The sequence below is a fragment of the Acipenser ruthenus genome, chromosome 18, assembly GCF_902713425.1.
Source record: "Acipenser ruthenus chromosome 18, fAciRut3.2 maternal haplotype, whole genome shotgun sequence".
Taxonomy (NCBI): Eukaryota; Metazoa; Chordata; class Actinopteri; order Acipenseriformes; family Acipenseridae; genus Acipenser; species Acipenser ruthenus.
In genome coordinates, this window is record NC_081206.1 from 5670667 (window position 1) to 5742755 (window position 72089).

Genomic DNA, 72089 nt, shown 5'->3' on the forward strand with positions numbered 1-72089 from the left:
ATAAAACACATCATGTCATTCACATTTTTAAACACAGGAAGGATACTGTGGTTCTCATCCTCGCATGGAAACTAACCCCGTATCTTTTATCAGTTTCCATTATTAACACACTGAACAAAAAGTCAAAGCCTTTTGACTCGAGCATTAGATGGCATGCAACGATCCCCTCCTAATCCCAGGTCTCTGGAGTTCTGACAGAATCAAGCCCAGTTAAATTGTAAGACACCTGGCTCTCTTAATGAAGGATTGAACACAGGAATGACAAGGAACAAGGTAACTGATTTAAACTACAAATTAGTGTTTCATAGCGAGGACATGATCACGCTTTCAAATCAATGTGTGTTCATGAGGAATTATTGTTGCACGTGTCATGAATAGAAATACTATGTGACTTCCATTACACGAGAAACTTCATGCTACTATGAACTCTCGCCAAGATAAGCACCAACTAAGACGTAGCTTTACAGTAAACTAATGTGATCCATATGTGTCTCCATCCATTTGCGCTTCCTTCCATATGATGATGTAGATATCCTTCTGTTTGGTGTTAATGGCTGAAGTGTAATGCTGGCTCCAGGGATCAGCTTATTTTGCCTCCCTGGCACATCAGATCATTCACAATTTGATATGATTGTATTGATATTAAAACACAATTGTGCAAGTTTGTTTTTTATGTGAACTAAAACAAAATGTTTTTATACATACAGCTATGGCCAAAGGTTTAGCATCACCCTACAGAATTAACTAATTTTGCTGAATAATGTTATATTAAGATACTGAATAACATATCACTTTGTAGTTTTCCATATATTTAATGAAAACCTGACAAATTGAAACATGTGAAACATTTCAAAATCTATCACGAAATACTGTTCTACTGTTATAGCTTCCAGTAGACTTCTGAGATATAATTTTGTTGTGTCTTTAGTTACATGATGTTAAATAAAATATCTAAATTATGTTCTTATATTTTTTAAATTAATCCTAAAATTCTAGGTGATGCAAAACTTCTGGCCATAGCTGTACACTAGAATACACTAAAATGCTAAAATAGTAACATAGTAAAAATCATCAATAGAACCTCTACTGTAATTATCTCATGGCTGGAGCCAACTATAGCTTGTTTATTTTGCTAGAAAAAAAAAAAAAAGTTTTGTCACCCTTAAGGGAATATATTCAAAACATTTACTTCAGACTTTAATTAACTCCTATTTTTTGGAAAGAAGAAAAACACAAATACATTTTATAAAGCTAGACCCAAACAAATAAGTAATATAATTCGAGGACACTGAAGCAATCTCAAATTGTTTGTTTCGCATTTAGGAGTCTGCTATAAAGTGGAGTAATCGCTTAGAAACTATGGCCTATAGTTTTAAAACAAAAACATATATATACTTTTTTTTTGTTGCAAGTTTCCATAGTAGTGTCTAGAAAAGTTGTAAGAAAAGAAAAGCAACAGCCACTGTGCCACTGTCCAGAGGTGCAATGGAAAATTTACCACAAGCCATTATACTTGACAAACAGGAAACGAGTATAGTATGCAACATTCTTCTAGTAGCCAGTGCAAAGCAGCATGGGACTTTGAAGACCATAAAAAGCAGGTTCACTTAGTCACCTGCTCTTGAGCTCCTGGGGTTGAGCAGCACCAGCAGCATTCTGCCAGCAGACAGAAAGACGCCCTGCTGATGATGTGGTCCTGAGGCCTGAAGCGCAGGAATATTCCACCCGGTAAGCTGAACCTGTACTGCAGTACATGGTGCAATGCGAAGGCATCCCATGACAGCGGTCCGTTTCTAGTCTGTACGCTTCCATGCTTGAGGGTTTTGTTTTCACTTGCATTACACATTTTAAAGCTATGACTAACACAGTGGGGCTCAGTCAGTATTGGTACTGAATTTCAACAGAATGCCAAAACTGAAATATTATAGAAGCCAGGTTTACGATGTGAAGGGCTCGTGAAACAAAGTGGCTAAGGGGTTAGGAGAGATTTCAAAATGAACTTGGGCAAAACTATCGAAGCTTATGGAAAGTTCAAGGCTGTACAGTGACTGTTATCGACGGTGATTAATCAGGAACACTGACTAATTCAGGGTGAAGACAATGATGTTTCTGCATTTAATCAAAGTGAGCGTCAGCACTGTGTTCCAGAGACTCCTCCATACTGTTTCACTAATGAGTAGAAAAGTAAGTCATGCTTTCTATATGGTAGACAATATAGTCAGATATACTAATCCATTATTCCCTTGATAAATTACACAATGGTTGAGCTCCAGATTCTGGTTTGCAGGCGAGTTGCATTTCTTTTGGCTCTCCGTTGTGATTGCTTTTGTTCTGCCAGTGTGGATGCAATGAGATTCTGAAAAGAATGGATATATTCTTTGTAATAAATGTACAGGCTTCGTGTGCAGTGCGGTTCTATATTTAAATGCGGACAGCGTGCAGGAAGTTTTTCGGCTCTCTTACCAGCGCGTGTTGATAGAGCTTCACTAAATGAAATTGTGCTTTTTGATTAGATAAGCTTACAATCTCAAAAGCAAGTTACAATGAGTTACAACTCATTGCTTTTTAATGTAAGTCTTGTGAATAGGTCCTTTGTTTCAATGTGGCTGGGATTGCACAAAATCCCACCAATGTGCTTTACTTGCAGGTTGCAGGTACTCTGTATACTATACTCTATCTAATCTATTTCACAACCAAAGTGAAAGACGACAAACAGTGGGAGTGGGGGGGGGGGGGGGGGGGGGGTCTTCAGTTATAAAGATCTAGGAATACTTGACGACTATTTGAACATTTATGTGAAGACTGTTTTGAAAAAAAATGTTAATACATCTTGGGGAAGATTAGCTGAAGGTTAAATAGCAAGTTATCTTTTATTTAGAACCTTATGTAGGTAACAATAAAGGCATTACAAAAAGAGTTAATAAACATTCATTTTGTAATTACACATCTAATTATCAGGCTTCTATTTAGTGAGAATAGGAATAACTTGGTAAGCATTTCCTCCCCTGTTGTCTGTACTTCGGAGTGGTTAACTTTTTTATTTTTGTATTTCCTTAAGGGGTCCCTTGAGTTAAATACATTTACAAAAAAATACATTTGTCACGATTATACATACTGACTAAAACGAACCCGGTGAGCCCGCTATTTCACAATTCAATGCTGCACAAATTTAGTTCAGTTGCAGTTCGGCCTCGTTGACATTGAACAGCCAAACAATAAGGGAGTATACGCTTCATAAAACTAAAAAAAAAAAAAATGACAAACGGACATAAGATATCTGGTTATAATCATCTGTATCAAGCAGCTCCTGTAACTGGTTTAGCTGAATCGATTTCTTGAACAAGCGTAATGGCGGCAACAGGGATCTAGGAAATGGCGGGATTCCGAAACGTCTTTCCGGCTTCAGCTCTTCAAGGCTGTTGTTGATTTCTCTAAATCTAGATGGGACTGGTTTTCACAGGCTCTCACTTATAACTCATTCTAAAAAATGTTGTGTGTAAATGTACTGTTACAGTGTAAATTAAACTGCAGAAAACAGCAGCCTATATATTAGTTTTGTAAAATGGAAGTGGTTACATTTTTTCAATCTAATTATGGAGGGCCTTTTCAAAGCTTTTTACTCTAGACCTAAGAGAGCAGCTATATTAAACAGATTAAAGACCTATTATCAACAAATCTGCTTTTACAGCCGCTTCGTGAGGTTATTTATTTATTTATTTATTTAAATCACAAGAGAACTAATCCTTATAATAAAATGACTGTATTACTGTAGGTTTTTGGATAAGATGCAGTACTATTGTAGCAATAATTATATTAGCTGCGTTTACACATGTATGTAACAGGGGTGTTCCAGAAATGTCCGTAAACATTCATTTTGTAATTGCACATCTAATTAAAAAGTAAAAACAGAACTGGATGTTGAAATCCATAGGCTTTGGCCTCAGTGGAATTTTCTTCTAAAGAACTACGATAAAAAAAAACTACGTTTTCAAAAAAGTCCTTGCAAGATGAAAGTCGAACTGTTATTTTTATGTATTGCAGCTTCAGAGTAAACGTCGAGCGAAATGCCGTGCCTGTAAAGAAAAGACTCCCCTGTACCGGACGGCAGTGGGCCTCGCGAGGAGAGCACCGCTCCGTCCGTCCTGTACGAGAGGTGCTTCCAGGACTGTCTAACCTGAGAATGCAAAATTGAGGGTCAATCTCAGGTTCGTCAGCCCATGAAACACTTTCTCAAAAACAACACACCCAAGACACAGAGAAATGAAACCACTTCCAGCGACCTTCATTATTCCCAAGGTTTTGGGATTGTACATTTTGCTATAGTTGTCAAGTCCCCAGCTGTAAAACTGTTGAAAAGTTAGACTATTTAAATATTTAAGAAAGAAAATATATTCTATTACCGGCTGTAATAATAAATGGAATGTTTTTTTGTTGTTACATGTTTGTTTTTTTTATTATTTTGTGACTGCATTGAATAGAAAATAAAATAAACACAAGGCAATAAATAAACACTGGTGTTCTGCTCTTTTGCAAGTTCCTGTGTCTTTTTTTACTTGTATTTCTAGTACTGCCCGCTCCTCCCACACACCATACCATATATATTTGAAATTGCAATAGCGTAGAGTTTGGCAAGGGGTCCATGCCATTAAAGGGTTCTGAAATGTTCCAGTCCAAAGTCTTTCTCTAATATCTTGTCATGGTTAACAAAGTCCCTGATGAAGCCACGAGTCAAAATGTTTGTCTATAGTAAAAGAGGACTGATTGTTGTAGCATTTGACATAGATACAAAATTGGACTGTGGAATTTATAAATTACGCAGCAAAAATAACTTAAGATGTTTTGGTAACACCAAGTATCTGTTATAAAGCATGGTCTACTGTAAATGGGTTATAAGGAATATTATACTCGTATTGATAACATCAGGCTATATCAAGTGTTATAACATGTAACTATAGCATTTAGAAGACATTTTTTAACATGGCATATTTACACTAGTAACAGGTTACTAAAATTGTATTGTAACTGTTATTCCTTGTAAATCCTCAAAACCATTGATAGCACATTAAGATTTATAAAATCAATCCTTAAACTTGTATTTGATATACAATGTGACAATAAAAATGCTTGTAATGATAGATATTTAAAGATGTAGCCGTTGTGTCAAAGCCCAGGAGATCAGGGCTGTTGGGGAAGCCCATAGGGGAGTGAAACAATTCAAGTCATCTAACCATGAACCGGACAGAGCACTACTCATTACTTTGTGAATAGCAAGCTTGCCTCTTGGACTGTGACAGACTTCAAATTGGCTGACTTTGTGACACGAGGCAGCGCTGGGAATGCTTGCTTATTTGTTTTCGTGTTTATTAATCTGTGGGGAGAGTTTTCAGGTTTGACGTCTTTGACAGGCTGCTTGTCAGTGTGAAGTTTTGACTCCAGACGAATCATGACTCTGAGATAAACAAGGCTGATTGGTCCCAGTGCAGAGCTGTGTGCGACTGTGGCATGGGCACGAATACCGGAATTACAGCTCCACTGGGAGCGGGACACGAAGCGAGAGTGCCGATAAGGGACCGACATCTTTTACTTTGTACGTGATCCCAAAACATCTCATCTGAAGTATCATTGCATGAAGTTATCTGATCATTGCTGTTGCAAGTACAAAATGATGTGCTAGTGTTTTATAAAGAAAAAAAAACTTTCACATAGACTTATCTGTCATCTAGCTAACAAAAAAGCTACACTTTTAATACACTGACAAGGTTTCTTCTAAACTGTGCTGTAATGATCAGCAGCTCAAATCAGAACATATGGAAATGATTCATCCGCCACTAACTAATGGAGTATAATCTGTACAGAACTGGGTAGAAGCAAGAGGATGAGCAAACTGATTATAGTGTATGTTACTGCTGTTGACTGGTTCAGCCCAGCTATTTCTAGAATGCAATTAGAGGATGATGTTTCATGTTATTAGCTGCATTTGAATCTGGATTAGAATGCATTAATCTACTGCTCCTGCGCCACCTACCGAAACTACAGTATTAGGAAGAAGAGAAACATACGATAGATGCAAAAGCAGAGTGGATATTTAGAAGATGAATGCTAATATTAGTACTATTATTATTATTATTATTATTATTATTATTATTATTATTATTATTATTATTATTAAAATTATTATTATTATTGGGCTTTGGTATCTACTAATAAAACAACCAAACAATTGTAATAAACCATTCCATTTTATCTAGTATTGTAACACTGTTGTGATTTATCCCAGCACATTATAAAACAGCCTGGAAGCAGCTTCATCAATACAATACACGCTAGGTTTTATGCAGTCCGTTCCATTTCCTGTGAGGTTATCCTACAAGCAAGTAAATAACTGATTTGCCCACATTGTGTTGTTCTTTGATATATACAATAATGGATATATTGTTTGACATATTGCTGCTGACATATGGAATTGATTCTTGCCAATTATCTAAACTGGTGTTATGAGGCAGTTAATACTGTCTAGAGGCAGACGGAGCATTAACTCATATTGACCGTTTTTTTAAAACATTATACACAAATTACTGTAAAATACAATTGTATTATCTTAGAATGTGCTGTTAGGTCTGGAAAACAAAAACGCTATTAAACATACAGTCCAAGTTTGCATAAATGTTTTAATTCGCACTTCCACAGAAAAGAAAAAGGTCCCACCAGTGTATACATATACAAAGAAAAGAAAACATGCCTTATAAAATGTGTTACATAAACTATGCTTGCTAATTTAACTGACCTTTGACCGGATGCGGAGTGCCTTCGCACATTATAAAAAACAAAGCATTTGCAGCTCACTGATTCGTGAATTCCATTCCTGTTTTAAGTCAAATACATCAGAAGTCATCGTCTGAACTCACCACTATCAGGTCACTTCTTTGTTAAATTTGGAGCGCTGTTTAGCAAGTAAGAGCAGTCTTTACGTTCATGCTCCGGCGCACAGCTAGGGGACTCGACGCTTTATCACGTGTCGTCGGCGCACTATAAAAATGTGCAAGACAGTTTGTTCAATTATAATAAGCAGTCTTGATTTTGACACATCACTGGAACAAAAGAAGCAAATTTAAAATTCCTGGATCTTGTAAGTATTTAACACATATTAACTTTATTAACGCAAGAAGTGTTTTTTATTGACATTATCTAATAAGATTATATTCATCGTATTAAGGTTATATGGATATAATTGTATTTTATAGTAATTGCATTTTTTTTTTTTCAGGTTGGATTACCAGTGCAAAAAAAATGAGCAAGTTTCTTCTTTTAGTTTCATCTTTACTTGTTTTAATTATGCCTTCTTGGAGTGAATGCCATCCTTTAGATGGAATGAAACCAAACAGAAGGTTGTCCGGTACGGACTATGAGCTGTGGTCCAGACAGCAGCCCCCGTCATCGCATGACAAAGATCTCGGGCTCATGTCGGAGTTCGACACCGATTCGGAGGCTGAAGACGACGCGCTCTCAGAGAGCGGAGTGTTAACTCGAGTCTGCGCTGCAGCGGCTTCGAAGCCAGGTTCAGAAGAGAATCAAATGGAGAAAGACGAGCTTCGATCCAAAAGGCGTGACGGCAAACCCAACTCGCTAGATCTTACTTTTCATCTACTCCGGGAGTTTCTGGAAATGGCCAGAGCAGAAAAAATGGCCCAGAAGGCTTTGAGCAATAAAAAACTGATGCAAGCTGTAGGAAAATAATTATGTCTGGATGCATTATCATGAAACTTAAAAATTGTAGTAATGGTAGTTGAGTAGATTATTTTACAAGCTTAATGTATAAAAATAAAATACTAATAATTGCACACGTGCAGAAAGTGTAGTAGCTTACAGTATTTATTAATAGTTTTAAAGTCGTTTAACGTTTCAAAACTGGAAAACTGGAATTCTCTGGAATTCTCACGATTACTTCTACAGAGATGTATTATTTGCTGCTGCTAACGCCATGTCACAATGTATGGGAGGTACAAGTTGATGCAACGGAATAATAAAAGTGAAATGTTGATGATTCATTTTTGCATGGCTGTCCTGTCCTTATCTCTCTGTGGTCTGTGTTTGGTAGCTGCACGTTGTATCGCTTCTTTGTTCTATTTTGATACCATGTTTAATTTGAAGCTTTCTAAAACATTGGGCCCTTATCACAAAGTTTTGACCGTTTCAATAATCGTGTCTGCTTTTAATGTTCTAAATGAAGTTTGATATTCATGTAACAGTTCGAACCTCTTATAAGAAGTGACTGCAGGCTCATGAATATTAAACTGCATTTAAAACATCATAACAGGTCTACAATCCTTTTAATAAACTCATGGGTTCAGACACGCTGAAGGGAGATTATTCTATTTGTGATAAAGGAGGAAATAAACCTAGTTCTGTAACTATGAACAGCATAACACGCGTTACCAATTTGAAGGCTTCTATTTAAACTGCACACCACTTGCAACCCGTACTGTGAATATTAATGAATTGCAGTCTAGTCTACATGTTGTGCACTCACGCTTCAGATACAGCTTGCTTATTCTGTCCTAAAGGCAATCTGTAGAGACAACACAACGCCCACACAATGTTCCAGTCTGGTGTAAAGGTAATCGTACTAGTGCGTTACACAGGAAAGACTTCTATTTGCAAACATGTCACTGGCAATTAACTTATTACTCTTCAAAACAACTGTTAAAGTACAACTCCGTTACAGAAATACACAACAGGGTCCTTCTGCATTGTACTGCTGAAGATAATGAAGCCGTTTTCAGAGCCTTAAGCATGCATCACACATTACATTCTGCCCCTGCTTTCAAAGGAAATCAAGGTAAAAACACACCCAGAAAAAAATTAATCAATCTGTTCTTAAACCTGCACAAAACAGTCTTGTCCTGAAACATACCGCAAGGTCCAACTGGTCTTTTAAGACATTCTTGTATTTAATGCTGGTCCTATAGAGGCTCAGTAGCTTTTAATTTGATTTCTGCATTAAGACTAAAAAGGTGTTTATTGCAGCACTGTTGTGTGTCTGAGGGGTCTGTACCACAGACACTAACCAACAATCACTTTTTGTGCAGTACAACTTGCAATGTTTTGCCCACAAAGGCCCCTTTTTCTTACATAAGATTTGTATTACTTTGAAAGATTAACCATAAAGAACGTTGAGCTCCAGCATTTACTTTAACCTAAAGTTTTCTCCTCCATACCTACGCATCTTGACTGAACTGCAATAACTTGCTTTTTCATTGCCGTCCATTCAGTTCCCTTGAACACAAAGCAATCTGGTGTTCTTCAGTCTTTTTCTTTTTGGAAAGTGAGTTTAACCACGAGGAGAAGATGCGACGGCCGACTCACTGGCAGGTGCTGAGGGTCAAGATTCAGGGCAGAGCTGTCACTCTGGTGGAGAAAGGAATCGCAAAGCATGAGGTTCTAGTACTGGTACTACAAGCTTGTCAGAACAGCATGGATCATTGACGGGGAATTGCTTACATCTGGAAGCAGCTAGCTGAAAGAGACATGTTCACTAAAACCGAAGAGTGTAATTTAGACAGAACACATACCTTGGTTCATTCAATCTCCGTTCAGCTTTGCCAAGTAAGTACAAGCTGTGTATTCAATGCGTCTCCAGAGGCCTTGAAGGAAGATCACCAGTACCAGAATGAACAAGAAGAGGGCTGCTGCCTAGTGAGGAACAACAAGCAGGATGAAGACAAGGTGAAATGGAACAATCACAACTACAGACGTACTCCAGGAGAGAAGAACCATACGCTGGGCAGCTAATCACGACTTCACCTTCCAGACAGTCAAATAGCTGTAAAATGAAGCTTTTAATAAAGATTCAGACAACATTTTTTAAGTTTAAGACAGTTTGCTATATTTTACAATTTTATGGTATCCAATTTAAAATAAAAACAGCGCTATACAAGGTGTTCAATGATTAAAGTTCACAGACAGAAAATGCCAACTGGCGCCATGAATCCTCCCTTTAATTTCAGAAATTCACACATGTGCAGTAAAGGCTATAGCTACTTTTTATTTATTTTTTATTTTTTTAAACAGCCTACCAATTTCCAGTTACAGCGGTTCTACAATTCAGTTTAGTTCACTTTGGGATCAAGTCCATTTTGGGAAAAATATACTGGAACAATGTTTCCCCAAATATAGAACTGCATGAAGTAATAATTGGGACAGTCATAGCGTGTCCAGTATATCAAAGAAGTGTATTTGAGAGATGGACCTGCAGTGCGCTTGTCCCGTCAGTGTCAGTGGCCTCTTCTTTCTTGATGTCCATGGAGCGCTCTGCCTGGGCTCTCCCCTCGTCTGCTTCCTTGAGCGGCTCGCACTTGGCAGATGTGTCCTCAGAGTCCTCCCCACAACCCTGTTCAGGCTCCTCCTCATGGACATCATCATTCTTCTGCTCAACTGAGAAGAAGATTACTGATAAAGCAGAACAGGTTGCAGCTGTTTGACCGCATTGCAAAAGGTCTGCAAAGTGACCATCAAGGATGTTCACAGCAGCAGAGGTTAAGCTTACTTTTTGCGAAGTCCAGCTGGGAGAGAGCTCTCTCCTGTGCGCTGAAGTCCACCCGGTAGTGATCCATGTTCTCATAGCCAGACTGCAGCTCCTCAAGCGTGGAGTCTTTCATGGCCGCTGACATTCTGGAGAAAGTAAGCACTGCCAATGTAGCATGGACCTGGGATTTCATGTATTTAATCTCATGTAAAATAAGTAAAATCCATCTTACTTTTCAATCAGAATCCTAGCATTCTGTAAATAACACAAATTAAAAGAAGTAAAAGAAACATTTATTGACTTGAACAACATACAAGAAATTATTTAGAAAAGCCTGCTACATAAAAGCTGGTTCATTCTTGCTGTAAGTCTTGTATCCACCAGGAGACGGTCAAGCAATGAGACTAGCTACCATTGAAAAAAATGACTCTCAGAATTTTAAAGGGTCATAAGAGCATAAGGTTTACGAACAAGAGGAGGCCATATGGCCCATCGAAGCTCGTCCAGTTCCTAATAGCTGATTGCTCTCAGATCTTTGTCAAGTTAGATTGAACTGTTTCTGCCTCAAAAACATTACTAGGCTGCTCCACTCCCAGTGTGAAGAAGTCTCCTTCCCTCTGTCCTAAGTCTATCTCCATTTCATTTCCAACTGTGTCCTCTGGTCCTGGTTTCTGTAGAACGCTTAAAATAATGGTTTGGGTTACCTATGTCAACTCCTTTTAAGATTTTAAAGAGAATCACAAAACCTAAGTTTGAACCAGCCTTTACACATTCGGTTATGTAACTAAATAATAACTACATGTGTAATTACAAAGTAATGGTATACTTCAGTGTATAAATGCTTGAATAGAAAATACAAAGGCAGACAGACTGCACCTGCATGAAGGGGGGCATCTGGAGCTCCTCCATGGCCTGCAGTCCTGTTTCCACCTGCTTGGAAGTGGCCTCAATGTGCTCCCTGCAGGTTCTCATCAGAGAGCGCGTGTAGCCAGTCTTCTCTTCCTGCTCGTAGGTAATTCTCTGCACCATGATCTTCTGGCGTTCCTCCAGGATGGCGTTCATGCGGTCAAACTTCTCACATAGCGTCTGCTTCTGTCTTTTGCAGTTATCCTGTTTCAACACAATAACCCTTCAAAATGTTTACCACATTATTTTTGTAATTTTAACATGCTTTTCCCACGGTTATACTTTGCATTTACCATAGTTTACCATACCTCACTATTCTTTACCATTCTTTTAACTAAAATGTATTACACATGGCTATGCATTTAATATGGGACACTTTTATAAGAGAAAGCAAAAAGACATTTAAGAGTTTAATGTATCTTAGGACTTGTGTAGTCTGCCAGTGTTCCTACCCAAGGTTGTACATTACAGATCACATAAGAGAATATCAGGCTCACTCATAGAAAGCAGTGATCACACTTCAATGTGACATACAAGTCTTAAGGGAGTTAGCTGAACGGACTGATCACTGTAAAGATTTTTAAAATCTGATTTGTGAATGTTCACACACAGAGTCATTGAAAAGGACAGGAAAAGCATGTATTGATTTCAGGAGGAAGGATTATTTTTATTTTATTTTAAAGTTTATTTCAATGTCCCGGCATTGATCATTCACTACAACTGGATGTGCAAGAATGAATATTTTATTAGAGAGTTATGTATATATTTATACAGTAAAATGTGATACCTGCACATCAATGGTAATTCATGTAAGGTAAGATTTAGTGGAATTATTTTGCTATTTTTATGACCTGTGAGGCAGCAGGGCTTAATGTGGAAGTCATGACTATGCAACTCTTGCAGCTCAGAGGGGAGCAGCAGTGCTGGAGTCCCCTGCAAGGACAGGCCTGACGCACCTCAACGTTTCTGCAGGTGTCTTCCAGGTGAGCAATGACTGCCTGGGCTCTGTCGTTGGCAGTGATGAGACAGCTGATGCCATCACCGAGTTCAGACTGGGAAGAAAACCCACTGATGATAAAGGGCCCGGGATAGGATAGGGTGACACATTTTTAATAAACACTGTGTAGATACATTTTGTTATATTTGTTTTGTTGTTAAAACCATGTAAAAAGTTTGTCACTTAGTGCAGCTGAGGACAACATTCTAAAAACGTACTAATGCACTCAAAATGTGATTCACCAAGTTCACTGAACCCTCTGTTAAAGGATTTAAAATTCTCTTTCCTTGCAAAACTATGACTGGGTCCCTCTTTCTTCTGTAGATGATCTTGGTTTGTGGCTTGTATTTTATACCTCTGTTTGGAATATAACGCTATTAAGTTGCTGCTTATGCCTGGTACCTAATCAATTCATGTGTTTGAATCCAAACTCACTCCAATTGTGAAAAACACGGCAAGCAGTTGATCTATAGAGACCTATTTGAAAATATTGCCGTATCATGAAACAGTAATCACGTTAAATCAAAGAATAGAAAACGGGTTCTAAAACCTTGGTTAGCCTTCCTTTAACATTTCAGATGACACAGTTGTGGTGGATCTCACCTTCTGCTGTTTGTAGCCATCTGGCAGCGGGGTGACCTGGCAGTGCTTGTGTGTGCCGAACACCTTGCAGAGGGAGCAGGTGGGCACCTGGCAGGAGATGCAGTAGATGTTCATCTTTTCTTCTTCATGCTTCTCACAGGTAAGGTGGCCTGCAGGCTTCAACTGGGGTCTCGAGCTGAACCACATTGGTATATCAACAAAGCTTTGTTCTAAACACATTTTCATATGCATTTTATTAGGTCACTTAATGGAGGAGGGTTTTCCCCAATGGGGAATGGGTTAAAAAGTCTGTAAATCATTAGGTTTACAATAACTTTGGAAAACCGGTACAATTTTGATATGATACGATAAATAAATCCTAGATGCTCACTGTTAGTAGATGAATGTAAACTATTATAATAATAGTGATAATAATAATTTTAAAACATCTATATAAACCATTAAAATACTAGCTTTTAAATCATCCAATCTAGTACTGTTGGTATTTTTTTTGCCACCCTTGGTGTTTCTGTACTTGGAAGACTCTTGCTTGTAGACGTCAATGATGCTCTCCACCAACAGGTTGCGCTGAAGGCCGTAGACTCCGTGTCTGTCCAGGACCACCTCGTGACAGCAGGTCGGGCACCGGAACCTCCCCCCTGTCCCCACCAAGGTCCCTCGAGTCTGAAAAAGGGACAGCTGCCTTTTACACGTAACCCAGTTCTCCACCAGCCCGACAAGATGCGTTTTGTCGAATGATGTTTTGAAAAGATTTCAACTCAGTATCTGTTAAGTAAAACCACAACTGACAGTCAAGGGGTTTGATTGCTCACCACACCATACCAATTCCATTTATATAGCGTCTTCATATGCAAGCATCCCAGGGTGCTTTACAAAAAAAATACTAAATAAACAGCAAAACAAAAGAACTCCTAACTTCTCGATAGTGAAAGGCTAAATCAAAGAGATATGTTTGGAGCTGAGATATAAGATTACTGAGACTCGGGGATCCGGATCAAATTAGGAAGCGAGTTCCAAATGAAGGAGCTCAAACTAAAAGCTCTTGAACCATAGGTTTTTAATCAGGTTCTAGGAATAACCAAGGGACCATCATTTGCTGATCTCAAAGTACAAGCCGGTTTACAGGGAATAAGTACGTTCATACAACTGAATGTGACCAGTTTATAAGGAAGGTTCTGCATACCTATCCACACATACAGACTTGATCACCACTTTAACCTATATTTTGCAGCCAACAAAAATGTCTTTAGTCCTAGTAGACTGACTTGTTCTCCATTGCATAGCACTGCCTCAATGTGTCAAACTGAGTTCCTAATAATAAAAACAGCCACACCACGCAATTATGCTTTGGGATTGCTAGACATTCAAAATAATATTAATCATTTGTAAACGTGTTGTAAGCGAGCTGAAAGCAATGAAGGTTACCGAGTCGCTGCTCGCCCCCAGGGGAAAAAATGAAATTCTGTGAATAAACAAGCCCATTATAGCCGACATCTGCTCTTGTGCCACTGCAAAAATAATTATTATTTAAGCAATAATACCTCACTTAGAGGGAATTACCAGAAGAGTCTGGGTATTATTGCAGTTACATGTCCCTTCAGACATATAATGTGCATTTATATATCAGAGGTTTCCCTTTGTTTACCTTTTTGTATGAAGGAATATATTCTGAAGTTTTCCCTGTCTTCCTCATGATTGTGAAGGGACTGGCTACAGCAAGACAGTGTAGGTGTGTGCTACAGGCTTCGCACACAGTACCAGAGAGTATGTTCATTTCCCCAAACAAGATGTGTTATCGCTTACCGTCATATATGTGTGTGTCCATATGCAGGGCATGGGTTTGACCTATTAGTATAGGTCAATGGTTTACTACATCTGGGGAAGAAAACTTAGTTTAACATTTGAACGTAGCACCAATTGCGTTGTATTTTTCAGGAACACCAGTGCAAGAGCTAAATAGTCAAGTTGGAAAAACTACGAGACACCTAACAGGATTCGTCTTTATTAAATGCGCACGACACAGGAAATAGAGCACTGAAACGGGATCCAGGCTGCCCTGCTAAATCCAGTATCATCTGAGTGCAGAGAGGCGACGAAGCCAAGTACAGTAAATGATTTGAGGACTGGAGGTGCTCAAACTATGTAGGAAAGATTCTCCCGGGAAACCATACAAAATTAATTTTACAGTTTATTAAGTGGATTGCTGCCAGGCCAGCCTGTGTTTTCCTGTCTTTATGGTGTTTCTAATGTTATTGACCATGGAACTCGCCCTAGAGACAATTGCTGCCTATATTAAGCAGTGCTGCAACACTGAAAGGAACTTGGTGCTATCACCTGCCAAGCTTCCTTCCTGAGCAGTGAATAGTCCACAACAGCAGCACCACGTCATCAAAATTATGAAAATAAAGAAATAAGTAAATACATTTAAACATTTGAATAATGATAATAATAGAAACAGAATTAGGAATCGATTGAAATCTGTGCTTATTCCTGTGTTCAGAAGGAATTCCCCCATCCTTACCTGAAATGTGTCATTGGCACACTTGCGGCACAAGTTGTGCTGGCAGGGCAGTATTACCACGGGTCTGGTGAGGAGCTCCAGACAGACTGGGCAAATCAGCTGCCTCTCCAGGCTGTCCATTGCCTGGTCTCCGTGAAAGGAGCTGTATTCCATCGGGAGAGACACAGCAACACTTCATAGGAGAATGGAGAGAGCTCTGCGCGGTTGCAGCCGCTTCTCAACTGTTGAAACCTGTTTAAAATTCAGGGCTGAGGCTACTGTAAACCAGAGTTTCACAAGCGGCACCAAACGACTGTCAAGGAAGGGTTATGTCTAAAGCACAGCTGCTACTTACCAGCTGGGCAGTGTCTTTGTCCATATATGAAATATGCAGAATTGCATTTAGGAGGCAGTGCTCCTGTCTCAGGTTACTGGCCAGGCTAGAACTCATATCTGTAGGGGTTCAATGATTAGAAGTCCCTGATCCTCAGTTTGAAAAAGCAGGCTCGGTTTTTATATCAATACTTTTTCAGTTATACATTTGTTAAACAGACAATGAAAAGAGTTTAAGCATCAGAAACATATTTATTTTACAACAGCAAAATCAGATAAATTACCAATGTTTTCTTTCAGACATACAGTACATAAATAACCATGCTAAAACATACAATTGTATTAATATCATTATCATTTAAGCATATGTACAGGAGCCCATTTCCATTAAGCCAACATTTTTAATGGCCACATCTACATATTGTACATACAATTTAAAACTATGGTCCTTTAAGAAAACAAAACAAACAAAAAATAAAATGAATGCATTAATACTGTATCACGATTTAATCCACTAATATTTTAGAGCTTAAAAGAACATGTCTTTATCAGTAATCCAATACAGTTCCATTATGCAATCACTCACTCACAGTTTACAATTTCCAATGTTTTTAAAAATAAGCCATAGCACATCTTGAGGCTGGGATAGTACTCCTATAGTCACAGATAATACACAACCAACCAAAGCAGGGGGGATGACTGGAAATTGATATTTAATCATTCAACATATTGGCATACTGACTGGCACAAAGCAGTTTGTTACCCTACAGCAAAACACAACAAGACTTGGTAGGAATAAAAAAAAACAGCTTTTGACTGTACATGACAATTTGGCACATACAGTGCAAAATACTCCATCAACAAACCATGAAGCAGTAACTTTAAGAGTCAAGGGCCTGGCTGTGAATCTGTTTTAAAACTTACAAACATGATTCATTCATTTTATGGTATATGGGTTGACAAAATGTTGCAGAGTCCATAAAAGACAATTCAATGTCCCACAAAAAAAAAAAAGGTTCTGCACTACACAACATAACATTCAAACTTGTATATTTAAAAAACAAAAACCTACAGAAAACAGAAAACTACACAATATATAAATATGTTAGAAACTGGCATGAATACAACCCCGTCAGTCATGATTTTTCATTATTAAATGTGAAGTTTCAAAAGAGTTTGTGTGAACTCTATGGAGTTTAAGAAGTTGCCCTGCCAGAACTTCGAAATGCATTACAGAATAGATACATAGATAGGAAACTTCACATGGTACAATTATGCACACATTGACTGAAGGGGATATTTGGAAATGTTAAAAATCACTAATTGGCCTTGATGTTAACGATGGCTGTATTTTAAAAGGAGAAGCATAGCGTTAAACGCATTGCAGTCGTCACTATGACTATGGTCCTTTTTCTCAAGTTCAGTAGTTATGATATATAATACATTATGCAAATGCACTGGGTATAACTTCAGGGAGATTAATCACTATTACTATCGAGTTAAAGCCAAAACAGACAAGCAAGCATCCTAAGGTTTTCCTCTGGTAAAGTATGGTCCCTATAATTGTATATATATATTTTTTTTAATTCCCTCAAGAATGCCATTCACCTCAAGACATAATGGAAATTAATTTTACAATTTACATGAATTAGACTACATTGAATATGAATTATTGTTCCTCTGAACAGAATCAAGTGCTGTTTATGCTACCATTTGCAGTAGGATACTTGCTTTTTATCTGTATGTAAAATCAGGTAGAATAGTGTCAGGCTGGATCAGTGAAGCCAGCACTTACAGCCATTGTAACACAGTCTTAGTTGGAAGTTTACAATAGTTCTTAGTTTATAATATACGGTAGTATTTTTAGCACATTGGGCTATAGCTTAACCAACCAATAAGTGTTAAGTATACTGTTTTTCAATATTCTAAAAGTAAACACAATTTAAAGAACAAAATGATACAACACAAATAGAGTGCCACATACTGTCTCTTACAACATGCTGCTGCATCAGTGCACACTTTGGAAAGAACAAGTCCATTTATTCTACGATACAGGCAATGTGAGTGCATTGTAGGCTTGCCGACAGGGGTGTATGATTACTGTCTAACGAAACGGCTTTGAAAACAGATCACATAACTATTGAGTATGTAGAAATCATGCTGCCCTAAAACAGAAAGGAAATACAGTACCCAATTACACACCATCTTTGAAGGTAGCGACACTCCAGTAGTGCTAGTTGGCTAAAGAATCTCTTTCTAAGAGTGAAAGGTTTGCAGTATGCCAGATCTCAGATGAGTAGAAACATCCAGGCAGGATTAGCTTTCACAGAATGACCTTCAAACAGCGAGAATCTATTGAATGGGTGGCTAAGAAAACAGAATACAATTACTAGTTATTTATTTATTTATTTATTTTTTAAATATTTCCTAAAATAGAGAATTGCATGTTTATTTCTTTTTTACACGTAACTAGTTTTATTGTGAAATGAACATTTGATTGTCAACAGGAAATAATAAAAAGGTTGTTTACTGGCATTTTTTTAAAATAATAAATAAAATGCAATCACTCTGTGTAAAAAATGTTTCCAATGAACACGGGAGACTGCAGTGTGTGTTTTAAAAATCACCTTTCTTCTGGGGTGTTAGAGAAGAGGTATTTAATAGCCTTTCTAATAAGCGCTATTACAACATCAACACCAGCAGATTGCACACACTTTTAAGATGAAGTGGAGTCCCTTTCTATTCTACCTAATACACTTAAAAAGGCATGTTGCTTCACTTTTAGCACTATCTAAAGCAGTTTGTAAACTTCGACATAAAAAATACAACAATAAATGAAGTTTATCTACAGCGTTTTGACACATACCAATAAAAATAACTTAACTATATATATTGTTCTCTTTTTTAAAACCGGACTACATTTAAAACATACAACAAGTACAACTCTAGGCAGCCTGTAGTCTTACATCCTTACACTAGTGGCAGATTAAAATTAACAAATACAAAATAAAAATATGAATAACAAATGTTTCAGGCCCAATATGTACACGATGAAGACATAGTTTTAAACAACGCCCCCCCCCCCCCCCCAATTTACTTTTCATAATCCATTTTTTCTTGTCACTATCTTTCATTCCAGTGTGTATTTTATAAACCCGTGAAATTAAAATAAAAAAAGAAACCCAGAATCGATGCTAAATTTGATTCCCTTAAATTTCTTCAGTAATGCTCCGCCTTTCTCTATCCAAAATGGCCACCAGTTTGGTGAAAAGTGACGTCCTTACTTGCATGACTATATGAACCGCATTAGGAAATAGCGGGCTGGAGTTTCTATTACTGGTGCTTTTCTCAGGCAGCACTGGAAGTACAAGACGTAGCTAAACCACTGTTCTCTCTAGCACTTTGTGTGTAATATTTGTGATTCGGATTAAAATACACTGGCAGGGTATGGGTTAATCAAATCACCCCCCCACCCCCCCCACCCCCCGGTCAAACAATTAAAGGATATTATGCAAGAAAAATCCCATTAACAGACTAAGAACACTTCCATATGCATAATTCAATGAAATGCATAATTAATTAACATACTTTTTTTTTTTTTTTTTTTTTTAAGTCCTAAAAACCTGAACAGCTGGCTACCACTTTATTGGGGTTCAAAGATATTATCCAACCACTGCTTATGTGCAGAAGGTTACTTCCGATGCAAACATAAATCTTACAGTGGATGAAATAAAACCACGTAAATATGTACGACTAGAACAAGACCTAAACTTAAAAGCCTACCTAAACTGCTTTAAATACTGCATGCTACAGAACGTCATGTGTCGTGGAAGGGCTTGGGAGCAATGAAGACCAAAGAAGAAAAAAAAAAAAAAAACTCAACCGAATGTTGATGTCTATTGTTTTCATGGCAGAAGATGTCTGTGAAAGTTCGTTCACCCCCCCACTCCCCACTCTCTCCCTCGGGCGTTCTCTATTCCAGTGGTGAAATGACCTTTTCTTGTTTCCTCATTAAAACTGTACGGTGTGAATTGACAGGGCCGAGTGGAAGATTTAGTTAAATCCTGTGTCAGTGTGGTAGCTGGTGTGGCTATCGGCTGTCAGCTGGGTGGTTTCTGTGGCTGACGCAGGCTGCATCACGATTGGTGCATCTCCATCTGTGGAAGCATGGAAATAAAACACAAGCATGTTACTGACGTGTATCACCCACCACGTCTGTAAAACACAAAGAGACACCAGTACCATGAAATGTATAACACCATGGTCTGTTTCCATTGGATTAGAATTAATCTTGGACCACCAGCTTTGGCAAGGTAGACCCAAGATCAGCACTAATCTGGGCCTGTGAAACTAGCTGTGCGATTTAAACACAAATACATATAGTGTGTACATTTAAAACTGTTCTGACAGGCGCCATCATGTTTCCTTAGATTCTCAAGAGGTGAAGACAATTAGGAGAGTGTTATTAATGATTATCTAGATATATAAAAATATAAGTGTGACATATTGCATACATGTATAGATGCCTCCACTTGAATCAGTCGCTGAGGCTGAACAGTAAGATTAAACTTTAGCAGGATTTATACAGGGAAATGTACATAAGGACAAATGAGAAACCAAAATCAAACCTTTAATGCAAAAGCCTCCAGCTAGTTTTGACACAGTTTGTGCATACCCAGGAGAAAGAGCAACTACCCTGAATTTTATACACATTCATCATGGAATGTTAGTTACAGTGTGTGCAGTATCAGGAAACAGCTTCAGGGGCACAAACTATCAGAAATTGACAATTTCACAAGCAATACAATTTCTAAATATTAAAGTACATCCAACAAACAAATTGCTCTATATGGATACAAAAAATGCATTAATAAATACAAAAATCTAATGTGACCGATTGCATTCCCTGGACAGTCTGATCAGTGGTGCGCGTATGGTTAAATGCGTATCTAATTTTCTGCCAGAGAATAACAGATGTAAGATGGCAAAAAGGCTCAGCGCTCTTTAATAAGAGAGTCACAAACTGCTGCAACTGCTCTACTGGATAATTAACTTATTTCATTTCTTTGACAAGTCGATAGGGAAAAACTCCTTCAAGACTTATTAAAGACAACACATTTGTAATCAAGTTTATAACAAGTTGCTGATCATTAAAAGTTCTTGCTTATTGAAGCTAGCAGCTAAAGTTTCTAATGGCATCTCAGTACTCCTCCCAGAAAGGCAATACTTAACATTTTAATACGAACCTCCAGCTGCAAAATCCTCAGAATGGTTGTCTGAATTGAATATAAAAACAGAACTAGTGGCATGCTGAAAGTTCTCCTTCATCTTCTTAAACTCTCAAAGAAAACTGTCAAAAACCAGTAAATCCTGAACACTGATGGTCAAACACCTGTTTCTTTGTGAGCCTGAAGTTTTCAAAATTATACATGCATGGTGCTCTACAAGCACTATGTAAGTGCCAGACCGTCACTTGTAGACCGCCTTCAATATTCATGACATGTGATTAGGTTTGGCCTAATAGCAGAACCCTATCAATAAAGAAGTCTACCATTAGGTCTGTCATACATATCATCATACTGGTGAGCATGAATATTAACAACCTCTTTAATCTTGCAGACCTCACAAATCAAGCCCTTCCTCCCATGCTTACCCTTCTCGTCAGACTGAAGCTGTGCCTCTAGGTCTTCTGGGGAGACATAAAACTCGGGCTCTTCTCCCTCGGGTGGTTTGGGTTTACACTTCCCACAGCAGCAGTTACAGCAGCAGCACAGGCAGCAGCAGAAGTAGCAGCCAGTTGCAAGGCCGCAGAACACAAACAAAGCCTGCAGGCAACCAGGTAGAACAAAGAAATGCAATCATTTTTATCATTTAAAAAAAAAAAAAAGTTTGCAATCAATAGAACTGTATTTTGAATTCTGCTCCCTTACCTTTGCCCACCAGCTGGACAGGACAAAATACGTATTTACATTCTCCTCTCCGAACTGCTCTGCCACATACAGCCCCAGGGAGCCGTACTTGTCGTAGATGTTGCGCTTTGTGTTGTCGACCAGGATGGCGTGGGCACTGTTGATCTCTTTAAACTTGTCTGCGGCCTCAGGGTTCTCTGGATTCTTGTCGGGGTGATATTTCAATGCGAGTTTCCTGTGTGAAAAGAGATGCTCATTGGCTGAGCCCACTAAATAACACTACATGACTTGTTACCATTGGTCACAATATCGATATAAGGTTCATATGCCGTTTGCAGAATGCAAGGCGTTTGTCAGTTACAGCACGTACACTCCCTGTCAGGCTGTGAACAGAACTAGAGATAGCAGTATCATGAAAAAGATATGTATATGTATACATACATAGTGACGGACGGCTCCGCTATTATGGAATGTTATACTACAAAAAAATACATAAATGAATGAATGAATGAATGAATGAATAAATAAATAAATAGATAAATATGTGACTTGTTTCATGTTTTTGCATGTCATATGTGAAAGACAGTATCTTAAATAGCTTACTGTCTCCCCCTACTGGATTTCAGTACAAATTGATTTCAAATCTGTAAACTGTACTGTACTTACCCTCCCGAGTTCTGTATGACCCACTGTTCTTTTATAAAAACAACTTGGTTGCACGGGGAAGCAGTTTATCTTTGCTCACAGAGTCATTTCTTGATAGTTTAATTCATATTTTAAATAATTTTATTCCTCTGGAAAGTGTGCCTTAAATGGGCTCACAAGAGTCTGTTGAGCATACGAGCACTATTGGTTTTCTATTCTTGTAAGTGAAGTGAACACCCAGCAGAGATTTATTACAGCTCTGAAAATCTGAATGAAAATGCTGCCGTGATTTTTCACCCCCTGAAGCCAATCAGTCATTTTTCTATCTAGGCCAGCTTTAAGCAATGCCACTGCCTGAGGGGAAATAGTCATTAAAATGCAATTCATTTGGCGTTGACCCGATTTAAAACCAGCAGCAGTCCACTTGTTTGAGAATTTCCTAATTGGCTTGGCTTGTACTCCAATCCTTAGCACAGGGATACGACAAACAAACAGTGTGTGCTGAGAATCTGCAGCACACAACATCTGCACTGTAAGGAACAATGTGTGAGGACTTCAGGTGTTGCAGAGAGAAGAGCAACACATTTTGAAAGGAAACCAAATCCACACTAACAAAACCAGTTGAAGTCAGATGACATCTGAGCACATGCTTCCCTGCTGTCAAATGTGCTGGACTCAAGCCAAGTCAATTGGAATTCACAGCATGTTGCCTAGCTCCCCCTCTCGTGATCGTACCTATAAGATTTTTTGATATCGTCTGGCGTGGCATTCTTGTCTATCCCCAGCACGTGGTATAGTGTATCTCCAGACGTGGACAGGGACCGCTGCCTCTGCTGCTCAGCCATCTTCTACTCTTTCAGCAAACTGGAGAAGGAAAAAAAAATAAACAGAGACTCGGTTAAGATTAGTAGAGCAGCAAACCCAGCATACTAAAAAACAGAAGCTTGTCAATTCTCAGCAAAGCACATTGGTTACTATTCTACAATTTAATGAACAGATCTTCTGCATTCGGGATCCTATCAATCAAACTCTGGAGTTTCTCTTACACTGTAAATGAAAGAATCTACACGGTTCTTTAAATAGAATACACTGACCCTAGTGCCCCAACAGAGAATATTTAACACTGTCTTGATGCTTAATCCGACAGCCCATCAGAGAAAACTAGCGGATCAGCCAGTGGTCTGAGTCCCAGAATAAACCACGGCAAGTTATTTCCGATATTAAGCAGTCTGCAGCGTACACATAAAATAACCAAGACGTTTGAAACTGGGGGAGAAGGTGGGGAGGGTTAGAGGAAAACAACCCAAACTTATTTATTCCAAAAATGCTGTTTTTACATTATACACGACTTGACAGGAAAGCATCGCCATCATGACACCAGCTGTATGCAAGCCAGGCCGTTAACCGCAAAATGAAAAGCCTTAACCTGTTAATCTTTTTGGCCGATCAATCAATATGCCAAAGTATCACCACAAAAAGGAACGAAGCTTAATGGGAGTCCAAATGGAATATGTTCCACTGAAGGCAAGCTGGGAAGTGAAAACTGAATAGAGTACAAGAGAGGGTTTTAACTTGCCTTAGAGTTTAGACAAACCAGGGACTGCAGGACACACTAAGTACATTCAGGAGCGAAGTCATGGCCTGGGTTACAGACAAAGGGTTAATGGGTTTTCACATCTGTTGTCTGCCAAGAAACAGTTTCCTGGCAACTGCACAATATGACATCATCAGATTTTTAGACTACAGATAACTGTGTGGATGAAAGCCTTCAATGGTACAGTCATAGTGTTTCAGGAGAAAAACATTCCCTGGCATACTGTACAGTATGCTTTCCAAATCACTGCTTTTCCTCCGTCACTCGCTGCTTCTCCTACACTAGCAGCTACTGGATAATGGGTCATTAAGCCGGATTACTTGTGGAGTTTCTAGGGCCCTATGAAATCCGTGTTGCAGAGAACACGGACGGAATCGCTGAATTCAGAGAAAAGAAAAAAACGGAATACGGCACCCGAGGACATTACCACAAAATCAGTTTAAACAAACAAAATATATATGTATATATTTTAAAAATTACATTGAAATAGAACGGTGTTTGTATGACAAGAGGCTTCAAGAAACACACGTCATGGGAATGTATGAGAAAAATATTTTTGCACCTTTCAGCCTCCGTACACGGCCGTGATTTTAACTGTAAAAAACCGCTGCCTCTCGTGCCACTTCACTTGCTATCTACCGTTATCGCTTGGGGGGGAAAACGACTACCTGTTGTTTTTATTACTTTGTGCCAATTTGTACCCTTTTTTCTGAAAGCACTTTGATTAAAAACTGTTTAGAAAGGTGTTTGTTTGTCATATTTTTTCATGCATTTCTAGCTTCATCGTTGCTGTCAATGTATCAAACACTTGTGGTTATAAAAAACAAACTAACAAACAAATTGCAGATTTTTGAAACCGAAAAATCCGAAATCAGGAAAAAATAAATCAGAAAATTCAAAATAATAAAACAGATTTCACAGGGCCCTAAGTTTCCTGCGTCAAGCAATATGACCCTGCAATGCAGCTCGACATCTCTCGTCTTCACCTCTGCACCATATGGGCAAGCGAAATCTTTAACAGTGCACCCTCTCTCTCTCTCTGACTCACACACACACATATGCTCACATGCACACACCTTCTGTGTGTCAACTGAAATGAATTCCACTGAAAAGGGGATCGATGCTGGATTCTAGAAATTTCAGCTGTTCCGAGCCGGGTCATTAAATTTAGTCAAGACATTGTGATGTAAAAGAACAGCACCAGCTCACCTCAAGAATCACCACCCATGCAAACAGCCTAGTGGCATCAAATTGACTTTTCTGGCATGTGAAATTTAAAGGCTGTGCATGCAAGGCATAACCACAATGTTGCTCCCTCATTTAGATTTGAGTCCATTTCTTTTTTCATGCTGCATTAGCTTACCGTATTTTTGCTTCTGTATACGAGTCTTGGGTGTACGTGCAAATGAATACCATTGGGGAGGCCTTGAAAAACCAAATACACTATAGAAGGCCTTTTACATAATGGCCAATAAAAGCTGGCATCCTATTCTAGGCTGGGTTCCAAATGCAACGTGTGACAGGCGTTAAAATAATAATTAGAGGGAAGGCTGCCACCTCAAGGACACTTCAATAATCAGCTTGGGTAGGCTACTGTAACCACTGTCAATGGCAGGAGGAGGAATACTGTAGCTTATGGGAAATTTAAAACCTGCGGGCAACCCACTGTAAAAGCACACCGACTACAGAATTAGGGCACTGCTGAAGGGGGGTGGGTTGTACAGGCACAACAACTCTTATTTAAGAGGGCCATTGCAGTTTCATTTTCAATTGACCTTAGTTTGCCAGTTACAGCATTTTTCTTCAATTGCTGCAACATCTCCACGGAAGTTCCGTATGACATCACAACCCCACCCATCAATGCCTTAGGCATCCGGGTTAACCTTTAACAACCCCCTCCCCCTCCATCCTCTCCTAGAAATCCTGCTTATTCATTTCATTTGTGTGTACACAGGAGCATGTAGGATCCAAGCTGGGCCTTATTGTGCCAAAGCTTGTGTTTTTTTTCCCTACAGTTAACCCCCACAAGCCTCCAGCACAATTCTGCCTTGGAAATCATCGACTTCTGACTCAGCAGAACACTCTGCTCTGCAGAGTGAAATGTTAACAGCGTTCGCATGGCAGCCTCTGTTTGCTTTACTCTGTAATTCTCCTTAATCACACCGCTTGCTTTCACCCTTAAGCTCTTCTATTCCAATTATACTGAAGAGCTGTGTCCAGCCAGATGCCACGTTACCCACAAAGGCCCCCCAAATCCCTTTCTTCACCCTGCACTTAATTCTCTTAACACTCTGGCACTGCTAGAGGTTTTCCTTTAAACTAACTGACCTCCAATTGCTATAATCGCTTCACAATTCTATCACATTAAGCATACAAAATTCCAAAGCTTTACAAATCATTAAATTAACACTAACACCTACAGTTAAGGTAATGAAATACTGCAGTTAAACATACCATATACCAAACTTTGAAAATCATCAAATGTGATTACAGATGCGTTCGGTTGACTAGACAGTATGGGGCAGCAGTGTGGAGTAGTGGTTAGGGCTCTGAACTCTTGACCGGAGGGTTGTGGGTTCAATCCCCAGTGGGGGACACTGCTGTTGTACCCTTGAGCAAGGTACTTTACCTAGATTGCTCCAGTAATAACCTAACTGTATAAATGGGTAATTGTATGTAAAAATAATGTGATATCTGTAAAAAATGTGAAATAATGTATAATGTGATATGCTGTAACAATTGTAAGTCGTCCTGGATAAGGGCGTCTGCTAAGAAATAAATAATAATAATAATAATAATAATAATGGTTGATGATTTTTTTTTTGTTTTTTTTGCATTTTAAGGTTATTTTAAACTCCATGTTTTGTTCAGCAATTTATTTCCTGCAGTTTCCAAATCGAAATCCAACACCAAGTGCAATGCTTCAATGTACTTCCAAAGAACAGCTGTATGGACAACAATGGAAGCGTATTTCTATTCTTCCAATAATGGTATAAACGCCCACGCTTTCAGCATCAACCTTCCGTACCATGTTTTGAACAGATTAACGGTGGCGACGACTCCTGATGCAGCAGGACTAATCTGCACGTGGTAGAAATCTACATGGGGTGTAAGGGGTTCATTTTCCTCCTTCTAGCATTTCAGCTTGCAGGTTCATTGCCATTTGTATGTTTTACAGTAGGGCTCTGTGGGTTGAAGGCACTGGGTAGCCATGGCAATGATAGCAGACAGTTTGTCACACTTGGCTTTCTCTCGCAGCTCAGGCAGGTTCTCTTTTTACTGCCTCTGATCTAACACCACCTGTCTCTGGAAAGACTGATTCACCAGTCAGAAATGTTATAAATACTTATATGCAATGGCATACAAACAGCCGCAGTGCATAGACACAAACTTGCAATTGGAACTAGATGACTGAACACTACAGTATATTTTTTTTATTTACAAACTTTGTCTTGGATTTCAAAATATTCATTACCTTTCTGTAACATAATAACCTCTGGGATTTTCTATTTTTGACAAATCCACTAGCAATGAGCTACTACAGTAGCTATGTGGAGAGCACAAAAAGAGTAGAGAGAAAAAACTGAGATGGTCAGAAATGTTAAGTTATACTTAGTCCAGTTCCAAGTCTCACAGAACTGCTTTTTTGTATTATATTACTGTGATATAGGATATCAAGAGCACAAACATAAATGCACATGGTTAAAATGTTGTACTGTACTGCATGAGTCACTGCAACTATGTAGCATGATCAAGGGAGCAGCAGTAGGGAAGCCTGCTCTATCAAACACTGGAATTACAGGTCACATGGTTATACAGGATATAGGGGAGGTGGAGAGGAGGGTGCCATTTACCTCTCCAGCCCGACACTTATGCAATTTCATGCTGTGAAAAGGATGTCACTGACATTCACCTGGCATGCTAAAACAGTCACAATTACAAGTAGTTTGATGGTGTGCATATTGTCATTGCAAGCTATTGTACAAGCGATTGTACAGTGTCCAAACTCCATGTAGATGTTTTTGTGCACTGGAAGACGGTGCATTTCTCAAAATAAATATTAGCTCCTCAAATTCTTAAGACTTAAACACCCAGTTCAAATAGCACACGCTGGAAAAGGCAAACTGCAAATTGATAGCCTTCAACAAACAAGAGCAAAATGCATTGAAACCTGTAACTTCAAAAGCAGGCAATTCTCAATTGGATTTAAAAACAAATATACAGTAATATGATAAGCACACTGCAGTCTGAATCTGAAAACACCTGCTTCCTTGTCAGTCGTTGTCCGTTCAGCATGTCTATCTGCCAGCAGGGAAGGAAAATGGATGTGAAAACAATTGAAAACATTCCTGTTTTCAGCAACTTGGTGAAAACTGCTTGAGAATGTCTTCTACAACTAGTCCACTCCTTACGGGGATGAGGAATCTGAAAGGGTTTATTCTACAGTGAGCCAAATCTGACCCTAGTTTCATGCTTTGGGTTCAGCTGTTGATCACAATCCCCAAATGGAATCCTAAAAGACTGCAGAAGATCTAATGTCAGCCAAAGCACTCTAATGAATTAGCTAATGGTAACCAGCATTAATTCGCTATTCGCAAGAGTAACTCTTCAAAACTTTCACACAAAAATGAATTAATCACTTATGAAATTGTACAGTATGGAATCTGCAAAGCACTGGGCGTATGGGTAAAATACTAAATGTTAATGTGAAAACTACACAAAATCCCCTGAATATATCAATAGAACAGACTTAATTCTACCCATGTATTAGTAAAGATGAGTATCATATTGATCAAACACTGTTTTCTCAAAGCTTACACATGCTTTGTCCTTTTGTATAATAAAATAGCACACAACACTAGCATTTATACCAAACTGATAATAACGTAATGTAGTTAAAATGATAAATTGACAGCAATCAGGCACTTGCTAAATTAGACACGAGGTACTGTTAAATCTAGGTACTGTTACAAACAAGACTGGTTGCAGGTCCTGGATTTAATGAAACACTGTCCTGCAGTTCACAAGTAAGCCTACCTTGCCTTCTTGATTTTCACTGCAGCTGTAATACAAGCAGTCTATAAAATGAAGGAAGGACTCATTACAGAGTTTTGCACTTTACAGTTTAAGAATACTTTGCAGTATTACAGATTGACCCAATCCTGACATCACAACAGGGACAAACTGCCACCCTTGCAACCATTCAATCAAGCGTTGACTGACTACTCTGGCCTGTGTGAAAGAAACAAGAGGTTTGCTTTATCTCCTTTTAAATTCATGACACTGCCAGGAGAATGAGAATTAGCCCTGGTATTGTGTTGTTACAACAGTATAGGTAGTCAAAACTGTATCGTCTTTTCAAAATGTGATTCTACATCCGGAAATTTGACACGAGTTAAAGTTATTAGGAATATTTTGGAATTAGCCTACCAACCAAGAGAAAGCATAAAATGTACAACATTGGTATTTACTGATTTGTAAACATTAAATACTAGAACGGGAACACTAGTCCCTTCAACAAGACCTAAGGGGTCACTTACAGGGGACACAAACCTGCACAGAAAAATTAAATGATCAAATCAATGAGCCTACTAGGAAAACGACGAAACTACAATTACAGCCCAAGGGTGGCCATCCACTGTTCTCTCTCCAAAGAGATACTATTTTAAAATTGGGAATATTCAGAAAACTCTTAATGTGAAAATCCCATTCCGTCATTTGTAAAACTGGGACCCAAAATTACACTGCATTACACCCCCCAGTGTCCAAACCAGTAAAATGATGTACATGTCTGCATCATCTTCTCCACTCTGTGGTCTGTTTTAATGATCTTTACACAACCTGCTGCTGCTTTTTCCCCCCCTAGGGTTGGTTTATTGACCAATGTATTCAGATCCCCAGAAAGAACACAAATACAATGAAATAAGGACTGTGATTAAGCAGGTTCTATAGCGGAGGAATGAAGACCGGACGCTGTTTGAATCATTAAAAAAAAAAAAAAAAACACAGAATGTTTTAGGATCTGTTTCTCCATCACCCAGAGCTAATGACTTACCAGCAGGATCAGCCCTGTTTCACGCTAGTGATGATGATTTTAACAAGCTACACCTGTGTGTAAATTACTGGACATTGCTGAGTGATGCCAGAGGACAATGAACACAAAGTGGCCATTATTGTGCCTGGCCCCGATGTATTATCTGCCACTGTTTACTTTTAGTGATTCCTAAATAACAAGCACAAGCGACTGACAAGAACTTCATGACATTGTTTGTCAGGGCTTATGTACAAGTTTCACCATCGGTACAGAGAGCACTCGTGTGAATTATACAGCTATTTAATCTTATGAGACCTATACAAAGAGGGCAGGACCCCACCTGTAAACCTTTCATTGAATAAAACTGGGTATTTCTCTATTAAATCTAAGCTGCTGACACACAAAACAAGGCCAATCACATGATTTTGCGCGAAACACACATAAAATAACCAAATGTCATGGTTGGAGAATCTAAGACCCAAGGGGAATACTGTATTCTGCCAGGCAACAGTACATGCCTGGGTGGCACAGGCCGCATACATCCTAGGAGCCTGATCTTCCCCCAAAACACCTTTATCATGTGACTACTGTTATATCAGGACTCGACAGTACCAGTAATCTTCATGAACTAAAGACTAGTGCGACAAGCACAAAAATGTATTCAGCTGGAGAAGCGTTTAAACCTACACTACTGAATTAAAAAACACGGAGAGTGTTTGTTTCTTATCAATACTGACTAGCTGTACTGGTAATTCGATACAATTTTTATTTTTATTTTAAATAAAAGCTGGATAAGTGAGGCCCCGTGAAAGACACTTATTTTATATCCAACGCTAAACATTGAAGACTGCACTGCACAATACGGAACCGTTTCATTGTAGTAACTAAATAATTCTAACAAAGAAACAATGCAGTAGAATAAATAAATAAATAAATAAATAAATAAATAAATAAATAAATAAAAACACGGATGAATACGCTATTTTACTGAATGCAAAACTGATTTATGCGCCTTGGGGTTTTACTTTCTCTACATAAAACACAGAAATCTAAACAGTCAATTCATTTTACTGTGACCGGAAAACAGGCTAATGAATGAGTCACTAATAGAATAGAATTATCATTCTGTCATCGTCACTGCTGCAGGTATATGGTTACAGAATCTAAACAAAAATAAAAAAAAAATGAATGAGAACGCCTTGGCATAACATAACAGATGTAAAAACAAACAAAACTGTATGCATTGTAAAGGATTGTTTTGTACCGCTCGTCACGATGGATTTAAAGCGGATAATTCAGTGCTGCATCAAAGACAGCGACAACAGCATCCATATTGGCTATCAGGCAAGACTGGAGTCAGCATTAACCAAGGGCAGCGCAAGAAGGAAATGGGTTAAAATGTCTTCGACGTAAACCTCAGCGTCTATTTCTTACCTTCTAGTCTGGCTCCACTGGTTGTATTTCGGCAGGTGCACTGTTTGGTTTGGTTAACGCAATTTTTTTATTACAGTAGACGTCGCATCCCCACAAAGCACACACAACAAGCAAGCAGCTGCAGCAGCTCCTCTGTCGCTGGTGCACGCAGTGGCGTGCGCGTTCACACGGGATAGAGCAAGTGGGCGGCTCAGTGCCCGCGCATCGGAGCGCATTGACTGCACGCGCGCAAGTAACGCATTCAACGGGCAATTGTACAGCCCACAGTACATAAATACAGTGTTACACATTCAAAGAGGTTTAGTTTAAAATGTGCTGATCTATGACCATGAATGCGTATCATCTAAAACAATGTAATATTCTGTATGTTTGTAGTCTTTTCACAGTATTTACACTTAGAGTTGTACTACATGGGATTATAATGGGACATTGTAATATTTATTAGCTGTAAAATGTAAAGTCATAAATGTTCTAAGACCCACTTTTCCTAAAACCACTCAGAATGAAAAATACATTATGTGTTTACATTATAATGACTTGCGCACAGCCATGGCCAATCAATCAAAGAAGACGTCGTCGACCAAAGTCTCGAGTACAGATCGCAAAATCTCGCGAGAGTTTCCTTACTGGTCTTGCAGCTGCTGGGGAGAGAAAAGCAGCGAATTCAGGTACCTGTTAAATCACTCACTTATTGATTAGCAAACCATTGTTTACATATGCAGGAAAACAATTGTTTGTTTGACGGTACCTGTGTTGTTTGCATTATGAGAACGTGTGAAAGATACATGATTACGGCGTTGTTCAGCTTGCTGTAGTAGTACAGGCTACAGTGTTTTCTCAGACTTTAGGCCTCACTGTTTTGGTTACATTGCTGTTTTCTGTGTATAAAATCTTTATTTAACTTGTTATTATACCGATAGTCTACTTGTCGGGTAGTTTAGCAAATATATGATATATTGCGCGAGATATTGTCATCCTCCTTGACATAAAAAAAAACAAAAAACTTAATGGCGTATTTATTAACCCTGTCGTGGCAACATTATTTGCAGCATTCCCGTTGTGGGAGTCAGTTGTAGTACTGACGTAAATAATAATATTTAAAATTCAAAGTTTACATATATGTCTAGGAATCTTTTCAACAATTAAGACGAGTTGTTATTATTTCACATTAACAAACGTATTTTTTTATTTTTTTTTTATTTTGTAGTAATAGAACTATTATTACCACGACAGTTATCAGCCACTAGTATCAGTCTGGTCCCAAGCAGCAACAAGAAGTGGACCATATTTCCATTAATTGTTTAAATTAGAGTTATTTATTTTTACCTGCTATTCCAGACGAACATGTATCAGTAATTAAGAGGTGGTAATAGACAAACAAACCAAAATGAATGTTTAGCCCCCACACAATGGGATTCAATTGTTGTATTAAAGTAATTATTTCTTGTTTCAGTTACCTTATTCGTCTGCTTATGGTCAGTTCTTATTATAGTTCAAATAAACACGAGGTAATAAATCTGGTCTTTCACATTCAGAAATTATAACAGGGGTCATATAATTTGATTTTAGTGTTAATAAATATCCTACCATTACTTCAGACTCCCTTGCAATTATAAAGAGGTAGGATACAGATGACTAATCCTTGCAGATAATGCTGTGTTTGCCATGCATGTTGTTAAAATCTTTACAGTACATTTATTTTTCTGTAGGGTGTTCATGATGAGTTATGCTGAAAAGCCTGAGGATATAACTAAAGATGAGTGGATGGAAAAACTCAATAATGTACACATTCAGAGAGCAGACATGAATCGACTTATCATGAACTACTTGGTAACAGGTAAAGATTAAGAAAGGACTGCTTTCTGTACGGGTTTTTGCAAGCCTAAGCTATTTAGAAGGGCTACATGCAAATAAAGGACATTTTCCTTTTACTGTTAACACAGATGTGAACATAACACTTGAATGTGGGAGGGGGGTAATTTATAATACAGTCCTTGTCCTAAGAACCATAGCATATTTGATAGAGACATATGGGTGCCTCTCTAGGTAGGTGTAGAAATATTCATGTTATATAACTGCAGTAGGGATTCATTATAAAAACAGGCATTCATCATTTTCTATGGACATGGTTGTGTACTTAACCTATAATGTACAGAGTGGTCACCATTTGTATGGCTTTGATTTGGATGAAATGCCCTGTATGCACCTCATTTAAACAATGTCTTTCCAGCCTTACTTACTGACTGACATGTGTTTAGTGGGTTCATTTAGTGTTGCTAAACACAATTATGGTTCAAAAAATGTTTTTTTTTTAATCTCTAGAAGGATTCAAGGAGGCAGCGGAGAAGTTCAGAATGGAATCTGGAATTGAGCCTAATATAGACCTGGATTCCTTAGATGAGCGAATAAAAATCAGAGAAATGATCTTGAAAGGACAAATTCAAGAGGGAATTTCATTGATCAACAGTCTACATCCAGAGCTGTTGGACACAAATCGCTATCTGTACTTTCATCTGCAGGTAACATTAACCTGGCAAGGTGTACATGCATGGATGAAATATGAAGAAATAAATAAAAAAAGAACCAGAGAAATTGCACTACTGACTAGTAATGCTAGATTTGAGAAGTGAGGCTAACAGTACAAAACCCTTTCAACTTATTTTTGGGTAAGACACGTGAGTGAGACACAACAGTCATTACAAAATACTTTGTAATTGTGATATGATGTCCCATGCTTCTGGATATATTGAAATGTATGAAAATATAATTCCACTGATAATAATTAGACACTAGCTACTGTTCAGTCATATTTAACCTGTTCATTGGCCTGTACCAGAAAGGTGGCAGATCTTTAGAAAGATGGCACACTGACTTTTCATGACAAATCTTTAACTTCATTGATAAATATATATATGTATTAATATTGTCATATTTCCATGTGAATGACTTGGTCATTACCTTGTTTTAGTAAATGCATGAACATGTGCTGTAATCTCTTCATTTTGGGAAGCACCTGATCAACCTAATCAGTTTCATTTTCAGACCTAGTCCTCAAGTAATAATCGCTATAGATACACAAAATATCAAGTCTCACAGTAAGTTCTGCCTAAAACCACCATTTGTTTCCAGGTTGAAACAACCAGGAAATGCACCTGGTAGTATGGTTGAGAACCAGCCTGTTCTCCAAGAGGTTAATGAAACATGGTGCAATTAGAGCAGTTGTTGGATTATTTGCACATTTCCTGTTTGTTTCCTCCCCATGTGGCCACCACAGCAACAGCACCTGATTGAGCTGATTCGCCAACGGGAGACAGAAGCGGCGCTGGAGTTCGCTCAGACACAGCTGGCGGAGCAGGGGGAGGAGAGCCGTGAGTGTCTCACTGAGATGGAGCGCACACTCGCTCTGCTTGCCTTCGACAACCCAGAGGACTCGCCATTTGGGGACCTGCTCAACATGATGCAACGACAGAAGGTAATGCAGCGCATAGCTTGGCTATATTTATTGGAAATGGGGTCAGAATGCAAAAAAAAATATTATTTCTATTCCATCAACTTAATTGTCCTGTGAGGTGTTAGACCACTACCAGCTTGATACCAAAAATATCTGATGTACCTAACAGTATTAAAACTACAATATATACGTGCAAATAGGAGCATGTGGTTACTTTACAAGTTATTGCAACAGCTGCTGATTTAGTTATTTAAATTCTTGATTGACATAACTTGTTTTTTTGACTATGCATGAGCATGTTGCCTATATTATTTGCAACAATCCAGCTATGATTTACATTAAGACAAAACAATCTTTTGAAGAGCCAGAACTCACTTTGAAGCTTTTCCTTTTGTGTGTTATTTACATTTTTTCTCTTTAGGTATGGAGTGAAGTCAACCAGGCTGTTTTAGATTATGAAAACCGAGAGTCTACACCTAAACTAGCAAAACTGCTGAAACTGTTACTGTGGGCTCAAAACGAATTGGACCAGAAGAAAGTCAAATACCCTAAAATGACAGATCTCAGCAAGGGCACAATTGAGGAACCCAAGTAACCTTAAGATTGGTGCAATCGCACTGAGACTTTAAACAAGGACACACATGCTTTACTTCCTATTTATAATCAGTCTGTGACTGGACCATTTTTTTTGTGCAAAAGAGAGGACTAAATAATTCAATGGTATAAACTAGATTTTAAAGTAACAACTCTGTTAAAGGCCAAAAGCTACACTTCAAGACACCAAGGTTTAAAATTGATGTGGTATGTTGCAGATAAAGTTCGGGAACTTTTTCCAAAGCATAGTTCATGAGTAAAAAGGTATTGGAAGGAAATGAGATTTCTTTTTAATTGTAATTTACTGTGGTTCTTTGGATTAAATCTTGATGCTTTTGGATTTTAATGGAACTGTTATTAAGCAAAAAGGTCACTTTACCTTTTCAGATTTTCAGGTGTGATAATAAGGAGGTGTACATACAGTGTAAGTGTATTCTAAGCCTAAATTAGGTCCCTTAATGAGGCATACTGCATCCTGGCAAGCTCCAAATGTCTCATGTTGTATGTGAATGGCATCTGTCTCTGGCAGGTTTAGGCATAACTTGTTAAAAGCATAAGTTCTATATATAAGAATGGCAAAGAGAATAAATGTAATTATTTAACAACTTGAAAGACATTACTGATTTAACTTTCTTTTTTTTTCTGCTGAACAATTGAAGTTGTTTGTATTTTTCATTATGAGACGGGTACTATACTAGGGGGAACTTTCACACTGGTACCCAATAAAATGTTCAAATTGAATTGTCAGTACAGTGTAATATATTTATTTTCTGCAGGAATTGTTCAATTCAAGGTTGGTTTTGTTATGTGTACACAGTTTATAATGTGATTTCAAAGAATATATTCTAGTTGGAAATGACATTTTTTGCAAAAGGTACAGTAATAAACAGTTCTTTTGGAAAAAGAATGGAGAATTTTATTGATCATTTGGTTATACAGTAGATAAGTTCTCAGAGTTGGATTAGATACTCAGTGAGGCACAAAAGGTACAACTAGTCTTTCTAGTTTTACTAGTTTTAATGTGAAGCCACCGCTACAGATTTCAAGGATCTAATCCAATTTTGCAAAACTTTAACCATAAAATAATTGTATTTGGCTAGTTTCACAGACCCTGATTAGCACAAATCTTGGACTACCCAGTGTTGGGAAGGGGTCCAACATTCATGCTAATCAGGGTCTGTGAAACCAGCTTCTAGCGTCTTATGAATTAATACAATGCAGAAAACACATTTTAATTTTGTTAGGTCTTAGGGGGTAAGGGTGGAATGGAAAGTGTGATAGCCTACTGAATGCTCCACTGCCAGGGGAGTTCATTCTTTTGTACAATGTTTATGATGCTTGTTTGTTTAATACATGGCAACTTAATGTAATATGTTTCCATACCTGCAATAAAAAAACCAATGGCAGTGAACACAACTTCAAGGGTTCTGCTATTAAATTAGATAATGTAGCAACTTTGACGTGATCTATCTCAATAGAAACATGCTTGTAGTTCAAATTTACTGTGGCCAATACATAAAAGCCCACAACCATGTTGAATTTTACACTACAATACAATTCCTTGGTGTCTTGTTTACTACATTCTTCTATGGTATATCCTGTGCACTTTTCCTGATAGACCTTGCTGAAAGTTAAGTTGCAGGGAATAAAATGTATTCAGTTTTTTTTCATAATGGTTTGCTAATTCAGTGTAACTCTTGAGGTAATACAACATTTTCAAATTCTGTTGTATCTTAAGAAATGCACTTTTTAAAAAAAAAAGATAGAATGACCAGTTAAAAATGAATGTGTTTTTGTTCAAAACAAATCATTTTATATACGACAAAATGATGCATTCCAATATGCAGTTAAATTGAATGACAACATTAATTTATTTGGTTTATTTTAGTGCTTTTAAATTAGTATTTCACCTAGCTAAACAATTAAACACTAGTGCTCTGTCAATTTCCATTGGCGGTTGTAAAGCATGCCATGGCTCTGACAGTGATATGGGCATGCTTAATACCTGTATCCGGCTCACTTGTCACGCCAGCCTATATATAATGTGTGTATATGTATTTTTTTCCCAAATAATTGTACAGGATTTTTCTTTTTTGAATTGCCCAAATCATTATTTATATTCCACATTCTGGCTATGTTAAGAAAGCCAAGTTAATAGATGTCGGTAAATAAATCAATATGTTTTATTGGAAAACTGACTTTTTATTCTTTAAGTAATTATCTATCTATCTATCTATCTATCTATATATATATATGTATTACACACACATATATACATACACTGGGTTAATGAATAGATTTGTTGGGGTATTAAAAGTTTTTCTTTTAATCATTAACGTTTTACAAGAGTTGTGATTGTGAAGCAACTATCGTGTTGCTGCTTAAGCTCTTAAAAACACAAATCACTAACATTTTCAATAAACTTTACACTTAATATTTTGAACGATAGATTTTAAAAATGCTTTGTTATTAAATTAACCTTGCATAGATGAATTTTATGACCGGGACACAAAATCTGATATACAACGACGTCAGAAAATGCTACCAGGATGCATATTCTGACGTTACACCGGCATACATCCTGAATATTGTTGCACTTGCATCATTACCTGACTCTCCCTAAGGGGAAGTAACAACATTTTGAATTGCTATACGCTTCAAGCGGTTTCCTGGATACACAACTGTTGAAAAGCTTGTCGACCAACAAGGTGTCCGACTTCCAGGCAAGTACAAACACTTTGACGAAGAAGAAATCAGCCAGGTTTTGTGAGTATCTACTGGTTTTCATTTCTGTAAACTCTGTAGACATTTGGAACGAAAAGGTTCCAATTCGTAGATTATTATTAAAACATTTTTGCGACAGCCACTGATAAAAGCAGGTGGGCAACGTTTTCCGTCTTAATATTTTTTATGCTGTATGATATTTGCATGTGTTGATATTCAATACATCACTACTCTCTTTATTACTTGGTTTAAACGCAGAGTCTTTCCTCCATGGGATATGACCCTGGATGTTGTTAGAAGCCCATCGCGTTCGCCTACAGATTGCACAGGCAGCATCTCAAAATCCAAACTGCATTAGACGAGACAGAAATCTGAAAAAAAAAAAAAAGACGATAATTGAAAAAAATTCTCCCGCAGAAGGCGAGATTTAAATAATTAATAATTTACTGACAGGAACAAGGAAGAAGTGCGTGTCTAAATGTGACACGTGGATTTAAAGTACACACCCCAGTTTCCTATATTCAACTAGATACCGGTATGACATTGACTTTCTTCCCTCCCACTATCGAGTACTGTGATCTTCGGAAAAGATTAATGCACAGTATGATCAAGGAAGTATTCAGATACGGAACTGAGCAGCCTGTATCTTTGTGTTTACGCGTTTACTCTGTGTGCATTTCAGGTTGCATTACTTACTGATAAAACCGTGAAGGAAGAGAAGTGAACTCTTGAATGGCCATTTTGCAAAAACATGTCAAAAACTCGAGTTCAGAGTTTGTTAAATCTACCACGGAATCTACCGTCTTCACTGAAGCTGGTCCTTTACAGAAGGAAGAGGCAGATGACCCATATTGGTCCAGGTGAGTAACATACCTTGCGTTATATATGTACCTTACGGTATACTATATATATATATATATATATATATATATATATATATATATATATATATATATATATATATATATAATATTCCTTTGTTTTAGTTCGTATTACCCTTTTTACGAGCTTCAGTACCATCATGATTTTTGTTGAGATGAATGCCGTTTAAGCTGTCCCACAACACAATCATGTCCAGTTCTATACAAAAAATGTTTATTTCGGTGACTTCTTTAGTGCATAGAAACGACGTGGTTTGCTTTCTGGTTTGTTTCCCCAAAAGTTTTTTATTTTTTGGTTGCCGACACACAAGCGTTCTGGCGCCTTGAAACATACTTGTCACTTCACTCCAACAGACATGTTACCGTGGCAACAAGAAGGAACATCGCGTTATAAATGTTGATAATGTTAGCATTGAAGCTGCAGTGTCCCACAATAGTGTTCTCTAAAATGTATCTGTGTATGTATATCGTTTAGTCTTCTGTGCACTTTGTGCAGTTTGTTTACATTCCCCACAGATTGTCCTTGACATTGCATTGGTTACACCAGTGTTTTTGTTACTTCTACATGCAACAGTCGGAGGGAGTAGAATGCATATTTAAAATGATCTCACAAAGCAAAGCAGATGTTAAATGAGGATACACCCCATTTAAATGTAAGGTTATTTTGATGAGATCATCCCTCACTGTGTCCTGAACTTGTTGGCACCAATAGCAAATTCTTATAGGCAGCAGAATTTTCAAAAAATCTAGTGACATCTTAGTTATACCACTGGAATATATATAATTAAGCATATTATATGTAACATTTAAGCAAAGTAAGCAGTGCATTTACCTACAGTGTATGGGGTCATCTCTGTTGTAGCATTTGGGCATTTCTGCAGAAGTTAATGATCGGTTTTGTTTGACTTTAAATGTCACATTTTTAAATATGTTGTAAACAGTCACCAACCTGTAAATACACTGAGGAAGCATACAGGCTATTTTTTAAAAAAACAAAAAACACTGGGTTGTTGTATTAGCTGTTCCTGTCATTATAAACTGACTGGTGTAATGCACCACAGCCTGTATATCTTGATGTTGACATTTCAACACTTTGTAGATACATACATTCCAGTCATCAGAGGAAAAAGTTGTTTTCAAAGTCTTCATTTAATGCGCTATAAGAAAAAGACAAAGCACAGGCGAATAGCCACTGTTTACCTTTCCACAGCTTTATAGGCAATTTCTATACTTAGAATAAAGATTGTTTGTGGGAAAACAAACCCTATTCACTGCCCCATTGCTCTCACTGAAACAATCCAACCCATTGCTTTAGTTTAGGGTTGCGCCTTTGACGTCTACCAGAAACTACAAAGTACTTTCCTTTTGTCTTTCAAGACGAGTAGACCACACCTTAATTCTCTTTACTAAGCCAACCTGTTGTTTGTTTTTAGCATATTCATTGCTTCCTGTATCCGTGTGCTGTTGAACTTCTCATTTTGAATGCTTTGAGAAGCCCTCTCCACCTTGTTTCGGATGTTTCCAGATTTTTATTGGAAATGAAACATGATAAGAGGCCGTTTTATAGGATACTGAAAGCACTTCAGGAAGAAAATGTAATTGTGAATCTTTAGATCATGTGCTAGTATAATCACATTTGTGTTACTAATGCTGGAGAAGGAACAAAATCACAATCCCCTTAAGTGAGGGGGTATGGTTCACAGCAGCTGTAGTAACTTGCATCTGAGTATAAAAGTGTGTTGCAGTTTAAATCATATGTGTGGAGCTGCTTGGCTAATATACTAGTGCCATTTGGGAAATGCTTTTTAAGAGAAATTAGTAGTTGTGCATGTTTTTTTTTTTTTGTTTTTTTTTAATATACCTTGAACAGGACAAACATTATCATTATGCTTGTTTTCTGTAGCTGTATCGATAGTAAGAGTTCACCAAGGTTTGCATAGTAAAAGCTGCCAAAGCAAAAGAGCACACCAAAAAAACCCAGCACAGTAAATGCATAGCAAAGTATAAGCAATGGAACAGCTTTTTAAAATGACAAATTAGCACAAAAAAAGGGTACAGTAAACTTTTAATAGGCTCTGAAAAAATCCCGACTGCGAGTGTTGAGTGAACCGTGTTTGCTGACCTATTGTCTTTGCCCTGTCTTTCTTCAGGTCAGAAACCCAGCTATGGACTGTGGTGCTGCTTCTGGGGACGTGCCTGCTGTACTGTGCCAGGGTGGCCGCACCAATCTGTGCTGTTTCCATGGCCAGTGAATTCCAGTGGGGCAAGAAGGAGTCTGGCATCGTGCTGGGCAGCTTCTTCTGGGGCTACTGCTTCACACAGGTCCTCGGAGGATATGTCAGCGACAGGTAAGGCTGTTCCAATCCTTGTATTTTACCTTCATATTTATCGGTTGTGCCGATGAACCTGTGAATTGGACGTGGCCTATCAAACCCAAAACACAACTACGGACAAACTCTGCTTATGTATTTATTAAAATTATTGTTTTACAATTAGTTCACTTAGGCATTCTCTACAAACTTCTCTAAGAGTGTAGGCCCCCTTAGGGCAGCGGATAGAAAATCTTTGTAAATGATATTTCTCACAGTCACGCTCCTTCACAAGACCAATAATTAGGAATGCGATTTTGTCACGGCGGTCACAGAACCAGTGAATTTTGATGTTTGTTTCCACTCATCGTGAAAATAGGAAAGGTCTTTCGTCTTTTGAAATGGTTTCAGTGCAGTTAAAGCGGTTAGCAAAAGGGAGGGTGGTTTACCGTTCTGCAAAAGCATACACCCCAATTTGCAGCTCTCGTTCCCTTGAGGTGCTTAACCTGTCAGTGTAAATGAGAACGATCCTTCTAATCTTTTAATGTATATCTTGTAATACCAAAACCACAGATGTGTTTAAATAAACGAAAAGGATATTCTCAATTTAGAATCAAATCAATCTATTTTATATAGCGCCTTTCATAGTGGACCACCATCACAAAGTGCTTTAAAAGATGCATTTATTTAAAAAAATTTTACATCGGTATACATGTTCAAATTAAAAGCTAAGCATATCCCTGTTACCGTTGTTTTTTTAAAAAGTACTGTTAAAAAAAAAAAAAAAAAAAAAAAACATAATTTGACTAGAAGCGTGTGTTAAAAGAAACACATTAAATACTTGTTTACTTTGCACAAATGCTAAAGTATTACAGTGTATTACATTTATAATATTTAAGTTCAAATCTGTGTAGCCGTGACTGCCGAGATTTTTACATATTTTTACCATGACAAAATCACATCCTTACCTATAATTACCCTGGTAAAAGTGCCACAATGTTTTCTCATCTTAACCTAGTTGTCATTTCTGGGAATCTCTGACAGCATACCGGTTTGGTTTGTTCTTCACAATGGATCGCAATCACAATGCCACGAATGTCAAGCAGTTTGGGGCACAACGAGAAACATCAGTAAAACAGCAACAAAAGGAAATGGTTTCTGCTTGGTTTTCTCAACATGCTATATTAGTTCCCCTTTGTGTTTTATCAGGACTCAGCCCTGTGTGTTTTTCATTGTGTAGGGTGGGTGGAGAGAAGGTCATTGTGATGGCCGCAGTGGGGTGGGGGTCTTTGCTGGCCTTAACCCCCATGATCGCTCACTTCAGCTCTGTGCCCCTGGTGTCCGTGACGCTTTCCAGGTTCCTCATGGGGCTGCTGCAAGGTGAGTATCAACACGGAATGTCAGATTATTTTCTGATGCAGTTTTTATCATTTGCCTGAGCATTCCATTGCATTTGACGAGGCAGGAATGCAAGTGACTAAGAGTGCACTGCATAGTTGCCCAGGGTGGAAACACATTGCTTGTTGAATTGAATGTGGGAAGTATCAGTTGCAGAGTTTACAAAATCAATTATTTGCAAGTAAAATACTCTGTTGCTTTACAACTTGCATGGAATATGTTTTCATATGTTGACCTTTTTAACTGTAAAAAGATTGTAACTAATAAAGTAAATTACTTCCAGTTTGTATAGTTGCAGGCACAAGGAAGACATCAAACTAAATGTATTATAGTGTAGCTATGGATATATCAGGAATCAAAGTTTGGGGCATAATACAGGAACAAAAAAAAAGTAGTATGCTGGCTGAAAACAGTATTTGTCAATTGTCAGCCCACGTGGCCCATGCATGTGATCTCAAATGAACTGCAGTCCGTGCAGCTTCATTCCCCCTCCCACTGCCCCACTTCTCATAGTGCGATAGGGCTATAGATTGTTTCTGTTGCTGTTTACCTATGGAGTAGTTCTGCCGACTGACGGTACTCTTTCACAAGAAGGTATAGTCTCTATAAGATCATGTACCCTCTCTAAGCTTTTGGAATCATCTGGTGAGAGCCATCATAGTGATTTACTGCATACTCTGTGTTTCTGGAGTTCATATTATTAGATACTGCTGTACACATGTGTTGCTGTAGTGCTGACTTCATTTTAGCTCATTTTTATGTGTTTGAACTGTTGCTTCTAGAGTGTGAGCTGTGTGTTTTATGTTGTATGCGAATGGCTCTGTTTTCTTTTCTTTTTTTGGAGGCGTTCATTTCCCTTCCCTGGCCAGTCTTTTCTCTCAGAAGGTGCGACAGCATGAGAGAGCCTTCATATCGAGCACAGTGGGAACCGGCTCCCAGATTGGGTAAGAGCCTTAATCCAGGGTAATGCTTACTCTGGTATGCCAATTTCATGCTGTCTGTGTGACTCGGACTATAATTAAGAAGTGCCCACACCATCCCATTTCACCACGCCAGTGACTTGTCTAATGAGCTCATTAATCCCAATGATGCAGATTGTTTAGAGTGACATGATGGAAATCCTGACTTGAAGGCTAAGTCATTGTAACAAGGTATTTTCTGGATTTGCCAGCAATTACATGAGCTGCACATTCTGTGAAAATAACCTGTTTTGTTTAGCGAAGACACCTTGAGGTAATTTACAAGACAGAAGCGCTATTTATAACCCATACAAATGGATTGATTCTTGTGCACAGTGTAGTCTCCACTGGTTACACCTTAACACTTGGTTTCCCCCACTTCCAGGACTCTGCTAATTGGGGGCGCTGGCTCCGTGCTAATGGACTGGTACAGCTGGGAGTTTGTCTTCTATGTCGCAGGGCTGTTAGCAGTAAGCTGGGCCTACTGCATTTGGAAACATCTCCTAAAAGGTACTAATGTGTGCAAATTATGCTAAAGATAAATGTTTCAATCCAGATTCAGTTTTATGAATCCCTGTCCTTCATTGAATGAATGCAGTCACCCCTCCAAGGCGATTTTACCGTGGATGGGTATCAGGATATGATTGTGTGCTAGGAAAGCAGGGTCCAATTCTCCGTTAATACAGGCCTAGCATTGATAACATTCTTGCATTATGGAAATGAGGTGCTCAGTGAGTTTCTGTATCCCTTAATTGCTTGCTATTGAAACTGGGACTAAGAATGCACTGCCCAGTTGCCTGGAGCTGAAAACACATTGCTTGTTGAAATTAAAAGTCTGACAAGTGTCAGATTATTTAGAAGTAAAATATTTCCTTGCTTTGCAACTTAGACTGAATATGTATTCATGTTTACCTTCCTGTTTGCATAGCTAAAAGTACAAGGAAATCATGGAACCAAAATAATGAAGGAATACAGACAGCAGTGCAGGCTTGGCATTGATAATCTCTCAATGAGTCTGTATCCCTTTTATAGTTTGGAGCAGTGTAGTTTAAAAATCGGTCAAATTTAAAAGTGAGTTTGCTGGCTGTTGTTTTTCTGCAGCATTTTCCTAGAAAATATTTGCATTAATTCAGGCAATAATGGAAGGGCTTGGGGCTTGGTGCCTAATGCGACAGAGTGCAGCTCAGGTTTCACTGCCTGCTTGTTTTGTAAATGTGGACAGGTCCTATCATCTCATTGGAAACAGTGGGGGTCAGCCTGGTGAAATCCAAGAACGCCAGAATTCCCTGGAAAAGACTGTTTAGTAAACCTCCAGTGTGGTGAGTACAGAGAACTGCCTGCCTGTGTAATACCACTCCATTAAAACCTGTGCTTTCAGTTCTGTTGGTCACTTTGGATTGAAGCAGAAGGATGAGTCATGTTAAAAATGGTCACGGGTAACACCCGACTCGAGTCATTTGTTTTTTTTTCATTGCCTCATTGTTTTTCTTTCCAGGGCTGTGATTTTTGCTCATCTGTGTACCTCAAGCACATTTTATACACTTTTATCGTGGTTACCGACTTTCTTCAAGGACAGCTTTCCTGAGGCCAAGGTAAATGGTCTTAAATGCAGTGTTTTTTGCCAGCTTGTATCATTTCCACTGCTGTCGGTTTAGTTCAGATCTTCAATTGGGTCATGCCTGCTCGAGTAGACCAAATTCTGGGGAGGTCTTTCCTCCACTTGTGGTTGATGATACATAAATGATCTGTTACTGAGAACTAAGTGATGAAACAATTGGGCCTCTCCTGCTGGGACTACAGAAGCGCTGGGCAGGCCTACTGTAGATCTGCCAGCAATCCACGGTGCTCAGAAACAGATGCACACAAAATAACGGCCACTAGAGGTCTCTAAAATTTCGATTTTCATTCATTCTGCATAGGACTTTGATGTTACACAGCCTTGATTGTTTCTTTGTAGTTCTGCAACATTAACGGTGTGCTTTTTCACATCACAATAAGATGGCACACTTCGCACAATGGTAAATGCTTTGTGAATACAGCCCCTTGCCTTTATTTACTATGAGTGAAAAGCTTAAGAGTTTAAGATGTACATAAAATGCATATTATGATAGCAAGGCAATGTCTAAAATGCATTCTTCAGTTCATATTCCCATTCCCATGATTAGTGCACATTTACGTCCTTGTTGGCAGATGTAAGACAGTCGTTTTCTGTATTTCTTTGCAGGGGTGGGTGTTTAACGTGGTTCCATGGCTGGTTGCAATTCCATCTTCTGTTCTAGGGGGCTACTTGTCGGATCACCTTATTAGTCTAGGTAAGGTGTTATAATTTTAAGCCATCTGTAATTTAGCTGTTCATGTAAAATCACTGCTGATGGGCAGACAGCTCTGGTGCGTAATATACAGGAAAGCTGCGTTCAATTTCAGGTTGGCTAGTATCACTTTGTTTCCTTCAAAATCCTAAAATGTAAATTGTGAGTTTTTTTTTTGTTTGTTTGTTTTCTTTTCTCATGTATTGCTAATGCAAAAAAAAATGCTGCAGTGTTTTGGGAAGGTCAGCGTTGCCTTTTTTAACGAACTGTTCTGTATCCTTGTAGGATTTGAAACTGCTGTAGTAAGGAAGCTCATGCAAGTATGTGGCACTGCTTTGATTTTTCTTCTGTCTTGTTTCATTTCTGTTGGCACAGCTCTGTTTTTCTGATACATTGATTCAGCAGTGTTCGATACTAAAACGATATGCATGGCTATCATTATCTTTTGTGCACCAAACACTGTATAAGAACTTTAGTGTCCTGAACTTATTGTACATTTTGAATGTTTTTAGACGCATCTAAATGTAATACTAAGAACATACAAGTTCTGGGTAGACAGTGAGTGGGCTTGCTTTGCATTGTGATCTTCATTAGACTGGACCTCATGTTCTTGCTTCCCCTGCAGTTCTTTGCTATGGGAGCGTCCAGTGTGTTCACCCTGCTGTTATGTGGCACCAGAACCTTTCCCTTGGCAATAGCTTTCGTATCGGCTGCCATGGGCTTCCAGACGTTTACCCACAGGTAAGGTAGCATCATTCTGGCTGCAGATCCTCGTTTAGTGTAGCACTAATTGCCAGGGGTTCTTCACCTGCAACCTTCATTGACACAAAGCTTTAACTATTCTTTATTCAGTATATTTGGTATTGATAAAAAAGGCTTCCTGTATTTAAATAATGCTTTTTGCACTGTAACCTTGTTCTGCCCAGTAACACCTGTAAGTTGCCTTGGATAAAGGTGTCTGCTACATTTAACATTATTATAATAATAATAATAATAATAATAATAATAATAATAATAATAATAGTAATAAATGTTTCCAAGATTATTGTTGGCTTCTAGAACAGTTTTAATCAGTGTCAGACTTTAATTCTGTCCCATGTTATAATCTTTGATTTGAGTTTCAATGTAATGTAATTCACACATTATTTTTCTTTACCCACAGTGGAGTTTCTGTCAATGTTCAGGATTTGGCGCCCTCTTGTGCTGGATCCTTGTATGGTAAGAGAATCCTTGACGTCTTGCCTTTATTTTACATAGCGCTGTGTAGAAAGCTGTGTTTTATCTTTATTCAGATTTATACAGGAGGTAGGTTGTACAAAAGGCACATTTGGCCTACTATGCCTTTTGCTTCTGGAGGTCATAGGCTGTGTGGCCCAGTGGTTAAATAACAGGGCTTGTAACCAGGAGGTCCCCGGTTCAAATCCCGGCTCACTCACTGACTCACTGTGTGACCCTGAGCAAGTCACTTAACCTCCTTGTGCTCCGTCTTTCGGGTGAGATGCACTTGTAAGTGACACTGCAGCTGATGCGTAGTTCGCACACCTTAGTCTCTGTAAGTCGCCTTGGATAAAGGCACTGCTAAATAAACAAGTAGTAATAATAATAACAATTATTATTATCTGCTCAGGTTACAGATGAGTTAAGCTGTTGAACTTCAGCTAGAATTTCAGGGGGTCGGGACACACCTTCATTTCTTTATCTTAAATTATTTCTAGAGTTTATTAAGTCCTCTTCTTTCATTTCTCCACAGGTGTAATGAATACAGGGGGTGCATTATCAGGTATAAAACTGCATTTTTATATTGTATTTTAAGATTTGTTTTAAATACCAAGATAGGCCTGCCTTGCGTGTTTGATTTCTACAATAGAGAGGATAGCAGAGGATATTCCAAACCATGTAACCTTTTTAAATTCTAATCACAGTGGTATATAATTATATTCACAAAACATGTATGCGGTCTGTCTTTCAAAACACCACGTAACCTTAAAAGAACATTTTAAAATCTTGAAAAAGTCATTTAAATAGAGGGAGTTATGGTTATGTCAATGTTTAGTTTGAGAGAATCAGCACATGTCTGATCAATGAGTATCAGAAAGTACAACAGCATGTGTGTTCATTTCCATCCCGTTTTGTCCACAGGAGTGTTCTTTGTGTATTTCTCTGGATATGTTATCGACACTACGGGGTCGTGGGCCTCAGTGTTTGCCCTCATGTCTCTGGTCAACGTGGTCGGCCTGGTTATCTTCCTGGTGTTTGCTGAGGCCGAGAGAGTGGACATTGACGTCAGCAAACCCAAATATGAGAGCATACAAATCTGAAGAAGGGGCACAGAGTTAACCTGTCCAAGGGACAAGGCGGGGTGCTGTGTCAGCGTTCACAGACAGGGCTATTCCAAGATGATCTGTATAGGAGAATGGATAACCAGCCACCCTTTGAGCTCTACAGCCTACAGATCAGAGCTAACTCGTGCAGTGCAGTATGAGCTTATGCAGGACAGCATCCCAAGGTTTCCTGGGAGATTAGAGCCAGCTGGTTTGGCAAGGTGAGTGTGATGCTCTCGTGATCCAGTAATCATAGGCACTGGCTTTGATGACATGATGTTTACAGATTCGGAGGCTTTACCTAGCGGGCGTGGCAAGCAGTGGAGGAGTAGCTCATCTCAGCCAGAGACTCGCGGATCTGGCAAAAGAACCCTCATTTTCCAGGTCATAATAGCAATAATACTAGCCATACAGCTGCATGATAACTGACCTTGTCTTTTGTCGAGTACCGACTCTGACAATTGTGGTCGAGCCGTTTGTCTGCGGTGGTAGATTTCTGTATATTAAAAGCCAAAGATATATATTTTTTAAATATTTATTTTGATTGTCTTGTTTCATAGGACCGGTTAGCACTAATCTTGGCCTGCCTTACCTCACTTTAGGCAAAGTCTTCCAAGTTTATTGCAGATTGGGGACGAGTATCTTCACTGCAATGTCCTCCGATTTGAATTTATTCCCTTCTTTAAAAAAATAAATAAAAGTTGTAGAAAAAAAAACTAATCTTTTAGGGTTCAGGTTTTAGATAATTGTTTTTATATCATATTATAATAGAAAAGGTTTTGAAATGCAAACATTTTGTATTATTTATTCCAAATTGAAATCAGGTGTGCCTGGAGGCTTTACAGGTTTTGTAACAATAAAAGTTAGATTTTTATTTCTCAAAAACAGCAAATTGCACTTTGTAGAAATAAGAAACCTAGGTAATAGTTCTGGTTGGTACTGGTCATAATCAAATAGTGTCCTGTTCCTGATCCAGCAGCAAGACTGTTTGCTGCTTCCTAGTCTAGAAATTGTAATTATTATTATTATTATTATTATTATTATTGTTTACACATTCTACTAAGTGTTGTATTGATGTTTATGTATTAAATTTATGTAAGTATTATTATTGAAATTTCTGCTAGAAAAACATTTTGATAAAATAGTGGGAGGAAGGTCAATGGACCCCCAGTAGAATACTCATTTGTTACAGCATGTTGCTTTTAGAACATTCCACTGCAATTCTTAATGAAATTCAAGAAGTTAATATGATTTTGTAGGTGCTAATTTGTTACACACTTTGTTCATGAAGAATGTACAGTTCTCACATGTTATTGTGGAATATTACATGTTTTATCCACTAAAATCAACCATGTTTCCTGTGTAAAGCCAGTAGTTTCATACAGTTTACAAAACATTATTTAGAAAGTAATATATACCATAAGATCTATGCAAAGAGGCATATCCTTTTTATATTGCTATCAGTACTGTGGGCATTTGAATTACCTGGTGATAATAAAATATACCGTGTTCATTTGATTTGCAGGTGTCTTTTTTACCATGCTTTTCTATAGCTGTCCTCTCAGTGGAAAGCACATCTTGTTTACTGTCCAGTTTATTTACATTACAAATCAATTTAGCTGGAAGACCCCTTCGCCACTGAATACAATAATAAAAAAAGGTTTGCCACTGTCATACAGGGCCACTCTCTCAGTGCTACCGGTAAATGTAAATGACTTCAATAAGCCATGAGAGATTCAGAAAACTGATCACATTTTTGTTACACTGCTAACATATCTAATGAAATACTTAGAGAACTGAAGAACCACGGAGTAAAGAGTGATCTGCAAGATTGTAGAAATGTTGAAGTTCCAAAAGGAAGCATTTATAAATATACACAGAAATATATATATATATATACACAATGCTGACAAACGATAGTCAGTATAGTATGCATACTATATATTATATTAGTATAAAATGTTTTCTATTCCTATAAAATAAAGTACTATTATAACAGGCAGGTCGTTCCACTGTACAGTGCCTGGCTGTAACACTTTAAACAAAAGCACTAAGAGCTTGAGTTGCCTTGTAGGGAATACAAGATGCTTCAGGCTTTTAGTTCACTTTTTACTTTGCAGAAAGATGCTGCAGACATACAGCTACAGTGGGATTACCCTTGTTTTTTTTGGTCAATTACACAATACAGTACACGTGACTGTATTCTATTTCCATTCAAACATTTCATGAATTTCAGAAGCAATCTCATTATAACACAATACAGTGTCATGTTTCCAATGTGTCTACTTGATGTGGCAGCTGGGGTAAACTTAACAGACATGTCGCTGCTCTTACACAGTTGCTGGAGACATCAGTTGCTGGAGACATCAGTTGCTGTACCTTCTTTACACCAGAAGGGGCCACTATTGAGCCGTTTGCAGAAGGCTGTATATTGGAGAAACCATTGAACAATGTAGTTTTTTATAGGGTAGGATTTTTTATGAAGACATATAATTTGCTGTAACAGTTGTATGTTACTATGTTATTTACTGCTACTGTTGACGAATACATTTGTACATGTTAACTGTAAATGCTTTTAATAAATAGTTGATTTAAAAAGTTGCAATGCCTTTTAGGTTTTTCTCCTTTTGCCAATACATTGTAAAGCATTTCTTTAAGTTTCTTTTATGTGTTGACCCTCTACCTGCGACAGTTGATTGAGCAATATAACCTGGTTTTGTCTATCTGGACATTTTATATGATTTGAACAACTTGTAACCTTGCATGCACCATTGTTCACTGGAAAACAAGCAAACAAAAAAAAAAAAACAGCATAATCTTCTCTGGCCACATTTGCTCAGCACGGTATACTGCTTGTTATACGACATCCAAAGAGTTTGGAGTAAATATTCGGGAACAAAAAAAAAAGATGCAAAAATGCAACCACACAATGTATTTCCATATTTGAAGTAGAAAATGGCACCTCCTAATGATCTACGTTTTCTATATTTTGTTTCTTCTGGTTAGTCCTTCGGGTCTCGCTCCTCCCTCCATTGCTTCTGCAGTGGTTGTATCTTTCAGCATTTCAAGCTGTGTGACCTTTCATCCTGCTTTCTTTCAATCTGTTGCTTTCACCTTTTGAATGCTTTTGTTTCCTCCACTGATGCTGTTCCTTCCTTTGTACATCACCTGTGCTTTCAGAAGACTGGCAGGAACATCTGAAACCCGTCAATTCAAATGCAAACCCTTTCATTAACAATACATACTACACTTTGCAGATTTGCAATTCAATAATAGAAAGTAAACATCTAGTCATGTCACGTCGAATGCTTATTTAGATTTAAACCCTTCAAATCAGCTTTGATCAAGTGGGATCACATTAACACTCCACTTTATGAACAGAGCAAAAAAAGAGATATATATCCTTGAGAAAATGTGATAAGTTTTATCACAGTAAAATAACACATCTATTGCAAACAACCCTGAGTATAAAAAATACACGACTGTCAAATCATGATGATTAACTGACTGCAGGGGGCGCTGTTGGGCCAAAGAGCCTCTAATAACGGTGCTTTTTAGATTTTCCCAATGCATAGACAGGAATAAATAATACAAATACTTTAGTAGCATTATTGATAGCTCTTATGAACAAGCTGTTCTATTCATTGCTCGTGTCTGTCTAGCTTCATGAATATATATTTTTTTCACTGTACCTCTATCTTATTAAATATCACACTAATTATTAGAATAGGAAAGTACTCACACTGAGGCTACAACAGTAGTAGAGGGCCATCTCTGCTCCATGTAGCATTGAACATGTCCTGTGAATAAAAGCTCCATAATGTATGTGGATGGACCATATGGCGGTGTTGCTGAGTGCTGTATGGGGAATCTGGCACCTTGGGATGTTAGTGGTCAGGAGCCAGACAGCCCTCTCCAGGGAGCTACATAGGTTGCCATAGCGACAGATGGCAATGCCCACTGCTATGGTACTGAAAGATCAAAATGTCTTTTAGAATTAAAATGTGTGTGTATATATATATATATATATATATATCACACGCACACACAAAATTGCATATCTTTATACTGTATGTTTTTACAGAAGTTATATTTTGACAATACTTAACACTGTTTTTGGGCTATATTCAAAGTGTGACTTATAATGCATTTACCGGCATGCTAGCAAAACATTTTAGGATTGTGCTTTATTTTTTTTTTTTATTTTGTTTAATCTGCAATGTGACGCAACTAAATCCCTGGAAGTTATTTGACCGTTTGAATATTTTGTACTCCATTTGAGGCCTGCGTGTGTGTGTGGTTCTGAACATCAGAATTAGGTGATGATGATGATAATGATGATGATCTCAACAGTCATGGTTTTCTCCGGAGACTGGACTCGTAGCTGGCTCTGATGGAATGTAACTAGTTTAGTGTCTTGGCCTGTCTGCAGAGAGCGCTAAAGCATCTGACAGTTCATTCAGCCGTGACCCTGTACGAGCGATCAAGGGGCCCTACCTGCCCAGTCACCCCTGCATCCTCTCATCGCCATGCCAGGGAGGTGAAAGAGAGGCTGTGCACAGGAACCTGTGAAAGAAATACAGCGTTGGGTTAGATTCACTGAGCATTTACAACAGGAAAAACATCATGAATAACGAGAGTGCTCATTTAAGAGCTGCTACATGTACTGTACATATATACCAGCTCTTCATAGTTCTAGAACGGGCAGTACCTGTTTGTTTTTCCCTTTTACTATATATATATATTATATATATATAATCATCCTCACCTTTAAGGTGTTATTGATTACCTTTGGTTCTAAATTATATGTTATTTCCTTGCTAAATTGCAAGAATAAAGCAAATCAGGGGTACAAACACAACTATACAAAGCTGTCATTGCTGGTTTTGAGTTACAGTACAATAATCTGCTATGCCATTTAAAACTATACTACAAAAAACAGCTCAATCCAGCAACCCCCTACCCCCAGATACACTGTTGGTACCACTGCAAAACAGAAGGATAACTTCAGATAGTGCCTCTCATTTCACAAACAATAAAGTAACATTTCCCCTCCTGGTACCAGTAACAAGTTATTTCTGGTTTGCATTCCTGTTTATGTACCTAGCATAACATAAAAAATCATGAGGTGTGCTTACTGCATTGAGCAAAAATGTATCTTTCCTAATTCTCTATAGCAGTGTGCAGCGACACTTAGGAGATACATGGTTAAAATCACACAACATTATAAAACAGAAGGTGCAACAGAGTGAGTAACAGATAACCTCAAAAGTCTTAACTGCCTCAAGTAGTTTCTCCTCGCTTTACTGTCAGCTGTTGTGTCATATGTGTCCCTGCGATGTCTGTTTGGAGGTAATTGATTTGGAAAAGTGGATCCTGCAGTCAAAAATTTTAAGTCAAAGTGCTTAATACTTGTGACTTGAGATTGACAGTATACTAAATTCTGATTTTATTTGATGCATTCCACTTTTCAGGGGGTTAGGTTAGAGTCCATGCAGTTTAATACAGCACTCCAGAGATTTCTATTTGCATTACTGTTTAACGGTGTTATAAAAACAGCGAGAGAGACAGTGAGAGACAGAAGGGGAGAGAGTGTTACAGGCAGCTTTGTCAATAAGCTGAGAAAGTTCTGTTAAGCGTTCACAAAGAAAAAAGAGAATTTGTCTTTCTGAGCAGCAGTGCAGCTGGTTCCGGCTCTTATTGGAATAAATGGCTATTGTGGAAACAGGAAACAACAGGGGTGTGCTGATACTCGCTGACACTGAAAATATTCATTGGGAGTTTACAGCATCGGTATGGCAGTAAAAATATCAGTGCCCTGGATGAGAGGAAAATCCATTTCCAATCAGCTTTTAAAACACTCAATGTGGAAGTTAATTGCCATTGATGGGTACTCCATTGTAAAGGTGAGGGAGGACAGCTTCTCTTTTTGAAACCAACACGTCAGTGAATGGATTTATTTAATACCTGCAGATAAATCCTTTAAAAAGGCAATTCCGAGTACGGGTACGAGTAGCAGCCCATCCCTAGTAAATAAGTTGATAAGCAAAGTTACTGGAGACACACACTGAAAACAAGATGTTATTAATGCTAGGGACAGCCTGGCATGCCAGACACAGGGAAAGGAAAAGCAAATCCCCACAACTCATTTTCAATTATTTAAGGAAGTGACTGACTGACTATTAGCAAGTAGGACACCAAAGGGGAATCAAATCATGCAAGTCTGCATCAAGTTCCATCACCAGCTTTAAGCAAAGTAACTAAACTCAAACGATGGAATAGATTTTTGACCTGAAATAAATTATTTAGCACTGTGATAGTGCAGTTAAATACCCAGGGCTGAGTCCCTGATACGAGCAAGTTTGCAGCCAGTTGATAGTCAATTATTTTTTGGCCCCTTATAAAAAACATTAAAACATGTAATAATTGGATATTTAATTAACTCCTGCAGTAAATCAGAGTCTCTCCACGAGTGGAGGATGGATTCACAGTAAGGAGCCCTGTCAGAGTGCAAGTAAATTAAATAGCCTCATTAATTAGTAATTAAAACAGGGCTAATGACAATGTCATAGTGTCAGCATTTCAGTGAACGTCCTTCTTTTGTATGTTACACTGCTTCTGTTGCAGTGATACGAATTTTAATTAAATGACATACTCCACAAGGCATCGAAACAGTTTGCATAACCCTTTCCTACAAAATATCTCTCTCTCTCATATCGGCTGCACGGAAACCACAACGTATAGCATTTTGAAGCAGGTGGCACATGTTCATTGAGCAACGCAATCATTTTAATGGTATAAAACTAGCAAGAAACTGCACAATCATCACGTGTTACCGCTTTTTATCCTGAATCGACATACAGAATGGTTACATTATTAAAGACATCATACATCCCATCAGTGGAAGGCTATACTGAACCTCCCTAAAATGTACTTCAATATCATTGATTGTTTTTCGCAAGCTACAATATATAGGTTTAAGATCTGTGTCCAGTCCATATTAAAAAACCAACGGCACGACAGAACAAATGAGAAATCGGTCTACCTTTCCACATGGTAACCCACTGCACTACAATACAGCACTGCCACAAATACCCGAGGGCTTCTGTATGCTTTCATTTCAGGGGTATGCTGTGTAGTATTTGCATCTGTACAGCAATTTGCTTTCACACTTTCCTATGGGTTATTTTATGGCTAGCAGCAGGAATGGTAAAAGGTCAAACATGGGATCCTGACTGTATAATGAAGGAGATGTGATTAATCCCAGGGTCTTTAAACCTCTCTACAGAGCATGTGGAATACCTGCCATGTTTTGCACTTCCAAGAGTCCATAGCTTCCAGGCACCGATTCATACACTGTACTAGACTAGACAATGCTCCTCTGCACATGCCCATTCTAGACGTATAGCAATCCCATACATAAATAGGGTTATTTACTGTAAGGGTACGAAAATAATATGAGATATGGGAGTTGTCATGTCAGAGGTAAACCTTTTCAAAGAGCATGAAGAAATAAAAATAGTACAAAAAGTATCAGTAGGTAGCTCCATATATTGTGTATAAACTAAAATTCATATGAATATATGACACAGCGGGATATATGTAAAATAGGTTATATTGTAATATACATTTTATTTTACAGATATTTGTACAAAATGTACTACTGTCATATAAAGGCTAAACATATCTCATATATATATACATATATATACACACATATATTGCATAACAGGTACCTCTAATATAGTGCACCCCCCTTGTCTATTACCCTATGAAAAACATCATGAAAAGAAATGTTTTAGCCGTGTATAATGGTGCATCTCATATATAACTTGTCGGGACAGAGTTCACATATATAAAACAGAAGCATTTTTATGGGTAGTCTGGTACTACAGTCGAACCTTGCAGCCCTCTGGCTTCCTATCCATTTGGCTCAGTCTCCATGGCTACAGATTTAGGTTTTTAAAAACGTCAATCCCTCTGAGCCTTAAATGTGCTTATCGTCTGAACCGAGGGTGTATCAGCTCGGCGGCTTGAAATCCCTTTTCACTTACTGTTGTGTTCGTTGTTCAATTTTTCCTGGGGTGGCTTAAGCCTTTGCTCTCCTAACAGATAGTGATATGTTGATTTTATCAATTAAAACACCATCAGCTGTTTCCCTCCTGCTCAGCATATGGCCGCTGTTAAGATAAGTGCTAAGGCCCGGACGAAGCAGGGGGACAGATTTAATAGTGTCCTCCTGGGCCCGGCTACACCTGGGCATAAACTGAACTGCCACTGCCAGAGGAGCACGTTCCAGGTTAATAACCTGCTGAACCCAGAACTCTGCAGGCTCTAAAAACACAAATAAAGATAAAACACACACTACACAATCCAGCTGTGTACTGGTAACCACATTCTAAGGTTTCTACAGCCAGTTATCATTCTCTTCAGCCATGTAACCTGGTCTATCATCTGGAGTGTAGAGCAAGTACTAAATACACTCCAGTCCTAACTCCAAAATCCAGCCCTCAAGCATCCCAAACAGGACCAAACCATCTGACATTAGAAATGCAATCTCTTTAAAATTGTAAAGCAAAGTCAACTTACCTCCCGCGAAATGCAATTCAATTTCAGGTGGCTGGAAAACAGCTACAGGTGCTGCCAAGTCAAGCAGGACACCTATGCGCTTGTAGTCCTGTAGACCTGCACAATGTTTTATTATCATTGCTTCTACATCATCTCTCCCAGTGAGCGATATGTTCCCAAAAGATAAATGTGCAAAATCAGAAGGCTCTGGCCTGTTGACTAGCACGCTTTGCAAATCAAGCATTTTACTTCTTTTGAAAATGTGTGTATAATTTAATAACACTTATTTTTCATTGCTGCAGAGTTCTTGTGATTGACTACAGATATTTTGGTAAATTATCTGTTAATCTTAAAAATGGTTTTAATATTGGTGACCCAGCCTGCATTATATGTTTTCAGTTATTAGTTTGTATCATTCACCCAGTATTTGGATAAACTGACAAACTGCAATTGTGATTTGAACTCTGCTAAGTTACTAATTTAGCTCATGATCCAGAATAGTTTTTCCTTTATTACCAGTTTATGTTAAATGAGCTCAGCATCTCCATTAGTAAAATCCTGTATCAATACCACCCGCCCTTTTTTTTTTAAACAAAAGTTTGGCTGTCAATCAATGCTAGCCTCAGGCAATATGCAATGATTAAAAGGCCCTGGAGATAAGGAACTCTAAATTAGATTTCAATAAGTACACTGAATATTCATAACAGGGAACATCTAAAAGGTAAATGCTTTTTGATCTATGCAGATAAATATCACTTGTGCGGATCTGAGGTCTTTCGATTGAGCTTCTAAGTTATTTTTGCACCGGGTCCAAGCTAGTAATCCGTCCCTGGGGGGGGGATGCAGGGGAATAATGATGGCTGTACAAAAGAAAGAAACATCATTAATGTTTATACCAAAGGGACAATGAAAAGGGCACCCAAACCCAAGTATTAATGAATTCATATGGAGTACAAGTTAATCGCGACACAGACTGGGCTTGAACTACGATAGTTTGAACATGGTTAGAAGTCATTACGGCATTGAACAAGAAAAGGAGCTTCCGTACAAAAAAGAACACGTGTCTACATGGCAGTTTTTGCTGCCAGCGGTTTTAGTTTTATAGCGTATGGAAATTGTGATTACATGTAGCTAGAAAAGGTATGAGAGGACCAGTTGGAACGGCATGAATTGCACTAAAAATTACTCCAATTATGTTGCAGTATATTGTAAATTGAAGAAGATTGTAAATTGTCTCATCTTCATGTTGTATTTTTATCTTGGATTCCTTCCCACAACAGTACAGCTGAACATTGAAATAGGAGCAGTACAGGCATGGACAGGTCGGTAAGCTGTTTGAAGAGCACTGCAATAAATCACTATGCATTGCAATACACAGAGAGAAAAGAAGATCTGTGGTGTATTATATATGGTCTTACTCTACTCTAAGTATACAGATCCCTGTCATAATAAATTGAACACACTAGTTTTGCCTGCACCAACTGTACCACATGCAAGACTCAATTTGACACTTGTACAGAGGTACACCCATTCAGATCAAGCACTGTGCATAGCTTATGTTTCATATAAAGACCACATTCCCCAAAATACCTTGGATACTAATGTATTTTTAGGACCGCGGTGTAAATGCGTCGGTTTCTTTCAAAGAACCAGTAACTTTTGCCTGGAGTTTTCAAAGTGCCGTATTACCTTTTGCAAGGTTGGCTTTGCGTGTCAATGGATGATGCTCCAGCCCCGAGGCTGGTTTGCTGAAGGAGCAGTATGAGTGCAGACCTGGTATCTGGGAGGCTGGAGAGGGATAGGAGAGGCAACAGCAGCAGACGTACCTGTGACAGCTGCGGGCTCGCTTCCGACACTGCAGCTGCTGCCTTGCTGGAGGGGGGCAGTGGTGCTGACACTAATCTAGAGAAGGCATGGATTCACTTTATGTCACCTGTGGCTGACTCCCAGCTACAGTACCACTGCCATCAGCTGTTCCCTACCTGAAGGGCTGAGCAGGGACTGGGAAACACTGTAAATGCAGAGAGGGAGCGCTGTATTCTGGTATTTTTCTTTGTTCTGTATTTTTTTCCCCCCCTTTAGTGACAAGTAGTTTAACCGTGAACAGGTGAGAGTCTGACAAGGTTCGCTGTCCCATCTGATCAAACTATTGTATCTTACTGACAGCATGCCCCCCACCTCCCTCTCTACGAGAATCACTTCTACCTGTCAGTTTCCACTATGCTGGTTATTACTGTTTCATTAACAGGTTAGTCTGTGAATAAGTCTTGAAACAAAAAATACCAGCGTCCCACTATCAAATTCAGCTTTACACTGAAATAAAATGAACCCTATACATGCTATTGTGTACAGACTGCCTGACCGATAGTTAAAGTGATATGGCTGGGGTAGATCATGGCAGATAAAGTCTTCCCATGGCCCAGTCAATCTGGATAGTTCCAGAGTTCATCTCCTGTCTGCTGTGATTAAACAAGCAGTAATGGGAGTACAGGAGTTTTCGTTTTAGGTTGACATCACTCGTTCTTACATTCACACACTTTTCCATGCACTGTGAGGAATGGATGTCAGAGCAAATATGTGTATCATCTCAACAAACACTTGTAAATTGAAAGGAAAAGGTTGGGTGAGCTCTGCATTTCAGAGAGGCACAGTGTATGCACAGAAGTCAGGATTTCAATTATGTTAACTAAAACAAGTACATGTCATCCTCAGCATATTATCACCACATGTTGAGTTTTAATACTTTTACCAGGTTAGTGGTGACTCCTGATAAAGTCACTCCTCTTTTTATCATTTTGAAGTGATATTAAAAGGGTTGGAATGTATTAATGAGTGTAAAACTATCAAAAATACACTATATCAAAGTCCATTTACTATTAATATGATGAACTGAAAAATATCTTGCATTTATCAATTGAAAGCAAGTTTGTTTTTTTCATTTTACGAAAAAATACTTGAACTGGATACTTGATCATTTTAGGTTGAAGAATTTAAAAGCTGTAAAAAACTACTAGTTTTACAATGTTAATACCGTACACTTTTAAAAAGAATTGCTAATTGTTAAGATCAAAGAAGATTGAAGAAAAATATATATACATAAGTTTATAAAGATATATGCAGTATATACAGATTTGCACAGTACCTATCATGCAGCAGGTCTTTTGTTTAAACTATAGTGAGCATTTTAGAGTTTTAAGCTTGTCAAATGGAAGCCTCAATCACACAGTCGTCTGATGTGATATTCCCAGTTTGAATCCTGATTTTTATTTCGAAATATTTTAAAAAACAGAATTGTTTTAAACATGCGGCCAGATGTCCAAGTTGACATTATGCTTAAGGCATTTGACTTGATAAAAAGCATTGGCTCTTGATAAAGGGGGATTAAAAATAGGCCTGAGGCAGTCTTGTTATATTAAAAACATCCAGGGCCCCTTTGTATGGAGATTTGCATACATTCCGCTTTGCGGAGTGTGCCCATCTGTTACCTAGCATTGTCCCCAAACAACAAAGTGTGCTTCAATATTTCACATCTCCATCACTTGAAAAATTAAAAAGAGACGGCGAGAGTTGGCACCACTTTGAATCCGAACAGATCCCAAATGTGTTCAGTCCTACAGTAAACAGCACTGTTTGGCAGGCCAGATTTCAGAAAAAAATGGAAATGTGATTTTTTTTTATTTTAAAAAATAAATAAAAATTGAGAATGTAAAAAAAAAATAACAAAAAAAAAAGTTTAATATTTTAAAAAGCTGACTAAATATTAGCAACCACAGTAATTTATGCTCAATAAGCATTATGCATTTTTTAATGCATTATTTACTTCTACAGTACTTCAGACTGTCTGTGGTCTTTGTGGAGCTCAATTATAACTGTTTAATATTGTTATAATTCTTTATAAGACATGTATAGATGCCATATTATTTATAACTAAAGGGTTACCAAAAAATCTCCACGTTATTACCTTTGACTGTAATCTACCTCCGACCCCAGTGCAAAACTTGCATGCATTTTCTCATAAAATGATTTTACTTAGACTGCCAGCCAAGCTTGTTAAACAAGTTAGATTTAACAAGCTGGGCACCCTATAATTACACTTAGGACTTCCCTTTCCTATGCAAGCAGTAGGTGGTGCTATGTTGCATATCAGATTGAAGCTTTTTTTTTTGTTTTTTGCTAAAAGCTCAGTTTGAATTAGATTTTTGATATTAGAATGCACAATATTATCTGCACGAGAACCCTTAATATTGAATTATGCCTTTTAGATTTATGCAATATACTGGCTTTTTATGAGGGGCTACATATAAGCTTCTAGATCACACTGAGATATAATCATTTTCTGAGCTGCTTCGAAACGCGCACTTCGCAATACTGATACATTAGCTTTGCTAAAGAATTTAACAGTGCGAAATGGATTACTTTTATACATGCATTAGCTATAAACCTACAAAGTCATCCCATTTCTTTTTTTAACTACACTACAGAATGGTTTTTACTATCTGCACATGATTCCAGACATTTATTACTTTCACCGACACTGTAAAACCAGATAATTAGACGAATATATATCTGTGTATTCATCTGTACCCCCTAAGTCCCAGACATAAAATTTTCAGCAGGAAAAAAAAAAGAAAGATTGGCTAAAGTAAGTAGTTCAAACATGGGTGTTATAATGCAAAGTGACCTTGTCTCCGTTTTATTAGCACTTTCTCCCCCTAGGTTTGCAAGAGGCTCAGATTCGTGCTAATGAGCTGTAATTTCAGAACACACTAGATTAGATTTCCATTTAAAGAAAATGACAGCTCAAATAAAAAAAGAAAAACATGAAAGCAAACTTGAATGTTAACCTCCAGGAGGATTCTGGCGCAACGGCTTCACATTATGTTACAGAAGACCATCTTTCTCCACAACGTGATTGTGGGCATATTAAATACAGCCAGACAGGCGGTGATAATATTCCATACACAGTGATCTCCAAAGAAAGTTTCTGTAAACCTAAATACAGGCAACTGGGCCAGTAGGTTTTAAACCGAGTCATAATCAACATGCACTGCACTGTATGGATGTACTAGACCAGAATCTCAACGCTAAAACAAAACACACAAAAAAAAAAAAAAATCACCTGGAGCCCACACGACAATGTCACTGAAAACCCTCCTAAAGTGTACGGCCAACGTAAGAGCATAAATAAATATGGCAACACGGTAGGCTGCTTGTGTCTGTGTGCGAGCTGCAAATGCAACATGGTTAGATTTATTCCAGGAAAGGAAAACAGGTTTTAGCAGTTGACATTTCAGCTGCATTGCCTTCAAGAATAGCCCTAAGAAGCACCATGGCTGGAAGTGCTATAACTCTCCACGGGGATATTCCTGATCAAGGTTATAAAGTCAAATTGTTGAACGTTTCCCTCTCGACAGTAGATAAGCCCTACTGTACTTACCTTGTGGTGGAACATTAGAGAGTTAAAGGAGGTGGTAGAATGATAAGCAGGGATAATGGTTAGATTGCAGGGCTGTGAAACAAAAAATAGAGAGAGACCTTTTTTAGATTTCATGGGGTCAGCAGACAATTAAAGATTGGTATATTGGACAATATGCAAATATCACGCTACGCTATTATTTCATAAATTGTTATTGTTTATGCTGGTAGGCTGTCGGAAAAGGTCACCGCTTGAAATGGTTTCCTTTGACGGTGCAACTCAAATACATTAGATTAATCTGGATTTGCTCTAAAAAAAGGCTATTATTTAAAAGGCATCGCAAATGTTGAAAAAAAAAAAAAATCATGTCACATGGCTGGAAGGTAAAAATCTAATCAATGTAATGGGATGCATTAGCTAAGTGCCAAATCTTCAGCTTTTGCTGGGAATCCCAAAAATATGGAACACAGAACCTCATAATTAATTCGATCCAGAGAGGCCACATGGAACGCATTTGGGTTTAATTCACCCTTAAATGTTTCTCAGCAGATTAACGTATCTGTTAAAGTCAGGGGTACTTAAGATAATATTAATTTAATCACTCTGGTAACTCATACTTTATAAGCTTAAGTGTTTTCCAGCCAGACTCCAGTATACAGCATTAATTAAATGAAACCATCTGAAATTGGCATTAATATGGGACACATTGTGAAGCCCTCCTGGGCTGGTTGTGTAATGAAGAGAATTGTGCCATTGGTGACAGGTGGTGTAAGCCTCTGTAGGTGGAGATACAATAAATTAAGAGATCATTATGTTCCCTTTGGATTGTTATTGATGTGTAAATGTAGAATAAATGCAGCTAGTAGTAATATAAAAGGTGATTATCCTAAAATATCTATATTATTATATTCACTTTACAGTTGTTTTCTTTAAACCAGGATAACTATTTGTAGCATTCGTGTTTCTTGGGTGTTCATTGTCACATGTTATCCCCTTTATTGCACTTTGTTGTAGACATGGGGTGTTACCAGGCTGAAAAAGCTCCATTAAAGTCAACAGGTATTAGTACCAGTTACTGGGGTACAGTACTAGACTGGCCATGAGCTAAGAGTGTCCGTTCTTGTAAAGTTAATTTCTTTTTTATCTTTTTTTCCCCCCTCTGAGACGTGGGTTGGTGCTTTGGTTCCAAATTGACGCCATTTGTTCAAACAGCCGCTCAAAATAAAGGTGCAATTTGCATATTCTGACAGAACAGCACTGAGACAAAACACAAATGTTCAATATTTAAACTAAAACAGTATATTCAAACACTTTATACATAATTAACAGAAATTAAATTCTAATTGCATTTTTGTATTGGGTATACCTAGTTATTAAATGAGCTGACCTTAGAACAGTGGCTGGATTTGTTATATTTTTAAACATAATAAATGAATCCACAGATAATCTGAAAGTTTACTATTGAAGTATTTTTCCAAAGAAATGTCAGGGGTAGCTTCTCTAAGTAAAGCTTATATTTCAATACACAATGATCTAATGCATTAAACAAAAAAAATGTGCTTTGAAAGAAAAAATGACAACAAGACCGCAAACTGACAATTAAAATATGTAGCAAAACTAGCAAATGCAACTAATTTGTCAGTTGACCTTTTCTTAAACTCAAGCTACCGCTGTGGAATCTGAGATATGTAGTTCTTTATAATAAGAGATAACACCTTTCCTAGGACTACAGTCCTGCAATTCACTGCAGAGATGATGCATTTCTAACAAAAGTGAAATAAAAATGATTTAATATCAAATAAAGGCAATTACTTGGAAAATACAGGTATGGGCATACCCCTAATAATTTGCATTATTGCCTAGATATGACATTCTCAAAAAATTGCAATGTTAAATGTACATTCTCCTTTTAGAGATAGAAGATTTGCAGCAGAATGCAGGTTGTGACTTTTACTAGATAAAGTACAGTAGAATGCACGGGTATATAATGAACTTGTTACAGTATGCATACACCACACATCTCCAAATACTAGAGAATAGAATCAGCACTGAAAATCACCTTAAACTAGTATCCACTCTTCAAATTGATTGATAAAAACATGACATTTGCATGGTCTTCCAACCCGAAACATTTTCCAACCCTAAACTGTCCAGGTTTCAAAGCGAAGATCTAAACCAGAATGGAAATGTTAAGCCTGCACAAAATGGCGTTGCTTTTTGGATAAGAGCAAAATCTGAGCTGTCAAAAAAGGATTCTGAAAACATCTGGTGTCATCGATGACATCATACTGCCCTTGATCGTAGCGGAAGGCAATTGCAACAGCATGAACGGTGATGAATATTATTCATGGAGCCTGTTTTAAGATCTCATCTGTTCTGGAGAGGAGAGATGGCTCTCTCATTGACCTCACCTTGTATGCGCCTACCAAAAGAGATTGAGATGGCCTGGCAAAGCCTGCAGCTTTCCTGCCACACCATGGGGAAGGTGAATGTCAGCTCATATTCGGAGCAGCAGATTAGGGTGCTGTCCTGAATTGTTCTTTTATGTATAGCGGCCCCCTGAAATATTCTGCTTTTAATTCATGTAGATCAAAACAGCAGCAGCTCTTTGATCATCCTTCTGGCATTTATTACAAAGTTATAGGGTAAAGGTAGTTTTATATTACACAGTTTTAATCAGTCAGATAGTTCTATATCTGTCAGTAACAATAGAAATAGTTTTAAAATGGATTAGTGTTCACAACAGGAAACGTTTGCCACCACCTTACATACTGCACTCCACCTTTTCAGCTTGCTATCATACACATTAATATAAGTTATCTCTTGGTATATCAGTATATTATAAAATACTATTCTATTTGATCTTTTTTTTAATGAAAAGTAAACCAATTTTTGTGATAATTAAATCATATAAGGATGACATTTCAGGGGCAGTAAATATCAAGAAAATTACAGATGTACTTGCTGTTCATTACTCAAATACAATATTTTCTACCTTAAATTGTGGCAGGTGTCTAGCTTAAAGTAACTTGATCTAGTGGTGATTCCAGGTGTACAAATATATGTTTAACCTTTAGGCCGAACGCCCTTTGTCAATATATTTGACTTCTAACTGCAAGCAACATCTTCTTGCTCTATGCCTTTAAATTTAACCAACAGACTGTATTAAACAAAAAAGACTGCTTGGTCTTCTCCCTGCACGGGCCTCATGGTAATCCACCTCCATCTCTGTTCCAAACATGCTGTACACATGGCCTTGGGTTGATTACAAAAGATTGCACTGAAGTATCAGGATCTCGCAAAGAAATATGAACGGTGAACATTTGCATGGACAGATGTGGATTAATGTTCATCTTTCTTGAAGCAGGAGATTAAACCAGATTTGCTGCATAACAGGTTTTAATTTGGATTTTGATTACAGAAAAGCGACCCAAGAAAACAGCGGACAGCGGAATCATAATTAAGAACACGTTTCGAACAGAGGTGGGAGAAGTTTCAACATGTCTGTGGGGCATGTGCACTAGTTAACAAAACGTTTAATATGGAAAAGAAAAGGAATACGGTTGCCATCTGCTCTGTTCTGTTTATTTCGATGTATTTTTCCAATTACCCATCAGGTCCCCGAGTGCTCTTGTGTGTGATTACTGCAGCTCAGTGAGTGTGAGCTGAAAGCAGGGCTTGAGAATGAGGTTTTTACCTTACGTGACCACGTCTTAGGAGAGCAAGCCCAGGAATCTGTCTCAGGCGAATAATGTCCACATACTGTGACTTTACACTTTAAAACAATTGCTTGCAGTGGAATAGCTGCCACCCATTCTGGTTTTCAGTTTCCTAAATGGCTCTTATGAAGATGGACAGTCAGTGTGGGCTCATCATTATCAGTCAGTCACTCTTGGAAACGAGAATGCCACAGTACGTCAAGTTTTATACATATTTGTTTTTGAATTGTAAAGAACATTTAAAAATGTTGACATCAAGCCACCTGCAGTTCTAATTAAAATAGAAAACTACATTTTTGTTAATTGCTATTAATCACCTTGCCATTGTGCAATCCCACCCATACCTTTCCCCTCTAAAAACCCATCGGTGTCTACAGCCCCCTACCCACACACAAAAGGTCATTGCATTCCATCAACTAGATGCATTCCATCAACCTGTGTGCCGAACAACAAAACAAGAATGCACTCCACTCCACAGGGTGGACATAACGAACATGATCACGTTTTAGCAGCACGCTATTAACAATGCATTTTTATTAAATACCACTGGTTCCTTTTAACACTTTCCTGTTAAACTAAAGCTGCCATGAAAATAAATGTTCAGTAATAAATAGCAATGAAGTACAAACTATCCTGAATCGAAAAAACTTTTTATGCACTATGCATTTCCTTTGCCTTTAAAAATGTAACATTATCATGCCAGAATTTACTGTATCTGTATTAGGGTATTATTGTGCTATTAATTGGATCTTTAACTTTTTTTTAAAGCTGTTTATATTAATTATGTAGGTGCACAATTCACCTCCATTTTAAAGGTTAAATTTAATAAATGTGCAGATTATTATATATTATAAAATACTGGTATATGCTAGCAATGTATTAACCAAAGCGGAAAATGGGAATGCGATGAGAATGTTGGTTAATAAATATAGCATTATTCATAATCCCCGAGTATGGCATTCGAATTATGAAAATGACGACACTGGGGTGTTCAACACAGCCGTGTTGCGATTAAATTCTCCATCTCTGTGATCCCCAGTAAATCTTTGCAATTTTCATTTTACTGAGATTTAATATGGATCATAGTTGTACAGAGTGCCCTTGGCTTAATCTAAAACAATCTCTCAATGAATTGGGACCAGCAAACATCTGATGATTAAGCCTAGCTAGATGAGCGATTGACTTAACATATTAAGTCTACATCAAAGATATCTAACCATCTGTTCTCATTATAGTTATTGGTGTTAATCTCAAACTCTGACCTGATATTCATAATAATACACAAATTAAATATTTTACACATTTTTCACAGATGTAGATACGTGTTCTTTAAACGTTAGAAGAGAGAAATTCAGAATTACAATAGCACTGGCAGGAAGCAAAGCTGACATTGCAAGCTGAAAAACTTTCTGTGCAGATGAAATACTGATGAATTGCTCTTGTTTTTTTTCTATATAATTCTACATTTAAGGACTACACTTCCCTCTTTTCATTCATTCGATATGCTCTGAGCAGGTCTAGATAATGCAATGGATAATACACTGCACTAATGCACTGGCTTTTAAACTACGACATCCTGCATTCCAATCCGGCTCAAAACGAGGTAAATAAAACACGATTTTGATCTGGAAACCGTGGACAGTGCTGAATTCAGAGGTGCTCAGATCAGCTCCTATTTCACAGACACATTCTGAGCAAGCCTAATTAGCAAGGGTGAGCTGAAACTCGCATTTAGAAGTTGTTAGGTATTAATTAAATGGAATAAAACCTGTTAATTACTCAACACAAAACAACGCAGCCCCTCGGTTTCTATTAATTACAGAATTATTGAGTATCAATCAAGAACAATCAGTGACGATATAACTGAACTCATTCATGTTTTGCAAGTGATTTGTCATATTTTTTATATGAAATAATTTGTTTCATTTTCCTTAGTTTCCTTAGAAATGCATAATCTCTGCAGTGAATTGTGGGATTGTAGTCCTGGGCAAGGTGTTACCTCTGATTAAACTCAAAGAACTACATATCCCAGTTCACACAATGGCAGCTCAAGTTAAAGGGAATTACTCAGAAAATTTCGAGTATCAGCACACCCCTACAAAATTAGTACATTTGACAAAAATAAATATTACTTACAAAAGGATTGACCGATCGCTCGATATATAAAATGTATTTGTATTTCATGTCATACATACAATGATTACAACAGAATACATAAAGTCTGAGGAGCGCCTGTGAAAACTGCATTTTAGGTGTTCCAGTGGAAGGCAATGTACAGTTAAAAATAAACTGCCCATTCAGGACCTGGTTGAAACAAATACCAGGAATGGAATGGCCGGCAATGACTGGCTTAATTCACTCCTGTTCCAGTAGATTTATGGATTTAATGTCACATGGCCGCATATATTTATTATAGGTCACCTGCACGCTCACATAGCTTGGCACTTATGGAACTTTCTTTCATACAGGTTTTTCATTCACATAGGATTGCAAAGTGCTTTCACAAACACAGTGAAACCAAATCATTGAATTTCCACTGAAGTACAACATCCTCCGGGAGAGCTGGCACTCTATTTTGTCCCCAAACGTTACTGTGGTTAGTTTTATAAGTGGCTAACAATCTCTTACCTTTAAAAGGTATACCTTTCATTCTGGGGCACAGCCCCACCAGGCGACAGAATCTCATAATTATTAACTTTTAAAGGGAATGGTTAAAGAATCTCAAGGGATGAGGCATGTAGAAAGAGGTAATTAACAGTAGAGATTCTCAAAGCAAAGTGATCAAGTCAATGACAAACTGTCCCATCAGTTCTGCAAAACACAGAGTGATGGCTGCTGCATGCACTGACGGAGACAGATGGCATGGGATGTGCAGAACAGAGAGAGGGAATGGAGGAGGAGGAGGAGGAGGGGGGTGCTTTACTTACAAAGGGTCTGCACGCAGCTATACTGAAATAAAGTGATTTCATTACCGCAGGTGATTAAGACGTTATTTACCCTGGGTCATATCACACCACATAATATGTATATCTGCAGAGCTGCAGTCAGGCTCTGGGACTCTGATATACACCACATTCCAATCACAATGCTATGTCAGAGGGTGGTGTATAGTGTGCTCCATAAGTAGATACTGATTTTGAAGTTTTTAAAGTGTTAATTATTCATGGTATGAATACATATTCTAGCATATTAAATTTAACTAAGTGGTCTTTGATCTATAATCAGTCTTACTGCATGTCAGCTGAAATAGTTAATCAGATCTATTGCATATCATAGGTATTATACCATGACCTGCATATTGTTACATCTCCAATAATGCCTACCGTTACCAAACAAAGCATTATCGACAATCACCTTTCTTTTACGGGAAATACAGTCACAGAAAAAAACGTGCAAATAGGGGTCATATTCATTTGTCAGTGTGTGACAAATAGTTTGTCAGAAAGGTTCCTTGAATAAGCAAAGCATCTGGCTTCCCAATCCACTGTAGCTGTGCACCTGGGGAAAGGCTTGGGTCTATCATCGCATTGTCAGCACAGAAAGTGGAGCGGCTGCCAGCAACAGAAAAGCTACACTTGTGAGCTTGCCAGGCGTGTAATCAAGGGTGGATCAAGTGGATATTACCAGTTGTTGTGTATTGCAATGAATTCAGGCTATTGAAAGGGGAATGCAGTACATCAGTCGAACATGCCACAGTTTAGGATCAGTGCAGGTTTTACTGAAAAGCAGCTCCAAAATACAGTATGCATCCTCGAGAATCTCATTTTTACAAGTTGTAGCTCAATTTGAAGTAAGCTAACTTACCGGTGAATTAAACAAATAACTGAATCAAACCAAGCATTTTTACACTGCACAATTGTAACTCGTACAGTTTTAAATAGATTTCATATGCCTGGTATGTAATTGTTACTTGCATGGCGTGACAGTTACTGCTGTTGGGAATAGATGTGTGCAGTAGCCACACGCCCACCAGAATTTAATTAATGGATCATACTGTAGGATGATGCGGTTTTATCCAATTACATTTTTCACTTTGATAAGAATCATACAATTTTAAGAGAAGAGTTTTAAGGTGTAGAAAGGACATTCAAGTTTCTATTTTAAACGTTTTTCAAATCAATCTGTGTTTAGTCACTATTTCCCACTGTTAGAAAAAAAAACAAAAAACTACTGTAACCAATGTGTTTACTATGTACTAAATAGCAGGTTTGAAATAGACAACAAAAGGGGTTACATTGCATTTTGTCATGAAGCCACAATGCTAACCCTTACAGTAGTTACAATGGTTTTATAGAGACTACTACAGTATGTACTACTGTAAATAAGATGACTGCCGACGTATCAGTATTTTGCCATATTGTTAATTACAATATAATACATTTGCTGGATGTATCTGCAGCTCGAACAAGGTTAGGTTAAATCCCTGTGAATCTGGAGAGGCATTTCGGCTGTCTTTGAGAATAGCACAGACAAATCCCACCATGCTCATTGAGCGATAATGCTTAATTTTGGGCTTAATTCCATTGGAAATTCGCAGTGTGTAATAATGTTTCTTTTGCAGCTTTCAGGTAGACACATCACCTTACCTTGGCCCTAGAAAATGCATGTGTGCTTTTAAGAGTATTTTAGCTTTGTTTAAAGGGAAGTGGGCTCTGAATTGCCTAGACATCCTACTGAATACATGTATTTAAATAACGCTAATGACCTTGAGCTCCTGGATATTTCTAAGCTTTGTAGCTTTTTAGGTTTAATCACTAGGGGACCACTTACAATTTTACTGAAGTGAAATTGATTTGTATGCTTTAGTTTAAAACACAAGATGTAGTTAAAACCACATGCAGTCATTTTCTCAGAATGCATTATACAAACTGTGAATCTCTCTTAATGTGATTCTTATTATGGCAGCATGTTTCACCCCGCAGGAAAGGACATACTACAGGACAGCTTAATCAGCCGCTGTCTGTGACGGAGAAACGATTTAATACACAGGCAAATATCCTCACACTCAAGGGGTCAGAAAGCACAAGAAGTTCCTCTAACTTCAGGAACATCGTCAGTACCGTCTTCACCATCTGATGCCACGTATCCTTCTGCTCTAACATTCATCACTATCAATCTGGGACTGCAGCCCGGTCCATCTGCAGTCTACAATCTGATCTGCAGCCAGACATTACACAAAAGTCAAAAATCACCTGTATCCCGTTTTGCATTGGCCAGTCATTAGGTCTTTCCGACATCACTGCGAATTGGAGAAATTGAGTTCTACCAGCCCCCAATGTCAACTTGTGTTGGCAGCATCCCTACTGAAATCCATTCTCTCTCGATGTGTTGCTGACGGAAATGAACATCTTTCAATACAATCCTTGTGGCAGTTGGAAATATAGAATAAACTGTGTGGTTTGTGATCTGAAGGAAATCTCAATGGTGTCTATTTAATTGATTTAAACATCAGTAAATCTACAGTACATACAGTACCACCATTGATTATCCTGCCTTGTTTGCCAAGGTTCTTTGAAAAGATTGTATAAAATATTACATACAAAAGCTTTTAGCAGTGCATGTCAGGTATTAGGTATATGGATTATTGTTAGGTGATCCTTTAGGTCCATTTTCTACATTTTCAGCGATTTACCACTCAAAACATGATTAAATCACTCAATGTATTTCTTGTAATCCTCTTACTCAGTGATATTACAAATATTCAAAACATAAAACAAAATCATAACTATGAACCTTTGCAAACAACCTCTCTGGGATTAAAGAATTCCACTGTGGTGATTAAAATGAAAATTGAGCCGCTGTAGATAAATCCAACATTTACTATGTACGATTCACTCACTGTTATAATACAAATCTATGCAATTTCCATGTAAGAATTAGCATTTGTTTTCTTGTCAACTGCAGAATGATAAACAAAAGCAAGTGGTCAGCTGGGTTTCAGTTTAACCAGTGAAACAAAGCTT

The 72089-nt window shown here is 38.0% G+C and overlaps 4 protein-coding genes across 8 annotated transcripts; 2 read left to right on the plus strand and 2 right to left on the minus strand.

Moving 5' to 3' along the window:
- Positions 1–8032: 8032 nt before the first annotated feature.
- LOC131698591 (tripartite motif-containing protein 54-like) lies at positions 8033–15847 on the minus strand. Of its 2 annotated transcripts, none has more exons than XM_058990970.1 (10): positions 15550–15847; positions 13543–13691; positions 13029–13203; positions 12385–12480; positions 11399–11632; positions 10755–10777; positions 10544–10668; positions 10247–10431; positions 9570–9690; positions 8033–9405 (listed from the first exon to the last, which is right to left on the minus strand). In XM_058990970.1, the coding sequence occupies exons 1-9, from the start codon at positions 15700–15702 to the stop codon at positions 9580–9582; spliced, it is 1251 nt and encodes a 416-aa protein (XP_058846953.1). In that variant the 5' UTR covers positions 15703–15847; the 3' UTR covers positions 8033–9405; positions 9570–9579. The 2 variants fall into 2 exon arrangements, with proteins under 2 accessions (XP_058846953.1, XP_058846952.1); XM_058990969.1 differs by having other exon boundaries at positions 10247–10446.
- A 246-nt stretch (positions 15848–16093) lies between these two features.
- LOC131698594 (dnaJ homolog subfamily C member 5) lies at positions 16094–31711 on the minus strand. Its single transcript, XM_058990973.1, has 5 exons — positions 31478–31711; positions 23151–23279; positions 21792–22005; positions 21515–21686; positions 16094–20018 (listed from the first exon to the last, which is right to left on the minus strand). The coding sequence occupies exons 2-5, from the start codon at positions 23258–23260 to the stop codon at positions 19915–19917; spliced, it is 600 nt and encodes a 199-aa protein (XP_058846956.1). The 5' UTR covers positions 23261–23279; positions 31478–31711; the 3' UTR covers positions 16094–19914.
- A 92-nt stretch (positions 31712–31803) lies between these two features.
- LOC131698592 (glucose-induced degradation protein 8-B homolog) lies at positions 31804–36938 on the plus strand. 2 transcript variants are annotated; one of them, XM_058990971.1, is made up of 5 exons: positions 31804–32145; positions 33168–33314; positions 33800–33996; positions 34752–34949; positions 35350–36938. In XM_058990971.1, the coding sequence occupies exons 1-5, from the start codon at positions 31980–31982 to the stop codon at positions 35521–35523; spliced, it is 882 nt and encodes a 293-aa protein (XP_058846954.1). In that variant the 5' UTR covers positions 31804–31979; the 3' UTR covers positions 35524–36938. The 2 variants fall into 2 exon arrangements, with proteins under 2 accessions (XP_058846954.1, XP_058846955.1); XM_058990972.1 differs by having other exon boundaries at positions 31814–32145; positions 33187–33314.
- Positions 36939–38124: 1186 nt separating this feature from the next.
- LOC117409444 (voltage-gated purine nucleotide uniporter SLC17A9-like) lies at positions 38125–49941 on the plus strand. 3 transcript variants are annotated; one of them, XM_058990975.1, is made up of 14 exons: positions 38125–38245; positions 38929–39106; positions 41278–41475; positions 42677–42816; positions 43679–43778; positions 44179–44303; positions 45016–45112; positions 45289–45385; positions 46018–46105; positions 46388–46422; positions 46728–46843; positions 47265–47320; positions 47853–47882; positions 48242–49941. In XM_058990975.1, the coding sequence occupies exons 2-14, from the start codon at positions 38979–38981 to the stop codon at positions 48418–48420; spliced, it is 1389 nt and encodes a 462-aa protein (XP_058846958.1). In that variant the 5' UTR covers positions 38125–38245; positions 38929–38978; the 3' UTR covers positions 48421–49941. The 3 variants fall into 3 exon arrangements, with proteins under 3 accessions (XP_058846958.1, XP_058846957.1, XP_058846959.1); XM_058990974.1 differs by having other exon boundaries at positions 38130–38288; XM_058990976.1 differs by lacking the exon at positions 38125–38245 and adding an exon at positions 38640–38781.
- Positions 49942–72089: the final 22148 nt, after the last annotated feature.

Coding starts and splice junctions, on each gene's coding strand:
- LOC131698591 (XM_058990969.1), bottom strand. CDS start 15,702: ATGGAATACAGCTCCTTTCACGGAGACCAGGCAATGGACAGCCTGGAG. Junction 13,204..13,542: donor TACAAGCAAGAGTCTTCCAA/GTACAGAAACAC, acceptor AATGTGGTTCAG/CTCGAGACCCCAGTTGAAGC. Junction 10,447..10,543: donor CCAGCTGGACTTCGCAAAAA/GTAAGCTTAACC, acceptor CTGCTTTATCAG/TAATCTTCTTCTCAGTTGAG.
- LOC131698594 (XM_058990973.1), bottom strand. CDS start 23,260: ATGGCTGAGCAGCAGAGGCAGCGGTCCCTGTCCACGTCTGGAGATACA. Junction 21,687..21,791: donor TGTCCAGCTGGTGGGCAAAG/GTAAGGGAGCAG, acceptor GGTTGCCTGCAG/GCTTTGTTTGTGTTCTGCGG. Junction 20,019..21,514: donor GCTTCAGTCTGACGAGAAGG/GTAAGCATGGGA, acceptor ATGCTTCCACAG/ATGGAGATGCACCAATCGTG.
- LOC131698592 (XM_058990971.1), top strand. CDS start 31,980: ATGAAAAATACATTATGTGTTTACATTATAATGACTTGCGCACAGCCA. Junction 33,997..34,751: donor ATCTGTACTTTCATCTGCAG/GTAACATTAACC, acceptor TGGCCACCACAG/CAACAGCACCTGATTGAGCT. Junction 34,950..35,349: donor ACATGATGCAACGACAGAAG/GTAATGCAGCGC, acceptor TTTTCTCTTTAG/GTATGGAGTGAAGTCAACCA.
- LOC117409444 (XM_058990975.1), top strand. CDS start 38,979: ATGGCCATTTTGCAAAAACATGTCAAAAACTCGAGTTCAGAGTTTGTT. Junction 42,817..43,678: donor CCTCATGGGGCTGCTGCAAG/GTGAGTATCAAC, acceptor CTTTTTTTGGAG/GCGTTCATTTCCCTTCCCTG. Junction 43,779..44,178: donor GGAACCGGCTCCCAGATTGG/GTAAGAGCCTTA, acceptor CCCCACTTCCAG/GACTCTGCTAATTGGGGGCG.